Below are 72,089 nucleotides of genomic sequence, written 5' to 3'. Positions count from 1 at the left end.
TCCTTTCTCAGATTTTTATTTTGCAACTACTTTTTTCCAGTGTATGACTTGACTTTTAATTTTCTTAACAGTATCTTTTGAAGAGCAAAAGCTTTCAATTTCAATGAAACTCCAATTAATGATGTTTTCTCTTATAGCTGGTACTTTTTTCTTTTCCCCCTGGGGAAGATTCACCCTGAGCTAACATCCATGCCAGTCTTCCTCTATTGTTTAGTATGTGGGTCACCAGTACAGCATGGCCACTAAGAGAGCAGTGTAGCTCTGTGCCCGGAAACTGAAACTGGGTCGCCGAAGTGGAGCACCCTGAACTTAATCACCAGGCCAACTGGGCTTGCCCTAGCATGTACTTTTTATATCACATATAAGAAATATTTGTCAAACCCATTAAGGTTTTGCCTTCTAAAAATTTTGGAATTTTATCTCTTAAAGATTTAAGCCTAGGATCCATTTCAGAGGTTTTATTTTTACTTTTTGGTGTGAGGCAAGTGTTGAGGTTTTGTTTTTGTTGTTTTGCATATGGCTATCCAATTGTTGCGGCATTAATTTGCTAAAAGATTATTCTTTCTCCACTTAATTTCTTTGAAAACTTTGTTGAAATTAATTGATCATACGTGTATGGGTCTATTTCTAGACTCTCTATTTTATATCATTGATCTGTTTGTCTATCTTTATGCCAGTACCATAGTGTAATGATTACTGTAAGTCCTTAAAATAGGTAATATTAGTTCTCCACTTCTTTTTTGCTTTTCAAAGTTGCTTTGTCTGTTCTAGACCATTTGCATTTCCATATGAATTTTAACATCAGCTTGTCAATTTCTAAAAACAAAGACTGCTGGGATTTTGATTGGGATTGCTTTGAACCCATAGATTAATTTGAGGAAGTATTGACATCTTAACAACATTGTGTCTTCCAACATTTGAGGAGGGTTTATCTATTCATTTATTTGGAAAGCTTGATATTTATACAATTATCATGTTTTTTGATGCATTTGATTAATCTCTACTGTTGTAAATTTTACTTGTTTTTCTTTTTTATCGTTTACTTTATTATGTCTTGTCTTTTTCTGAATTGATTAATTTCTCCCACATTTGATTTTTTTAATTTCAAAGTTAAACAATTTTCGTTTACATTTCTTTTGATGGTTCCTTTTCTAACTAATTTGTAAAATATAAAGTTTATCAGCGTCTTACCCTAGTCCCAAAGAATGTGAAGAATAATGATCTAAGAATACTTGGTTCTAATCATCCCTTTCCCAGATTGCATGCTGCTTTATTTTCCCAGTATTTTATCTTTATTTACCTATTTTTTAAATTTTAACCCTACATATTAGGCAATATTATTACTGTTTAAACCATACCTTAAAAAAAAGATCTTACCAACATGTTCTTCTTTCTCTTTAACCTCCTTTCCTTCCTGCATATTCCCTTTCCTTCTGAGATCTGTTGTGTGTTGTAATTTTGTTCTGTGAACTCTTATTCTTAGCACTCTATTAGAAGAATTCTTATAGGATCGACTTGAAGTTGTTCCTCCAGACTGGATTTGCTTCTGCCAGTGTCCAGATTTAATGCCAGCTGAATTCCACTTTAAATTAAAATACTCAGCTTGCATATTTAAAAACTATACAAAATGTATGAATTTAGTCCCCAAAGTTGTGTGAGTTTGGCCTGTGGTTACATTCTCAAGGGAACATTTTTTCCTTTCTGCTCAGACATGACATGGCCAAGATAGACAGATTTCCTTGAAGTTTGCGTCTCTACATTTTACTTTGTTTCACACTTTTTCTAAGAGTGCAACATTTTGAAGATCCCCTGATTAAGTGAGGCTTCCAATCCTTTTCCCACTCTATCACAACCAAGGCACTGTGTCATGTCTTCTGGTATGTTTGCGATCATTAAAAGAAAAGCCCTAATCCATCTGGACCAATAAATTCTCCCAGGGCTGACTTACCTTCCTGACTTCCTGTTTTTAGCAGAGAATATTTACTTATTTTCTTGTCAGCTTATCTCTGCATTTAAAAGTTCTTTTAGAACTATTTCATGCAGCATTAAAAAAACTACTGCAGAAGGGCTCAGGATAAATAGCCCATCACACCGCTAAGAATGGAATTCTGTATAGGTAATTTCAGTATAACTGTTTTATAGCTTTATGGAGAAAAAATTTAGAACTCACAGCACTGATTTTGTAGTAAATCTCCTGGGAAAGGTCAATTTCTCCAAGTGGCAGCTTGGTATGGCCCTTTGAAATCTGGTGATAATCCAAGAGAGATCAATACTACAGAGGACAGATATTTATATTTCAAAATAAAAGCCAATGACCAGATGAATTACTGCATAAGGTATTGTTAATATTTTAGTTGAGACATTTATTTGTTTAACTTTATTTATAAATTTTTATATTCCTTAATGTGTGCAATCTGTAGCAGTGTGGTATGTACACCACTTGGTACAACACTTCAAAGTATTCTTGGCTTATTCTTGGCAATTCTTTAAAGTATTTGGTTTTCACATATGAAACTCCTCCCCTCTCTACTGTTCTTCCTTATGTCTTTTATATTAAGTGACTTTATATTAAAGCCACTCATAGTGATTCCTTTGGACTACTCTGGGTTTCAGGGAAGATAAAAGTGCTTCATGAATAAGAAGTAACATAAAAATAAAACAGTAAATAAAAGCATAAAGGAAAAGATCTTCTTGACTTATGACATATGGATTCTGGATTTCTATGGAGCTTTCAGGCACTGGGAATTTTTAACGACAGCTTGAGAGAGACACAACAGGGCAATCAGCTTGGGGGGATGTGCAAAACGAAACAAAAACTTTCTCTTAAAGGCTCTAGATAACCTGTCATTCAAAGGAAATCCCCATATATGTAATAGCTACTGTTACTGGAAGTAATATATCGATAACAGAAACATCAAGAAGGGGTTTTATAACTATCCTGCTTTAATCTTTCCAGTATATCTCCTACTCAGTTGTCTCACCCTCCACACAGCAAAACTGGTTAATATTGTTAAATTCAGCAATTGGTATTCCTATTCAGAAAAAAATTAGGGATTATTCTTCAAAGTTGATCATATAGGATGGGGTGTATGTTCTTATTTAATTTACTCATTTTATAAAATACAACACCTGGGTAAAGTGTGTTTTTTTAATAAGATTCATATTAAAAAGCTTAACAAATATGGAAGAGAATCAAAAGGCTGACCATTTTAAGGCTTGATCATACTGACACAATCTGGTTTAACATTAGATTTTGCTAGGATTTTCACAAGTCATCACTATCCATCTTATTTTTATCACTTCTATAAAATTTTACAACTCTCATATATTTTTCCTATTCCCTAATCTGGATCACTTTGCTCTTGCCTCTCCCATTTGCTCGCTCTGATTCCATTTATTTCTTCTTTCCTTCTCACATGCTCCAAGCCTTCCTGTTGTCTTCTTACTGGCTTCAAGTGGCTTAACATGAAATAACTGCTCTGGATCCAGTCATTGATCTGTGCACGTGACCGGACACTCCTAGCTTTGTAGTAATTAACATTTTATAATACTCCAGCACCATTAACTGGATTGCACCACAGGGAAAGATTCGAGTCATCATTGTACCATTCCCTTTATACATCCAAGAAATTCCTCCTTTTAAGGAACAGGTTGCAATGCAGAGTATACTCCTAAATGTTTGGAATGGTGATTGTGAGCTTGTAATAAAACCTTTACTGGATCCAAAGGAGCAGCTGTTGTTCTGGCACAGCATCCAACAATACCTTTGGCCAGGAGGAGCGCAGCCAGAAGACGTCTTGATGGGCCGTGGGCCCTCCTCACGACCGTGGCTGGGTCGGGAGTTTTGGTTACCAACTTACAAACCATAGGCCAGGGCCATGGCCAGAGCAGGCGGTGACACAACACTGATAACCATGCAGGCCGGGTGGAATCTGGGTAAAGTATTTGGTTTAATTTCTCAGAGTAAGAAAAGCTGCTTACCTGAGTAAACCCCGCTGTATGTTTACTATTATATTTCTAATGCAGCGTAATAACCAATCCAAAATCTTAATAATTATTTAGGTTTTATGAGTCCATCCAACCAAATTATTTGGTACTCAGTGTTAAAATTGCCTATGTTACAGTCATCTAGTTTTCCACCTTAAATAAAGACATTTATGCATTTTTAGCAGAGTTTGCTAAAATTCTTAAGCTATTCCTTTTATTTAAATCTCAAGGATATTCATACAAGTTGAGGATAAAAAGTTCGTTCAAGGTTATTTCAAAATTATCATTTAATTTGGTTTCTGCAGACAAGAGCTGCTTACACATGATTACTATTTGAATGACTTTCTCTGAAAATATGACAGATAAATTATGTGATTTTTATTTTATGTAATGTTTGGTGTTATAGATGACTTTCATGTGCAGAATATGTGAACTCTGTCATTCAACTGTTTACATGTCATAAGAATCATGTGCCTGCAGTGTTCCCTGTCTTTAGCTGTCTAAAGGTCAAAGCAAAACATTGAGTTTTCAAAGTGCATTCAAAAACTACGAGTCCTTACTATCTGCTGGGTGCATTATATCAAGAAGAAAATGCTTCATCTCACTTAAAATTCATACTTTCTATTCCTTTATCTAGATCACATCAAAGCTGCTATTTAAAAGACTTTGTTGGTGTCAAAATTTGGATTCTAACTTATGGCTCTGCTTATGGCTATGTTTCACATAAGCATTAAAATATCTCATTTTAGTTTCTTTTGTCACCTTCCTCAGAGCATATGTTTGTTACGTGTTGAATTAGGTACAATGATGAGGAATCCATGAACTCATGGATGAGATGAGTGTTTGTGGAACTCAGTGGAACTCTGATTGTTCCATTTGTCACAGAGATCCCGGGCATTGAAGGAAGGGCTGGGTCCTCTGCACTGGAGATGCAGATCTGCGTGACTGGGTTATCATTGCGCTGACGGGCTAGATGCAATTAATTACGACTTTTGTCAGTGTTCATTGACCCATTAGAATGAATTAGCAAATTGTTCTACTGGCTTAAAGTGAGGAAAACGGGTTCAAGTTTATTTAGAACAATTTTAATTTTTCTCTGATTTGTGATCTTATGCTTTATGTCTATACATGGAAAATTCAAATTCAGTTCAAGATGATTAACTGAACAAACTTACAATTTAGGAAACATTATGAATTTTTCAGTGTACAGTATAGTACTGTTGACTATAGGTACAGTGTTGTATGGCAGATCTCTAGAACTTATTGATCTCGCTTAACTGAAATTGTATGCCCATCGATTAGGAATTTGTTAAGAAGGTAGATCTCTTGTTGTGTTCCTGCCACAATAAAATAAGATTCTTTTTGAGGAAGACTGGCCCTGAGCTAACATCCATGCCCATCTTCCTCTATTTTATATGTGGGACGCCTGCCACAGCATGGCTTGATAAATGGTGTATAGGTCTGCACCTGGGATCTGAACTGGTCAACCCTGGGCCGCCGAAGCAGAGCTCATGAACTTAACTGCTATACCACAGGGCTGGCCCCCAAAATAAATTTTTAAAAAGAAAGAGCATTTAGCATTGATATTGGCTCGATATCTAATAGTTGCTCAGAGGCTGGTTTATAATTATTTAAACACCACAGTATTTAATTTGTGTTAGTTTGGAATTCTGAGTTTCCTAGTTGATAAAGTTTGGCTTGTTTCTCACTAAAAACGTCAACACTGCTAAGCTGCACAGTAAGTGGACCAGGGAGCAGAGTGCTTGCTCACCACGGCATCCCCTCAAACCTTCTTACAAGTAAGAAACAAAGTCCTCAGTAATGCCAGCCCCCAATCAACACCCTCCAGAAATTCTTTCACATAGTTAACTGGCGCTATCATAAGTACTAGCATCGACACTTTTTATCACTGTCTTATTTCTCATAAAGATTGACTGTTGCAGGTGATTTACGCTCCACAAGCACAAAATGTCACTCTGATAACAGAGAAAACTTGTAGTATCCTGAACAAAGTGGGCAAAAGTTGAGATTATTAATAAGGAGTGACTTGGAGATGCTTTGTTCTAAATCTGGAAACAATAGCTTAACTGAGGAATGAGGTTTTCTTCCCTGGTGGCCCTGTCTGGGATTACTGATTTGAAGTAGTAGGAGCGTCTCAGGGCATTGGACCAGATGTTAATGAAATGGAATGGTCTGTGTATTGGGTTTGTCAGTTCTGACTGCTCACCAGAGGAAAATATCTCAAATCCTCAGAATAAATCATGATTTAATCTTTTGTTCTTCATAGAACTTAATTCCAGTTAATGTACTTAGTACCCTCACACCAGGAAAATGACATACAGCCACCGCTATGAGTCTAGTATTAGAAAATAAATTTTACTGATTACCTTCTCTGTGAAAGATACGATGTGCTATATTTTTCTATCAATTTCTTCTTTTATGCCAATTTATATGACTATCCCTTTACTGGCCTCCTATGCCAGAATTAGCCACATCAGAAATCACATTATTAGACCTAAGTGGAAAAGTTTATAATATGTCATTGTAGTCTGGGAGAAAGAATAGTCAGTAGACCAAATGGTTCTGGCACATGATGTAGTATATGAGCTTAGCCTGTTGATAATTTAGAATTAATACAAGTTCGAAAATGAAGAACCACCCTCTGCTTTCTGGGACTATGCCTTCCTCAAAACAGACATACTTTATGCATAATGATACTCAAGCAGATTTTCCAAGAGGCACTAACTTAATACACTTAATGGTCCTACTAATTGTGACCCCTACATCTGTTTCCACCCAACTTGCTGAATTTTTTTTTCTCATTTTACTAAATACCCCAGTTGTCCTTCCCCATACCTGAATATGCAAAAATTCACAAAACAAGCATTTCCACTTAGAATGTCAGATACATAAAGACCCAAGAGCACACTGGGTACACGGGAGAACACTGATAAGCTATGTGAAATGGTAGGAAAAGGGATTGTACAAGTTGTTGTATCCTTTATTTCTAAGAAAAGCTGTAACTGTGGCATGTAGGAGATGGGGTGAAGAGACTGGCTAGGGCTTGAAGGGTTGGGCGGACACTGCTGGATAAGGCTCTTCACACAGGAGGGTTGTAGTCAACGTCAGGAGCTTGATGTTTTTGAATGAGAGGTCTAAGAGAGCTTGATGTTTTTGAATGAGAGAGTCTAAGGTCGGGGAGGGGACAGGAGTGAGATCACTAAACTGCCTTAGGAATGGTGTGGCTCCTCTACCTTACAAGAGCAGGCCACCTCTCCCCTCTTCTCTGTCTTTCCAGATTTTTATTACCTTATTGTGTAGCTAAGAGGACCTTTGATATTGGCTGGGTCAACTATTTCACTTGCTAATGAGAAAACTGAGGTCGAAAGTCCTAATTTGGTCCTCTTTACTTCTCTCAGAGTTTAATAAAATAACGTCTGTTTAGTTTAGTTTCTGTACTCTTGCTTTTTCTCTACTGCAAGGTTAGCTTTCCTGAACAATAGTCATCATATTGCCATTCTACTGAAACCTGGCTCACTGTTTTCATACAGTAGAAATTGAAGCTATATAAAAATATTGAATGACTTCTAATATTTGACTTCATCCTCTCTTTCCATGTGCCTCACTTTCCGGATGGGAGGATTAGAATGCTTAATGTAAATCGCTTAGAACAATGCCCAATGCACAATAAGTGTTAAAGGAGTATTCCGTGTTACTACCAACTCCCCCCTCTCGCTATTATTCGTTTCTCTCTACATTTTTTTTTTTTAATTGTATGATTCCCTCTACCTGCAATGTCCTTTCCTCCATTTTTGCTTGGGAAATTCTACCCCATATCCAAAGCCTTCTCTAACTCTCCTCATCCGTATGTATGTCTTCTTTTTGGTCCTCCTGCTCTCTGCTTATGTTGTTATTAGAACTCCACCCAAATTCTACTTTTGTATCATGGCTAGCTGTGTACGTGTTTAGGTGGATGGGAGAAGGAAGTTTTTGCACTGTGATCTCTGTGATACAGGGATCATGTTTTGTTTCACACAGAGTATGATATATAACAAGTATTCAATATATATTACATGAATTGCCAAGATCATATTGCTAAGGCAAAAAGGAACATTTGTAAAGGGTGATTCTGACCCATTTTTTTCTGTTTCCTCTAATTGAGATTATAGATCAAAGTGGCAATACAGACTCGGAAAGATTCATTGCTACTTATTTGAAATCAGAGTTAAAATACATTTAATAAAGAATGAGGTTTCTCTTGTCTCCTTCACTTAATATAGATGTATAGAAACAACATGTGAAAACCAATAGCATAAAATTTAATTCACTAACAGTAAGTCAAATAGTACACTGCAAAGACCAGATCAGTGCCACTTCCATTCTTCTTCCTGCCAGATCCAGAGGCAAGCTGACTCAGAAGAGAGATGAGGTTTTAGAGAGAAGTAGTTTAGATTCCAGAGTAGAATACACTGAACATATTATTCTTGTTCTTTTTAGCCCAGAAAAAGCGATTCCTAGATTATTATTCAACATGTTTAGCCCCTGAATTCAACTTCTAATTCATACCAAACTTTACACATCCTCTAATGGAAGTGACTGATTTTATGTCTTTCTGCCAAATGTTCTTTGAGACACTCTCACAGAGGTGCTAATAAGCAGTGCATTGAAATGAGATTTGTAATTTGATGACCAAAGGAAAGAATCAAATGTCATGTCTAGTTCTTTTCTAGATTAAGGAAAATTGGCTGTATCTAATTATTTCAAAATTGGCATATTGAGTCTGTAGTGACAGTATGAAACTTCTCTTGTTTCTTTTGATACGAGACTAAGGAATTGTCATTTTTGTGTAATGCTTGGGATCAATATATTTATGATCCATCCGCATGCTTAAAAGTGATCCTAGGATATCACCAGAGCAGTGTGCTATTTCTTTCTAAGTAAGTGCAGTGATTTGATTCTGTGCTTTTCAAGTAATACATCTGAAAACATTGCCTATGGAGCAAAGACACTTTTGTTACTGGCTGTGAACTCACACCACTTACCACTTTGATTCTTCTGTATAGTTCATTCCTCAAGCACGAGCAAATAATAGAAAGCACTAACAATTAGTAACGAAAATGCCCACAGACATTTAAATAGTGACCTTATGTAAAAGGCAGCTCTTCTCCTTTCCCCTCTGAGTTGGAGGCCCAGACCTTTTGGCCAAAGGGAGGGGTCAGCATTCTACATCTTCCCAGCCACTTCTAGGTTATACCAATCTCATGGAGAGATTCTAGTTGACTTTACTAAAGATCCCAACTCCCTCAGTTGAGATCTCAGTTCCTCTGAGAAAATATTTCTCTCAATCCTGCTTACCTTCTTTGTCCATTTTCCATATCACCTTGTTTACAAATGTACTGCTCACCTGAAGTCCCAACCTCCTCCCACATCGTCATTCTCAGTGAAGAATCTTGAAACCCACATCAATGTGAAAACAAAGATTCTCAGGCAGAACTCTTTCAACGTTCACCTCAAAATGTACCCATAACTTCCTTGAATACTTTCTTAATCTTTTTTATCTGGAAAGAAGGTGTTTTTCAAGGCCAAGAGAGTCTTTTTCTCTCCTGGAACCTATCTCCTTCTGTCTTTCTCGGAAAATTGTTTCATCAATTTCCTGTCTTCTCTCATTAGTTAGGACTTTGCTACCTTTTATATATGCTTAATCCTTTCTCATCCTAAATTAAAACTTTCTTTACCCTAATTTCATCTCAAGCTATTATCTGATCTCTCTTTCCTTAACTACACAGTTTTATCAAAAACTAGTTTCCAGGCCAAGTCTCCATGCAACACCTATTCATTCACCACTTTACTACAGTCCAACTTCTGTTCTCACCATTGTTAAACACACTCTCTCAAAAGTCAATAATGACTTCCTTCTCACAAAGTTTAGAATACCTCAACAGGTCTCAATTTATAGAACTTTCTGCAACTTAAGCAACAATTGACTTCTCCTTTCTGAATATCTTTTCTATTGGTTTTCTTAAGTCTGTTTCCGGAAAAATTCTTCTACCTGAACGCTTGATTCCTCCCTCTTTATCATTCACATCCACTTGTCAAGTTTGTATAGTAGACGGCCCCTTAGTGATGGTTTTTTCCACCAGGCACTTTTGGGCTGGTGAGATTCTTAACACAATGCCCCTGTTGGATCCCTCTGCAATTGGGCTCCTAATCAGATGCCCTTCAAGCAGTTCCTAAGTCATATCTGTATATATTTGAAACCAATTTGTTGACATGATTCCAGTTCTTTCCCATTAAGCTCTTGCCTTCTAATCAAATTAGGGCTCGGGGTGAGACACATATGTCAGTATACCTAGGCATTCTGTGGTAGGGAAACTTCATCATATAGACAACCTCTCATGGGTATGTCACTGCGTCACATTCTCAGTACTGTTCCAGCCAAAATACTTTGTCCCATATAAAATCATGGTTATGAAGGATCTTTTAGGTCATGTGGGCCAACCAAATATATGAATTAGAATTCCCTACATAAGTGGTCATGCAGTGTAAACCTATAAACCTCTACTGAAAAGATAGTATTTTCTAAGAGTTTCTCCATGTTTTTCATGTAAAAAGGTTAGGAGAGCATCATCTTTGGAGTTGGTCATGGCTTAATTGATGCTTCTGACATTTAAAATCCTACTTGAATGTCAGTTTCCATATCAGTAAATCTTCTAAATATGTCACCTTTATGGGTTTGTTGTGACAACAAAGTTACATCTGTAGATAGTAGGAACTCTTAAAACAGTTATTAGTATAACTACTATTATGGTGATGATTTGGGGAGGTTTGATCTTTGGAAAAGCCTGCTTTATGTTTTTTATTTTAAAAAGTCTCTTTTAAATTGTTATTTCTTTCATTTTCTATGTTTGAATCTTAATTCACCACTTAGAACAACTCTTCCCTACAGGTTTTAAAAAGTTATATTTCCCCTCAGAGATCACTGAGAGTTTTAATTTACTAAATCTTTCATGTCTTAAATTTTTAACGTTAAGATTAAACTTATAATTTACATACTACTTAAGTAGTACATCAATTTATTCATCTATTCGTAGACAAATTCACCTTTTTTTACAGGAAAATTCCTTTTGATAAGAAAATGTCTTTTTATAATCTTAATGTTTTGATGAAATGTCACTTAAGATTGCCCTTCTTTTTACAAAGTAATATTTTCATTTCTTTTTCCAAAAATAATTTGTACATTAAATATCAGAAATGTCTTCTGATTACAGAAATTAAAAAAAGCACTGGTAAGCACTACCTAGAACAGTGGGAAGATGCAATATTTTTGAGAGTACATACCAGCGTGTTTTGAGATGCTTCTTCTTTGTGTTTCCGTGAAGTCAGGGATGTGATGGTAGAATCTTTCGTAGTCACTTTGAGGGCACAGTCTTTTGGAACCCACAATCCTATCCCCAATCACTCTCCCTCACACCTGTCTTGTTCTCATTTCCTTACTTAACTAGCTCAAATTCCATGGCCAAACATTAAATTACTTCTTTGTATATACCTTCAACTCACCTTCCATTTTCTTTTCTTTTTTTCCCTTTGTTTTTTTATTTGCTTGGCGAGACCACAGATTTGATTATATCTCATTTCCTGATTCATGACTGTACTCTCAGCAATGAATTTGTCTTAAAAAAAACAACAAACCCTATTTTCTACTAAATTCAAATTTATGGTTACTGACAGCAAGTTAGCGTTAACTTTTACCCTTCTGCTCCCCTTGGTTACTATTTCCTATCTTTGAGGTCTCTTCTAACCTCCAACACCTTCTCTTCCATCTTCTCTTTTGGTTGATGACCTTCCCACTTCTTTCATTGGAGATATAAAAGAAACCAAAAGGTAATTTCCGTGAGCTCTACTCCCACATTTCCCACTCCTATCCCCTACCTTTCCCCTTGTTACTAGGGATGAACTGTCCCTGCTCCTCCAGGCAACATCTTCCCTTGTCTACCAGATCCAATCTCCTCTTGGCCACTCAAGGACATTGGTCCAGCAATTTATCATCTCTCCTGCATCATGATTATTTTTTTGTTTTTACTGGCTATTTTGCATTGATTCATAAACATGCATGTTATTTTTCCCTTCTTAAAAATATGTATGTGTGTAAGTTACCCATTTTCCTCTCTAGTATTGTTCCATTTCTCTGCTTTCCATCACAACAGAATTCTGCAAAAGAGCAGGCTATAATTTTTTATTCCAAGCCCTCCCCTTCAGCCAGAATTTTGACTGCTATTTCCCTAAACCTACTCTTTCTGATGTCACTAGTGAGCTCCTTTTTGCTGTTGCCTGTAGACAGTTTCCATTCCCACCTTATTTGATGACCCATCAGCAGTTCTTCTCCCTTAGAACATTTGGCTCTCACTATACCACACTCACCTGCTTTTCTGCTTGCTTCACTGACCCCCCCTTTTCAGTCTCCTTGGTCAACTTATCCTCATGTTATTGATCCCTTTAGCTTGTATTACCTCTGTGTTTCATCCTTGGAACCTTTCCTACCTACGGGTTTTTTTGTGGTGAACTAATCTAGTATCAAGATGTTAAACCTTATCTTTATACTGACAACTCCAAAATTTATATCTTCAGTTCAGACCTCTCACGTGAACTCCATATTCAACCAAAGGCACCTCATACCTAACAGGTCCCAAGCTAAGCACCTGATCTTCCCCTACAAACCTGCTCTTCCACAGTCATCCCCATCGGAGGAAATAGCAACCTCATTTCTCCAGTCGTACAGGTCAAAGTTTTGGCATCAGCTATGACTATTTTCAGTAAAGCAGATAGAATGATCTTATCCAAGTATCGATTGGATCATGTCACTTGTTTGCTCACATACCTTCAATAGTTCTCCCTTTTTATCAACATAAAAGTGAAAGTCCTAACAATGACCAACAGACCTTATGTGATTCAATCTTTAACTTTCTATCCTCATCTCCAAAGAGTCTGGCCTCCTTTCTTATCTCAAATATAAGAGGCATGTTCCTGCCTCAGGTTCTTGGCCCTGGCTGTGTCCACTGCCATCACACATTTCTCCACAATGTCTACGCAGCATATCCACCACTATTTCAGGTCTTCTTTTCAAATGCTGCCTTTTAAATAAGTCCCCTGTGACTATTATCCTTTTAAAATCTGTATCCTCCCTCTCTCTTCCATTACTTAACTCCATTTCCTAACTTATTTTTCTCTATTGGTGACGGTTGTTACATAATTTTTTGTTTGTTTATGGTATAGCTCACAGAATAAGCTTCACGAAGGCAGGGGTTTTGTCTGTTGTGGTCCCCAGTGTGTACAAGAGTGCCTGGAAAATGGTGGTTATCCAGTAAGCATCTGTCGAAGAAAGAAATGAGGGTCCTAGGTGGTTTATAGAAACTTTGGATAATGGCGAAAAGTAATGCACTATGGTGAATGAATGATGAAAGGGAAAGCATTTCTTATAAACTACAAGAAATAGTCCAAGTGTTCCCACCATCTAAGCACATATTGCATTGGCCACAAAACAAATAACAATGTAATTTCTTGGTACTTCTTTCATTTTTCTAGAATGTGGAAGATTACACTTATGAACTTGGCATGTGAGAGGTCGCTGAGCCTCCTTGTTGAATCTGATAAATTCATTGTTGATATGTTACTTCTTATTAAAAAAACAAGCCTGGCAAACAGGAATGATAGTATCAGTCATATACTTTCCTTAAAACTTTTTATTTTTATTTTTTGGAGAGGAAGATTGGCCCTGAGCTAACATCTATTGCCAGTCTTTCTCATTTTGCTTGAGGAAGATTGTCCCTGAGCTAACATCTGTGGCAATCTTCCTCTATTTTGTGTGTGGGACTCTGCCACAGCATGGCTTGATGATCAGTGTGTAGGTCTGTGCCCAGGATCCAAATCTGCAAACTCTGGGCCCCTGAAGCGGGGCACGCAAACTTAACCACTACGCCACCAGGCTGGCCCCAAAACATTTTTATTATGGAACTTCCAAACATACAAAATTAAAAGTTATTACAAACTCATGACAATTCCCAGATGCCACATTATCTCATCTGTATTTCACTAAGTATCTTTAAAAGATAGGAACTATTTTTAAAAACATTGTAACCTCAATACTATTACACATAACTACCATGTAATTCCTTAGTATCACAGATATATCTAGCTAGTCCTTAAATTTCCTCAAATGTTTAATTTTCTTAATAGTTGATTTGTTTGAATCAAGAACCAAACAAGTTCTACAAGTTTGCTCCCCTGCTTTTTTTCTCAAATCTTTTTTTGTTGGTTTTCTGTGTGTGTTATGTATGTGTGTATTCTATTATTTGGGCTTAATAATGTATCCCAGAAATACCTCTGTATCAGGAAAGAGATCATCCTCATTTCTTTTGACAACTACCTTACTCCATTGTTTGGATGCTCACGGTCATGCAAACAGTTCTTCGTACACATTCATTCGGGTTGTTCCCAGAATTTTGCCATTACATACAGAGAATAGCCATGTGCATATGTTTTTTAATACTTTTACAGTGTATCTTTAGGAAGGTTTCCTACAGGTAGGACTGCTGGGTCAGAGGAAAAATCTTGATTAATTTGTTATTTGTCAAATTCCCCTCCCTGGGGTGTGTCCTTTTGCAGTCCTAGCAGCAGCATATCAGAGTTGCTGTTTCCCCAAAATTTGGTCAACAAAGTAGATATCAACCTCCAGAAGTTTTGCCAAACTGATAACTGGGTGAGGGGTCTGAGAGCAGTTTCAAGTTGCACTTCTCTTATTATGAATAAGGTTACATATCTCTTCATGGACGTTTTGCATTTCTCTTTGGAAATTTGCTGTCTGGTTGCTGTTGTTCTTATCCTCTATACTTTAGACATTTTTAACATACCAGGAACATTTTTCTCTGATACGTTGTAAATAATTTTTCCCAGATTATTATTTGTCATTTTACTCTGCTTATGGTGTTTTTTGCCATGCATTCTTGTTGCTTTTATGTAGATAAACTTGTCAACTTTTCTCATGTGTCTTCTGATTTTTTGAGTCATAATTAGGAAAGTTTCCCCAAACCTAGTTTACAGGAAAATTCACTCATGCTATTTCTATTATTTGTATAGTTTAATATTTACACTGAATTCTTTGATTTATTTGGAATTTGCCCTTGTATACTCTGAAGGATGATCTAATTTTTTCTTTCTCCGTGTGGCCATCGCATTGTCCCAACACTATTTGTTGGAAAGTCCACTTCCTCACACTTCGTGGGTTTGAGAAACTGCCTTTATTGTATACTAAATATCCATATGTATCATGTCTATCTTTGAATTTTTCATTCAATTCCATTGATCTGTCTATTCACGTCCTGATACCACATTGTTTTAATCAGAGAAACTTCTATATCTGGTAGGGCTAGTCCCTCTCATTGTTGTTCTTTAGTGTTTTCCTGGCTGTTCTTAATTATTGTTCTTTTAAATGAACGTATGAAAACTTGTATAATGCAGGGAAAAAAAGAACTCGATGCTGTTTTTATTGGGGTTGAGTTCAATTTCTACATTAACATAATGAAAGCTAATAGCTTTATGATGAAGCTTCTTGCTCAAGAACATATGTCTTTCATTTGTTCATGTCTTCTTTTGTGCTTTAGAGGAATTCCGTGTTTTCCTCATATAGTTTAAGTTTATGATTAGATATTATTATCCTTTGGTATTATAAATGGAAACTTCTCCTTGTAGCTTCAAATGGTACCTGTTTTAATATGTAAAAGGTATTGATTTTTTCAAGTTGATTTTGTGACTTGCTCCTTTACTATATTCATTATTTGTAGGTACTTTTTCATGGATTCTTTTGGTTTTTCTATATATATGAATACATATTATATAATCTATAAAGAAATAGTCTTACCTCTTTACCCAATTCTTATGCTTCTAATTGCTTTCCTTTGTCTAAATATGTAATATTAACCAGATATGAAGACGGTGAAACATCCCTGGCTTATTCCTGACTTTAGGGGGACAGCGCCTACTATTTTTCTATTATGTAAAAGGCTTTAGAAGCTTCATTAACCTAAAGTTTTCTTTCCGAGTGATTTTACAATTGAGCTATTGTACTTTGTCAAATGCCTTTTTTAGCATCTGTGAAGATAATCGTATGATTTTTCTCCATAGCTTTATGCCATGATGGAGTTTTAAAATTGTTTCCTGATATTATATCATCCTTATATTCTGGAAATAAATAATTTTGTCTGTTATGTTGAATTCTTTTGCTAGCATTTTGTTTAATATTTTTATTGGTATTTATATGTGAGATTAAATTTGTTTCTTTTTTGGTTTGATGCTTTTAGTTAGATGTTGTTCCTATATTTAATCCAACAATTTTTTTGTCACCTTCAATAGAAGGGTTATTTTAATTGCCTAGTCCACCTTTACTAGAAGCAAATGTGCTCTTATTAATATAATTTTTGTCTTATTTTTATCTTTTAAAATTAAAGTGATATTAAATTAAGACATAACTTACACACAGTAGAGTACACAAATCTTAAGTGTACAGCTCTGTTAATGTTTACATATGTGATCACTACCCTGGTCAAGACTGACACTTCTATTACCACAAGGCTCACTCTCTCATGTCCGCTTGCACTCATAGCCTTTTAATACAACCATGGTACAAAGCTCTTTTGAACTTATGACTAAATTAAGCAGTAATGAATGAAAGAAAAAGTTGATATGGCATACATACTATATGTGACTAACAGTGGATAGTAGGAAATAAATAATAAATTTTAATTTTCTTCATAATTTAGCTGTCAAGAATACAGGTTATTAGTCTTTACTCATTACGTTTAATGATATTGTGTCTATTTTGTCTGTTTATAAATGTATTTTCTGTTTGATATGGTTGGAAACGTATTGTGAGTCTGAAATTGGTCATATAGATCGTCACAGTCATGTAGTTCATTCTCTACATTTTACAGATGAAATAACTAGCAATGGGTGTTGTCCAAATTCATGAGGTTAAATACTGAAAAAACAACAGATCTTCTGTTTCTGATCTAAGCTTGTTCCACCTCACCATATTAATGTTCTTTTTTCTAACTGATAGCCAATAGCAGATAGCCAACAATTATTAATTAATAATTAATTACTTCATGCAACATATATATGTAGGGAATGTGCACTCTATGTATGCCATATAATTTAATTCTTAGACATGGAAAAGTAGATAATATTGTAATTCTTCTTTTTACAAATGAAACAATTTCAGAAAACTAGTTCAAGGTCACTATAATTACTAAGTGAACTGTTTGTGATAAAAAACAACGGGACGAATGAATTGGTATCTGTATTCTTCATGTATTTTTAAAATTACTATCAGGTAGAATCAGAAAAGTAATTTTCTCCTTCTTACTCTGCCCCTGACAGAGCATCCTCCTGCCTTTCCCACGGGGGAGGATTTCCGGAGTGCTATGGGGTCAGCAGTTTGTTATTACTGACGCCTCCCCTTTCTTTATCCTTTTCTCAGTCAGCAGCCCTCATTTACTTGTTTCTTATAACCCTTTCTATTCATTCTGTCACACTAAATCTTAGCGAAAACACCTCCTTTGAAAGATTTTGTTGACTTTTTTCACACTCCAGTGTAGGAGGCTGAGAGTTTATTGTAATTAACTCCAGAAAATTTTGCTTGTTAAAGAGGATAATGTGTCTTTTGAATTAAACCAAGGGGGGTAAAATTCAAATCATGAGTTCCAGCTTCTGGGAGCTGGTTTCAGGTAGTTTAAAAAGTACCTCTTGAAAACGATTCTAATTTCCTTAATATGTCTCCCTACTTCCTTTTGCAATCACTGAGAAGGAGTGAATTGGCAAGAATATTGTGTATCTGACATTTTAATCTTTTGCGTTTAGAGGTGCCAATTTTCTTCTTGACTCTACAGGCTGAGAATGCCATTAGTGTGCTTTCTACTATTGTATTCATGTAGAAAATATTCCATTACAACATAAACTTTTGAAGACCTTTTGCATTAATAAGGTTTTTGCTGGTAATCTTTGGTACTGAGGTTGTAACTATTGAAGAAAAAAGAAGGCATCGTTTTATTTTTTTTTTTTACTGAAAAATATATAATTTTCTTTACCCCAAGTGGAGTCTTGTTGATTTTGTATTTTTGCAAGCAACATTCTTTCATGAATTTTAACTACTACATTTCATATGGCCTCATATTTTCCATAAGGAACTGTGAGATAAAGACAAAGCATAGCATTTAAGAGACAAGCCCTGAGAGGGCTTTAAGATTTAAAGTAGGGAAAAATTGAAGGGAAAGGAGAGAAAAAGAAAGGAATGAAAAAAAAGACAAAATAGAGGAAAATATTGGAGACGAAGTTGGGAATAAACTAGACGACCAGAGACATCAACTTCTGGCTTGTTATAGGGATAAATTGCCATGAGACCAGGTCAAGCATGCACAGAGAGCTCTATATCCACTCTGCCAAGGATTGGTTTATATAGAGGCCATCTAGAGTTCTGTACATGTGCCTGTGAGAAAGATGCTTTAAGGTACTTAGTTTTTGTTCTTGGAACCGAAGATCTCCTTGGCTGACTCTATACCTGGACAGAGCTCTGATTTAAATTAAAATTCTGCAGCCCATGGTATGGAAGAAGAATATCTTTAGGTTCAATATGATATCCCATTGATGAGTCTGTATTCCTAAGGGACTTAGAAAGCTGTGATCACAACATTTGCTGGCATGAGATAGGTAGAAGGCTCTTTGGAGTCTTGTGCCTGACTTAATGAGAGTCATGGCCTCAAAAAAGGAAAGACAAGAGGCAAGGGGGAGGAAGGAGGAGAAAGGCTTCTGTTTGACTTCTTTTTTCTGTAAACTCATTGCTTTCTTTTTTCACTTTTTAAAAACACTGTGGTGAGGTACACGTAACATGAAATTTAACATCATCATTTTTAAGTGTATAGTTCAGTGACATTAAGTATATTCACATTGTTGTGCAATCATCACCACCATCCATCCCCATAACAGTTTTCGTCTTGTAGAAGTGAAACTCTATACCCATTGAACAATAACTCTCCATTTTCCCCTTCCCCTAGCCCCTGGCAAGACCATTATACTTTCTTTCTGATTTTGACTGCTCGAGCTACCTCATGTAAGTAGAATCATACAATATTTATCTTTTTGTGACTGGTTTATTTTGCTTAGCATAATATCCTCAAGATTCATTCACGTTGTAGCATATTGCAGAATTTCCTTCCCTTTTAAGGCTGAATAATATTCCATTATATGTATGTACCACATTTCTCTTATCTATTAATCTATTGATGGACACTTGGGGTGCTTCCACATTTTTAGCTGTTGTGAATAATGCTGCCATGAACATGGGTGTATAATATCATTTCAAGACCCTGCTTTCAATTCTTTGGGGTATATACTGAGAAGTAGAATTGCTGGATCAAATGGTAATTCTATTTTTAATTTTTTGAAGAACCGCTATACTGTTTTCCACAGCAGCTATATCACCAATAGCGCACGAGAGTTCCGATTATTGGAACTTCCCAACACTTGTTTTCTGTTCTTTCGGTAGTGACTATCCTAATGAGTGTGAGATGACATCTCATGGTGGTTTTGATTTGCATTTTTCTTATGATCAGTGATGTTGAGCATCTTTTCATGGGCTTGTTGACCATTCATGTGTCATCTTTGGAGAAATGTGTAATCAGTTCCTTTGCCCATTTTAAAATGAAAATATTAAAGCTTTTTGTTGTTGTTGATTTTCAAGAGTTCCCCATATATTCTGAATATTAATCCCTTATCAGATATATGATTTGAAAATATTTTCTCCCATTCTTTGGGTTGAGTTTTTACTCTATTAGTAGTGCCACTTGAACAAAATTCTTTAATTTTCACAAAGTCTAATTTGTCTATTTTTTCTTTTGTTACTTGTGCCTTTGGTGTCATATTCAAGAAACCATTACCATTTCCAATGTTGTGAAGCTTTTGTCCCATGTTTTCTTCTAAGAGTTTTATTGTTATAGGTCTTACATTTAGGTCCTTGATCTATTTTGAGTTAACTTTTGCATATGGTGTTAGATAAGGATTCAAATTCATTCTTTGGCAGGAGAAAGTCTTCTGTTTGACTTCTTTTTTTCTGTAAACTCATTGCTTTCTTTTTTCACTTTTTAAAAACACTGTGGTGAGGTACACATAACATGAAATTTAACATCTTCATCATTTTTAAGTGTATAGTTCAGTGACATTAAGTATATTCACATTGTTGTGCAACCATCACCACCATCCATCCCCATAACAGTTTTCATCTTGTAGAAGTGAAACTCTATACCCATTGAACATTGGCATGTTGATATCCAGTTTTCACAGCACTATTTGTCGAAAATCCTGTTCTTTCCCCATAAAATGGTCTTGGCGCCCTTGCCAAAAATATTTTGGCCCTATATGCGAGGATTTATTTCTAGGTTATTTATTCCATTGGTCTATATGCCTTTCTTTATGCCAATACCACACTGTTTTGATTACTGTAACTTTGTAGTAAGATTTTAAATCAGAAAGTGTGAGTCCTCCAGTTTTGTCCTTCATTTTCAAGATTATTTTGGCTATTCAGGGTCTCCTAAGATTCCATACAAATTTTAGATCGGGTTTTTCTATTTCTGCAAAAAAAGTCATTTGGATTCTGATAGGGATTGTATAGAATCTGTAGATCACTCTGGGTAGAATTAATGCTTTAGTTATATTACAATATGCTATTGTAAATTAAAATTTGTTGTAATTTCCTTTTCACATGGTTCATTGTTTGTGTATAGGAATGCAACTGATTTTTGTGTGTTGACTTTTTATCCTACTACTTTGCTGAATTCGTTTATTAGTTCTAACAGTTTTTTGTGGAATCTTTAGGATTTTTTACACATAAGATTATATCATCTGCCAACTGAGATAAATTTTACTTCTTCCTTTCCAATTTAGATCCATTTGATTTCTTTTTCTTGCCTAATTGCTCTGGCTTGAACTTGCAGTGTTATGTTGCACAGAAGTGGTGAAAGTGGGCATCTTTACCTTGTTCTTGATCTTAGTGGTAAAGCATTCAGTCTTTCACCATTAAGTATGATGTTGTTGTGGGTTTTTCATATATGGCTTTTATGATGTTGAGGTAGTGTCCTGCTATTCCTAGTCTGTTGAGTGTTTTTATCATGAAAGCGTGTTGAATTTTGTCAAATGCTTTTTCTGCGTCAACTAAAACGATGATGTGTTTTTTCCTTCATTCTGTTGATGTGGCATATTATATTGATCCATTTTTTGTATGTTGAAACATTCTCGTATTACAGAAATAAAACTCACTTGATCATGATGTATAGTCCTTTTAATAAGCTGTAGAATTCTATTTGCTAGTATTTTGTTGAGGATTCTTGCATCAATGGTCACTTATAAGGGATATTGTTTTGTAGTTTTCTTATAGTATCTTTGTCTGGCTTTCATATCAGAGTAATTCTGGCCTCATAGAATGAGTTAGGAAGTGTTCCCTCCTCTTCAATTTTTTGGAAAAGTTTCAGAAGGATTGGTATTAGTTCTCCTTTAAATGTTTGGTAGACTTTCCCACTGAAACCGTCAAGTCCAGGGCTTTGTTTTGTTGGAAGATTTTAAATACTGATTCAGTCTCCTTACTAGTTGTAGGTCTATTAAGATTTTCCATTTCTTTGTGGTTTAGTCTTGGTAGCTATTGTTTTTCTGGGAATTTGTCCATTTCATCTAGATTACCCAATTTGTTGTCATACAATTGTTCATAGGAATCTGTTTTAATCCTTTTTATTTTGTAGAATTGGTAGTAATGTCCCCACTTTCATTTCTAACTTTAGTAATTTGAGTCTTTTTTCCTTTTTTCTTAGTTCATCTAGTAAAGGTTTGTCAATTTCATTGATCTTTTCAAATAACCAACTTTTATTTCATTGACTTTTCTCTATTGTTTTCTATTCTCTATTTCACTTATCTCTGTTCTAATCTTTATTTCCTTCCCTTTGCTAGCTTTGGGTTTAGTTTGCTCTTGTTTTTCTGGTTTGTTAGGTTATAAAGTTAAGTTAATTATTTGAAATCTTTCTTGTTTTTTAATGTAAGTGTTTGTAGCTATAAGTTTCCCCCTTAGCACCACTGTTGCAGCATCCTACACATTTTAGTTATTTTCATTTTCATTCATTTATAAGTATTTTCTAATTTTCCTTGAGATTTCTCCTTTAATTTATTGGTGTTTAGTTTCCACAATTTTGTGAATTTCCCAGTTTTCTTTTTAGTATTGATTTCTAATTTCATCCCACTGTAGTCAGAGAAGATACTTTCTATGATAGCTATCTTTTTAAGTCTACTGAGACTTAATTTGTGGCCTAATATGTGGTCTATCTCAGAAAATGTCCATGGGTGCTTGAGAAGAATATGTATTCTGTTGTTTGGTAGAATGTTCTGTGTATGTCTGTTAGATCCTATTGGTTTATTGTGTTCTTTAAGTTTTCTGTTTCTTCAGTTATTTTCTGTTTGGTTGTTCAATCCATAATTGTGAGTGAGGTATCAATGTCTTCAAATATTATTGTGGAACTCTCTATTTCTCCCCTCAATTCTGTAAATTTTAGCTTCATGTATTTTGGTGGTCTGTCATTACATGCATATATGTTTATAATTGTCATATCTTCTTGCTGTATTGAAACTTTTATTAATATATAATGTTCTTCTTTGTCTCTTGTAACCTTTTATGACTTAAAGTCTATTTAGTCTGATATTAGTATAGCCACTCCTCTCTTTTGGTTACTATGTGCATGGAATATCTTTTTCTAGCCTTTCACTTTTAACCTGTTTGTGTCTTTGGATCTAAAGTGAGTTGCTTGTAGACAGTGTATAGTTGGATCATATATTTTTATTCATTCTGCCAATCTCTGTCTTTTGATTGGAGAGTTTAATACAGTTACATTTAAAGTAATTACTGACAAAGATGGATTTATTTCTGTCATTGTGCTATTTGTTTTCTATATGCCTCATGGCTTTTTGTCCCTCATTTCCTGCATTACTGTCTTCAATAATTTCTCTTGACAGTTTAGCTATCAAAATTATTCATGCCTTTTTGAAGTTATCTTGTTTTCTAGATGTTTTTAAGCTAATAGAAGAAATATAGAAGTTTAAAAGGGATGGTCAGTGCAAGAAAGAACCTGACATACTTAAGAAATGGAAAGAAGAACAGGATCACTACTTGCAGTGAGTGAAAAGGAAAATGGATGAGAGGAATTTGGAGGGGTGGGTAGGGACCACAGTATGTAGGACCGCCGAGCACATGGTAAGGTGCTTGAATTTTAATCATTGATGGGAAAAATGTGAATTAATGTATATTTCAAGGAAATCATACTTGGTGTTGCATGCAGAGTCAGGGAGGGGGTGCAAAACAACAAGGGGAACAACAATTTGAAAATTTGAGGAATGTGTTGGCTCAGTCTAAAAGAGGAGTGTCAATGGAGATAGAGGCACAGACGAATTGGGATATATTTTAGTATTAGAATTCATAGTGGTGTACTTGGATCTGGGGGTTGTAAGAAAGAGATGGATTAGTTTAGCTTCTGGATTTTGACTTGAGCAACCAAATGGATGATATTGCTGTTTACTGAGATATGGAAGATTTGAGATTAGTAGTTCTCTTTGTAACATAAAAAGGTTGAGATGATTGTTAGGAAGTCAGGTGGAGATATTAAGAACAATTAATTTGATGCTTAGGGTAGAAGTCAAGGCCAGAGTTAAAATAGCCTGAAATAGGAGCATGCCCACTGGAATACCTAGTGAAAGAAAGGGAAATAATATCCTTACTCATTGGCAAGCCATTTCGTATTTTTTTAATTTTACATAAATAAAATCTTTTTAAGAAGATCTTTATTTAATTTCTCCATTGATTGAGTACTGGGCAGGCATTAAAGAGCCAACAATCATTACCAGCTAACTTAAGAATTTGAGAACACTTTCAAACCACTATTTTGTTAATTTATTCCCACCTTGGTTCAATTTCCATTTGTTTCTGAAATGGTCCATAGATGATGAGTTTTCTTTACTCTAGATATTGATGTAAATAAATGAATTTAAAATATTGAGGTAGAGAATTAATTTTTTAGCTGCAAAGCAGGAAAAAGTACATTTGAGAGATTGACATTATTTAGGAAGTTAAATTAAGCTTATGAATGATTTAGAATGTTTGTCTATAGAAATTATAGACCTAATTTCATGAGGAAAAGAGTCCATATTGTATGCGTTTAGTGGAAAAATAGCCATGAGTGTGATGATGTGGGAGGGCCATTAGTTAGCATAACCAGCTATGTCCACATGGGGAACCCACTCATAGGGTTTCAATGATGACCACTCAGTAAATTCAACATTTGCTTTGTGAGTTGATTTTCACCAATATAATCGGCTATTTGGCAGATTTAATTTAATAATTCCCTTTCAATAGAGACTCAGTGAAGGCCTCCTGGTTTGATTAACTCCTTATTTGTCTTTAAAATATTCAAAAATAGTTTTGAAAACTGTTTTGGATGTGTGATTCATAGTGATTCTTTCCTATAGAGAGTTTTGGCTAGTTGATGTTTTTCTGAGAGCTCAGAATCCATTCTTTAAATCTGATTCATGGTTTCGTTATGGGCATGACTTTAGTTACAGTTAGGATTTTAGACTACATAGCATTTCCAACTGGACAGCAGAAAGTTAGGACTCCAGAAAGAGATTTATAGACAAGACTGCATACTGATGTTGTCAGTGAGAGGTAATAAAATGAAATGATTCCATTTCTCAAGTGATTTACTGTTTTATATGTTGTGTATCAATAAATATCAAAGAAGTTAGTGAAATCAAAATTGTTGCTGGGGCCGGCCCCGTGGCCGAGTGGTTAAGTTCGTGCGCTCTGCTTTAGCGGCCCAGGGTTTCACCGGTTCGGATCCTGGGCACGGACATGGCACCGCTCGTCAGGCCATGCTGAGGTGGTGTCCCAAATAGCACAACCAGAGGCATTCACAACTAGAATATACAACTATAAATGGGGAGTTTGGGAAGAAGAAGAAGAAGAAAAAAAGAAGATTGGCAACAGATGTTAGCTCAGGTGCCAATCTTAAAAAAAAAAATTGTTGCTTATAAAATACTTTGTGGTATGTTAAGTAAAACTATGTAGAAGTGCCCTGGGTTCTGGAACACAGCCTGGGACAGCATTTCTTTCCAATAGAAATCTTAAATTCCAGCACACTCAGCTCTGTTTAAATACTTTCCTAGCTCTTTCCCAGCTTTGCAAACCTGAGACAGTTAATTAACTTCTCTTAAGTCAAAACAAGGATAATAATAAATTCTCCCCAGGTAGTTGTTTTAGAAGCAAAATATGTATCAGGTATATTACATATGCTAGGCATATCCATTAAAGGCATCTACTACTATCTCAAATGGAAAATTTGGAATGAAGTTAATAATAAGTCCTTTTCAGTAGGAATTTTATTTTATGAGTAACAATCATTCAGTAAATACTTATTGAAATCTTATGATGTGTTTAATATTCTGCCACACAGGAGTTAGGGCAAACAAAAATGAGTGGATTACCACCTTAAGAAATACCTCTTCAATTAAATTTAAAATTTGTTGGAATGTAGTGGTTTTCCTTTGGAATTGTATCAAATTTTTAAAATAAATTATTATAAATTATTACTTTAAACATTTTAAAAGAAATCGATTATTGTTCTAAAGCTTGAAGTTTCCCTCTAAGAGGTCCTAATTTGGTGACCTAGTTGCTATTAAGGAAATGCCTAGAAAAAAGTCTTCACTTATCTTATTTCTATTATTGACAAGGGTAAGTCATCATTGCTAATATTCTCTAAACAAAGGTTATCTTTTTGAATAGTTACAACAAAGTAATTTTTTTTGCACTTTAATATGTTTTTGGAATTTTAAATGGTAAATTTATATATTTATATCCTTGCAAAAAATACATTTATTAATTCCATGCCCAAACAACTCAAATGGCTTGAGAAATACTTTAATTTTTTTCCTTCTAAAATAGTTTTTATTTTATCCAAAAGATATGCCTGCAGGGATGTGTTAAGCCCATAAATATCATCTGTTATGAGTATTTTTGTGCAAATTAAGAAGCTCAGATATAATAAATAAAATGACTAGGCTTTTCTAATACCAGATATCATGTATATAAATCTAGCATTTCACTAAGAAACCTAAACAAAAAGAAAATATGGTAACATAGCCCTTTAATGCTATAAATCTTATTTTAAGGACAAGTAAATCTTTGTATGTGAGATTATTTCATGATTCAAGGTGAACATAATCTTGATAATCAGAGCTCATTTATAATCCTTTCAGGAAAAGAAAACTCAGACACTGAAAGAAATAACAGACTGATTTAAATGAAATGTTCATCCCATTATCAGGCTATGTTACTAATGAGAGAAATTGTTCTTGTTTTTTGTTCCTCTTTCTCTTTGGATACATTGTAATCAAGTCAAAAGGGCAATTTGTAGAAGGGATGTGAAATATCCATATATCATTAATGACGGTTACTATTTAATTTCAATTTAGGAATGTGCCTCAGAAGACACATAGGTGAGGACGGAAAATGCCCAAGTAGGACAGAGCATAAAAATGAGACTTTCTTAGGAAATGTGCTACATTGTTTTCAAGTGGTCAACCAAACAGGAAACACTGGTTATCCATTATAATGCAAGAGGAATTATCAGTTTTGTAGCATGTGTAGGACTTTTGGAAATGTCATTTAGGATCTCACAGCACATACTACTAGTTTATCTCCGGCATTGTCAAGATGACACTCAGGAATAACTTTGTAGGTTACTTATCTCTTTCTGATAAGTGATTTACTGATTTGATTTACATCCATCCTTTCCCGCTTTTAGACATGTGTGTTAGGCTTACCATGTATTTAATTTACTGGGATATATTTTATTTAAAATTAAGAATTTAGTTAAGCATTACTATGTTCCTTATAGCCCCATACCTACATGATACAGTATTTCTTTAGAAGTTTAAAAATTCATTGTATTAAGAAACATTAGTTGGCTTTCTTTTGACTAAACTTGAGATGGACTACAAGTTGAATATTAATAAAGAATGTAACAATGGATGTAAATGATTATATTTTTCATAATTAATTGGAATGAAAATACATTATTAAGTTAAAATTGAGATAGTTTGGAAATGGTTCTGCATAGATACAGGTTAGAATAGCCCAAATTTGGACAAAATTTCCAGGTGATTTCTAGTTGACTCTATGATTCTAAGCTTGAATATTTCTCATGACTGCATGCATACAACTGTGCCAGGTAAATAGTAATAGGATGTACCATTTACTAAGGTCATGCTACTCACAAGAGATGTTCCCAGTGCTTTGTACAAAACACTTTATTTTGAAGTAGCTCAAGCAATGCTTGTCTAAAGAATGAATCTCATTTTTATTGGCTTACTATTGTCAATAAAACTATTGCCACTTTTATTGGCTTACTATTGCCAATTGTTATTACTACATAATAACAGTGCTTGTGGCCTGAGGTGAGTACATTATTCTCTAAGTTCTTAATTTCCTTTTGCAAGAAATCTTTGCCAAGAATTAGTTCCAAGTTCTGCTTTTATACTGGAAACTTTTGTTTTTCTTCCCATTTTAGATCACCACAGATGATTTTTGCTGTTTATGTGCATTAGTTGCTGATAGGTGTATAAATCATTTTAGCTTGAAGAGTACTCTGTAGGCAAGGATATGCCTTGCAGTAGCTCTCCTACTCTCAGGTGCCTCAGAGTCACCTGGAGGACTTGCTAGAACACAGGAATCTTGGCACTAACTTGAGAGTTTCTGATTCAGCAGGTGTGAGGTAACATTTACAATTTCTCCAGTAACGCTGCTGCTGCTGGTCTGGGTTCCATACTTTGAGAATCTCCGCCTTGTGAGTATCTAAGATGAGAGACGGTTATGACACACCCTAGAACTGTTAATTTTATTTCAGTGAGGTTTTTGTAACGTAACTGAGTTATAGTTATGCATAATTTTAAACTGTTAGGGACTGAAATGTTACAAGCACTTGACAGGTATTAACTCATCTAGCCCTCATCACCACACTGAGGTGGGTACTACTACGAGTAGAAATGAGGAAAGTAGGGCACAGAGAGGCTAGGTAATATGCCCAAAGGCAAGCTAATAAGAATAACTGGGGCCAGAAATCAACCTCAGGCAGACTGGCTCTAGAAACCATGTTCTTAACTGCTGTGCTATACTACAACCTTATATCTAATATAGGAATTATCATAGTATGTGAGCTAACAGAAGGCTGAGGCCGTGTATCATGATTCCTCATAGCTGATTGGAGCGTAGTGGTTGGCAAAGAGTGGGTCCTGTCTTAACCTCCCCCTCATGTATATAGAGCATTCGTATCACATATTCTATTGAATTCACAAGTTAGGGCTAAGTACAAAAATGTTTCAAGGCTATTTCTGCTCTTTAGAGGAAAAGATACCACTTTTAATCACCAGTTAGTCATTTTGAGATGTCACATCAAAGGTTTCCTGATTTGAAATGAGACATTTTAGCTCCCTTCTCAGAGTTGAGGCGACTCTGAAATGTGATGTGCAATGCTTCTGGAGATCCCTGTGGAGTTTGACCCAAAGTTACCCTCCGTGAGACTTTGCTTGCCGAATCTGTCTTTTGCTTGTTCAACCTCCTCACTTTTTTTTACCAGTATTTCCTTGGATACATCCTAATACATAACATTCACAAAAATCCTATACTCAGGGTAGGCCCTCACACTATGAGACAGGGGGATGGCAGGCTCTTCTTTAGAATGAGCTGATCGGAATTTAGCAGTTAACTTGGGGACCCACCCTCCTCCCCACCCATTGCTGGAATTTTGGACTGGTTCTAGGTAAATAATACAACATAGCACCCAGGGATCTGAAGTTTCAATGTGTAATAGTCTAGCTCCTATTTGTCTGTTCTAAAAGACTCACAAAACTGCTCACTCAAAAATTTTAATACTTTCAAATTCTTATTCTTCCATGTTTATATCTCATATCAAATCTCATGCCTAGAAACTACAAATTTACCCAGCCTTGGTCATAAGCAATAAAATTATAAACAGAACGAGAGTAAGTATATTGATCTCTGCAAAGTAGTACGTATATGAAATTCTTAGGAGTATTAATCTGTGGACAGATTAAAGAAACAAAAAGGAACATATTCTATGATATGATGAAATTATGAAGAATGCCAAATCTTGATCTCTCAGAAATTGGCCTCTGTCAGCAAGTACATCATTTAGAATTAGAAAAGAAAAATCATCTGTATTAGAACTAAAATGGTGGATGGTAGTTTGGCTATTGAAACAAAGCAGATGCATTTCATACTTAAAATATAAGAAGGAAAGCAAAAATAACGAACAGTAAGCAATTAAAAGGAAGGCGACCAAGAATATAATGTAATGTATAATTTAGAAAAATGAGTGCTAAAATCACCGGAAACCAAAATCAAATTTAATGAACAGCAGTAGTACTTAAAGTTTGCATACTCCCAGTTTCTCTCTGAAGAGATTTATGTTTTCTGAATAGTTAAAGGTAGCCTAAAATAAAATGAAATCAGGTTTAAATTTATTCTTTTCTCATCTGATGCTTTTCTCAACAAACTGAAGCACAGTAACGCTAAAAATGTTGGTAACGTTTTGAAAAAACTATGGTCTCCCACGAAATATAAAGCTAACTTCTTCAGAAGACATTTTTTCCAGCTTTATTGAGATATTATTGACATATAACATATGTAAGTTTAATGTGCAATGTGATGATTTGATGCATGTATTTATTGTGAAATGATTACCACAGTAAGGTTAAACACCTCCATCCTCTCGCATAATTACCATTTTTTTGTGTGATGATGACATTTAAGATTTACTCTCTTAAAAACTTGCAAGTATATAACACAATACTGTTAATCATAGTCACCATGCTATACATTAGATCCCTACAACTTACTCATCTTATATGTGGAAGTTTGTACAGTTTACCAAATATCTCCCCATTTTCCCCAACTCCAAGTCATTGGCAACCACCATTCTACTCTCTATTTCTATTAGTTCAGAAGCTTTCTTAGATTCCACACATAAGTAAGAGCATACAATATTTGTCTTCCTCTGTCTGACTTATTTGACTTAGTATAATGCCGTCAAGTTTCATCCATGTTGTCACAAAAGGCCAGGTTTCCTTTTTTATGGCTGAATAATGTTCCATTATGTGTGTGTTATATGTACATATATATATGTATATATACACATGCATTTATAAATATACATATATATCTCACATCGTCTTTATCCATTCACCCCGTTGATGGACACTTGGTTGTTTCCATGTCTTAGCTATTATCAATAATGCTGCAATGAACATGGGGGTGCAGATATCTCTTTGAGATAGATTTTATTTCTTTCAGAAGACATTTTAATATTAGTTTTCACACAGTAACTATACAACCTGAAAATTTTCCTCCTTTCATTTCATATTGTTTTCTACCTAAAGTGACACAGAAATTATGTTCTTAGGAACTTCTATATTTATAGTCTATTCACATTTTTATGATATCTTGCATCATTTGGGTTAAATTACAGAAGACAACATACTGCAGTAATTAGGAGTGAAGGCTCTGGAGCCAGACTTCCAACGCCTGCTACTCCACTACTCTGTGCCTCTGTTTCCTGATCTGAAATGTCGGAAAAATAATAGTAATTACCATATAAGATGTCGTGAGGATTAAGTCAGCTGATAAATGTAAAGTGCTTTGGACAGTACCCAGCACACAGTGAGCAGCCTGTAAGTGTTGGTTCTTACAATATTAACAGTTATCCACTGGTAAGAAATGGACTTTTTGAATACTATTTCTCAGTTTGAAACCTCATTTGCTTTATCTAAAAATCATAATAAAGAAATAGTTATTCTTTCTTCTTCCAGCATAGAATCTTAGTTATATTGTCCATATACATAACACAGGTATATTGTCTTCAACTAGGAAACTTCAACTTCAAGTTTTCAACTACTAGCACTTAGCTTGCCTCAGGCATTGTACCAAGTACTTTATATTCTTTGCTACTAATGTTATGATAGCTCTGCCAGGTGGATATCAATATGTCAATTTTACTAATAAACTGAGATTCAGAGCGTTTGCCTGTCCATTAAGATTCATACATATTGGAACCAAAATTTTAGCAAAGTTTGTGTGATCACGGAGACCATGTTCTTTCCTCCACACTATTTTGAACAAGCGAAAGAAGGGAGGGGCTGGTTTTAATGGGAATCAGCCTTACTTGATGGATGATCTGTGATTTTGGACTCTGGAGAGCACAGTGGGAAAATGCATTTAGCTTCTCAGAGCTTTCATTTTCATGACCTCATTGTAACCTGAAACTTTCAGATGCAAAACAACTAATTTCTTTCCAAAACTACATGTATATGATGTGGTGCTTTCTAATTTTCATTAATAGAATGAAAAAACACTTATTATACCAATGTGACTGATCACCCACTGCTTATCTAATCAGCAGTCCTCACAATTTCTATTCCACTTTCGGCATCTGCATTCACTTTGCCAACATTTTATTGATGCCAGTCCACATGACTGCTTAAACTTGAATTGCCTTGATGCTAGAGATTTATTTCTCTCTCGTTTAAAAGAAATACAAAGCATATTTACGGAAAAAACATACAAAGTTTTCCCAATTTCTCACTTAGAAGATAATATTAAAGAGTTGCCGGGCTTGCCCAGTGGCATAGTGGTTAAGTTCATGCACTCCGCTTGTTGTCTGGGGTTCATGGGTTCAGATCTTGGATGCGGACCTACACATTGCTCATCAAGCCATGCTGTGGTGGCATCCCCCATACAAAGTAGAGGAAGATTGGCACAGATGTCAGCTCAGGGACAATCTTCCTCAAGCAAAAAGAGGAAGATTGGCAATAGTTGTTAGCTTGGGGCCAATCTTCCTCGGCAAAAATAAAAGGAGTTGCTTCATCTAGAGAAATATGCAGTTAGAAATTTTAAGAAGATAAGAGAGAGAACTGTGATTTAGGAATAATGAGAAGTAAAACAGAATTTCACAGATGATTTTGATGCTTGCTGTTTTATTCCTATCTACTTAGAGTTTCTAATATGAATGTTAGTTGAATTTTACTCAATGCCTTCTAGTACCTCTGTTAATATTCAAATCTTATTTTCCTTCTTTAACGTCATGATATATTTATTTATAGCACTTACCACCTGCTACCATATTATATAATTTACTTTTTGATTTTAATAGTTTAAGCTCCATTGGTAGAGTTTTTGTTTGTTTTCATTCATTGCTGTATCCCTAGACCCTAAAATAATGCTTGGCACACACCAGGGACCCAAAACTTTGCTTAATGGGCAAACAAGTCAGATAATGTCGTACTCTATTTAAAACCTTCCGATAGCTTCTCATTTTATCCAGAACAAAATGCAAATGAAGAATTTTTCAAGCTGGAGATCAATATACTAATGTGAGGTGTTAACTTAGGTTTAAAAAAGGAGAGTGTGTGGTGTCATTGTAAACTCCAATGCTATACATTCTGTAACCCGAGGGAACCAGATTGTAGCATTATCCTGAAACACAAAATAGTGAAATTCATTTAGCTGCAATAATATCATGAATTAAGACCAGTGAAAAATCAAATAAGGATTCTTATGGAAAAGATTCCCAGGGCCAGCCTGGTGGCGTAGTGCTTAAGCTTGTGTGCTCTGCTTCTGCGGCCCAGGGTTCGCAGGTTCAGATCCCAGAAGCAGACCTAGCACCACTCGTCAAGCCATGCTGTGGTGGCATCCCACATAAAATAGAGGGAGATTGGGACAGATGTTAGATCAGTGAAAATCTTCCTCAAGCAAAAAGAGAAAGATTGGCAACAGATGTTAGCTCGGGGCCAATCTTCCTCAAAAAAAAAAGATTCCCATTCCAGGTTATTAATTACATTAATTTCCATTACAGGTCATTCAAGGCATTAAAATACTTTAGTATTTAGTATGAGACTTTTCCTCTGTGTCAAAAAAGAAAATAAAGCAGAAAATGTTTGCTGCTAAAGAGAGGAAAAGAAGAGGATTTTCCAGCAGAAAGATATGAGATGATAACAAAATATAATCTAGGACTTTATAAATCATGTCCTATCTTATTCACTAGAGAGTAGAAACACTCTGTGAATAACAACTTTTGCAGATTAATGAATCATCTTGTATCTGTTTTAAAAAGACACTGAAATTTATCCCTTTTAGTCCCTCAATTTGGACTCATACTAGTTTAGTAAACTTGGGAGTATCTTGGAAGGGTGAGACCTCTCGAGTCATTGCTTTTCCACGCCCTAGGAGAAGTTGAGGGTGTTGGAATATAATAGGTCATGTTATTTTGACAAGAGACACCAAAAGGTTGTTGGCTTATTGTGATGATTAAAAGAATTAATATATGTACAGCATTTAGAACACTTCTTGTCCCATAGTGGAAACACACGCAAATTGCTATGAGAAGTTAATGCAACGTGGTTCACAAACACAAAATAAATGATCACGAAGGACAAGTATTTCATAGATTCATACTCCACTCATCAAATTATCATGTGAGGACTGAGTAGTTTCCTTACTATAGAATCTAACTTCCATTATTGTCACTTAGCTGAGTTTTCATGTTACATTATTTGACTTTGGGAAATATTTACTGAAGCCTGTTGATTCAAAGAAGATAGAAAAATGTAACCAGTTGAAAATGCAAAGATATAAGAACCTGGGATAAATAAATTATGTGAGACTCTATCACTAGGTCTTTCTTAACATAAAAAATTTCAGTAATTCTAAACGTCATTTACATCAGTAAGCTATTACATTTTCATTTGCAATAAAGATGTAAAAGAAGAGCTGAGTCCATTTCTATGAGGATATTCAAATATTCCTCAAATGAAATGTTATTTTTGGCAGGTAGTTTCAAGCAGAGGAACTTTCTGACTTCATGGAACTGAACGTATAACAAGATATTAAATGTAGTGATAGAGAAGACTGACTGTTCATCCAGTTGAAAAAGAAATGCTGTGTATGTTGCCAGACTTGCTAAAATATCCAAAACCATTTCTTCCCTTCTTCTATCACTATTACTGGTACATTTAATAGGAAAACAATGCATGAGGAAATTTGTTTAAGGGAATTTCCTGAGCTTAAGCCAAATGAAGGGCATTCGGGCTTGAGGTCACCATGAAAATAAAATCTGACCTGAGCATCTGGAGTTTGGATTCACATAGGCCAGTGCTTGACTTTTGCCTGGAGAAATATAAGAGTAAAAGGCTGATTGTATTTGCTGCTGATGTCAAAGCAAGGAGTGGCGTGGTCATGGAAACAGATTTTCATGTTCATGTGTGGTGGGGGAGGGGTGGATTGGATTTCCATGTGGATTGGAACTAAGAGGCACCTGCAGACGAATCGGCAGGACCAGTAACAGTGCAGTGCAGAGGCTTCCAGCTGAAGTGGATGGTGAAGGTTGTACACTACTTGGATCCCCTCTTCTGGACCAAGATACTCATTCCCCAAATTGCTGGGAGTGTTGCTGGCTAACAACTTACAGCTGAGTTCCTCACCAGGAACTGCCATGCCAAAGGGAGCAGCATCACTTCAGGGTCACTCCTCCTCCCCATCAGCAGCTTGCATCCAATAACTGATCCAAACGGGGGGCACAAGACCTAGCCCTCTTGCCTCAATTCAGAATATCTCAGAAGGGCATCCCAGTGTTACTTTCCTGTGAGATTAGCTGAGGTCTCTTTTGCAGCTGCGTCACAGTTCAGCTTCTCCCTTTGTCTCGTCCTGCTGCTGTCACATTCTTACAGGTATTGTTCCTGAGACCATCTCCCTCTCCCCCATCTCTGCTATCATCTGCAAATTTTCTGTCTCAGAATCCCAGGGAACCCAACCTACGGCAGATGCTGCTGAGAGTGGTCCTAGGAGCAAACTCTAAAAGAGGATTTTGGAGCTGGGTTACATGCTGGCTGGCTATGGGATGGATTCCTGATAGCCCGGGCATATGGTGGTCATGTAATTGTTCAAACCGTTACAGGCCTTTGCGAGGTACCAGGGAAGTAATAATTATAATGACGAGGATTCTCTTCTGAAGCCCTCACAGCCAGTTTAATGCACCCTCTCCATCCCTGAAGAAGAGAGATTTACTCTCAAAATAAGAGGAAGTTTCTCAGTTTATATATCAGCACAGTGGAGAACAGTTTTACAGTTTTATCTAAATCAAGAGGATTAAATACATGTTTCTGTAAGATAGAATGAGTTTATAGTCTCCCCTCACCAATGTTACACAAAAATCTCTTCTCCAGCTTGGCTGGAAAACATTCTTATGTCGCTCAGACAGGAAAGTAGAGCATTTCTTTCTGAAGAAACTATCCATCCCAAGGGAAGGACCTACAAATACTAACATTTAGAAGACCTAGAACAAAGCAGCCATCTTGTCCTCCAGACACTTACAGAGAAGCCCACCAGTCAACAAGCTCCGTACATCACATAACTTCTGAATCAGGCTTTTTAGAACTTCATTCAAATGTGAATGAAAAAACTTAACAGAAGATCTCCAATCTGAAATATATACCAAAACAGAGCAAGAAAATTAAGGACCTTGAAGAAATCCATGACCACACAGAACGTAGAACAAACCATTTAATTAATACCCTCTGAGAGTTAAGAGAAGGTGGTGCATCCATGACACAAGAGCAAGATGCTGAAGCGAAACTATTTCCAACTAAGAATTAGAAACACAGGCAAACTCCTAATCAAGTGTGAGGGTAGAGGAGGATCTTTCCAGACATGCAATCTTTAAAAATAAGTGTTCTTTCTTGGGAAGCTGCCGTAGGGTGTGTTCTACCGAAACAAGGGAAGATTACAAGAAAGAAGAAAAGATGGGCACTCAGAAATTGGCACTCTCACTGAGAGACCCTGAGAATCGCCCGGATAAATGGATATCTCAAGACAGCTTCTAAGCTATAGCTCTGGAGAGCAACTAGTCCTGATCAGGGCAGCATACAAGGTATCTTGTATACAAGGATAGGAGAAATCCTGGAAGTATTTCTCAAAAATGGTAAACTGGTCAATGTGTTTGACCCTATTTAGAGGTGTTTTAGAGTTTTGTCAGAGAGACTAAGGAAGATGCACAGAAAACTAACAAAAAATGGAACAAGGCAATTTATTAACCAAGGTAATAAACAAAAATCCAACAAAGAAAATGCAACAAAAACTCTGTGAGTGTCCTAACAATAATGTTTACATACTCAAAATACTGGTCCCTTGGGGCTGGCCCGGTGGCGCAGCAGTTAAGTGAGCACGTTCTTCTTCTCGGGCCCCAGGGTTCGCAGTTTCGGATCCCGGTTGCAGACATGGCGCCGCTTGGCAAGCCATGCTGTGGTAGGTGTCCCACGTATAAAGTAGAGGAAGATGGGCCTGGATGTTAGCTTAGGGCCAGTCTTCCTCAGCAAAAAGAGGAGGATTGGCAGTAGTTAGCTCAGAGCTAATCTTCCTCAAAAAAAAAAAAAAAACTCTTCCCAACATTCGATATGCTGACAGCATATTGGGGGTGGGGGGGTGAGGGTGAGGGTAATATAGGCATGGGGGGAAATATAAGAGAATAAAATCCTTCTTTGCAGGAGGCCAATAAATAAGGATTAAAAATCAAAAAGCAAAATAACTTGCATCTTGTTGAAAATATAGAAGTAATTACTAGAAGAGACACCTACAGTAGTTGCTTTTGGCTAAAGGTGTTAGAAAGTGGGGAGGGATGAGATGAGGCCTTACTTTTATAAGCTGAGTAGTACTTCTCAACTATCTAAACGATGTGCAAGTATTCTTTGATAAAGTGAAAATTAAGTAAAAGAGAAAACCTATTTATTTGAAAAATGACATCCTGTTTCAGAACCATTGCTAATGGTACCCCAAGTTGATTTGCTCTGGCTGTCAACAGATTACAGCACTGGAACTAAGCATTAAATACACTAAACACACAAAACACATAAAAAACATGAACTTTATTGCAACAACGACTGGTTTAACTTTGATATCTGTATGCCAGAGATTGAAAATGAAAATGGAATTTAAAACCAAGCATGGTTCATAATAGAACATCAAAACAAATTAAACTTGATGTTCAAAGATGTCATTAATTTCTAAGCATGTATAATCATGGCCAATTATAATATCATGTTTTCATTATACACATAAACCATCTGAATATGTTAGTCAGCCAAAATGTAACAATAGTCATTATGTATAGACATAACATTACCAATGTCTAAGTAATTGCACATATCTTAATATGATGCATTTTGAACATTATCATTTTTACTTTTCATGAAATTAAGTTAGAATAAACATTTTTTCCCCCCGACTAGATAGGGAAATAAGTACGTCTTGAAACTCGTATATTGGTACACTTCCTTAGACTTTTGACATTGACACATTTGTAGTGGAATTTAGATACTATCTTGGTATAGTAACTTAGGGATGTTGTTTAGGAAGATTTTAAAGTATATGTTTTTAGGTAATGTTTAGTTCTGGTTAAAATACCATCTGTGAAGTCTAAAGTCTTTGGTGTTACATATTCATTGCAAATAACTTTTCTTTTCTGAGGAGGACCACGTGCCCTGGTTTGCCCGGGGCTCTCTCACTGCCTGCCTGTTTTCTTAGCCTAATAATATAATCTCCTTTAGCTCACAACATTGCACTAGTTCAGGTGACAAATTATATCATCACCCTACTTCTCTGTTACTCTGGGAGTAATTCAAAAGAGCAAAAGAGAATTCAAGTTCTAAAATATCAATTTAGATTTTTTTGCAACTATTTACCGTGATAAAATAAAGTGATGAGTGTGCAATATTGTGCTCTCCTTCCCTTCTGCATGTGGTAAGATACTTAAAAAAAGTCAGGAAGAGTTCGACTCATACTCTGTACGTGAACTAACCTGCGTGTCCATAAAAGACTCCATGTTCTGGAAACCTCCGACCCTCTAACACGTGTTTCTTCGAGTTGCATTCACTCTGTAGTCTATAGATTTGCTTTTATTTATGGACATGTGTTTTTATTACAATGCAAGCTCTTTCTGAAGTCTAGTGTCCTCCACTGTAGACCACTAATGCCTATCCCAGCGTCTGGATATAGTTGTTCCAAAATGAAGCCAGACTATTAAAACTAAAAATCAGCTGAATGACTTATCTATTTTAATGTCAAGTAAATGGTTTGGATACCTTCTCACTGCCCGGTAACCTTGTCTGTTTGGTTTCCTCTTCTCCCTCACATGTCTCTTCTCCTAGCTGACCTATAACTGCATGTTCTTCAGGTCACAGTTTAGATATGACTTCCTCTGGGACGCCTTTTCTAACTTCCCAAAATTCCTCTAGTACTTTCACATGATGCTGTGATTTCCCTTTTGGTTATCTGTATCCCCTAATAATGTCCAAATGCCACCATGGCTCTAGTGCCAACCACAGGGTATGGTACACAGCAGTGTATTGGATGCGTTGATGGTTTATGTGGCCACATCAGGATGTACAGTGCAATTTTGACCTTTACAGAGAGAAGTCTTGCCTGTTTAGTAAACTCACTTTGGATTGTCAGTACAGGTTTTGATGTGGAAGGGGGGACGAGAGAGGCTGGTGGGAACAATGGTCCATCTGATAGCTGTGGCACCACCAGAGAGGTTCTCCAAGGTGACTTGCAGAGTGGGTCTAAATCAGCACACATGTCCATTCCCTGGGCGTCACTGCTGCTTCATCCCTGTGCAAACTAGGGAGAACAGGAAGACCGTGATATCTGCATCTCCATAGCTTTCCTTTGCTTATAAATCTACTCTAATGAAGGCTCAAAATGAGATGAGAAAAATACCTGTCTCTTACATGTAAGGAATGGATAAGGCCTGCTACCAAAGGAATGGCACACAATCTCATCTTTCTTTTGTGTCTCATTGGTTTCCTCACCACGCTTCTGTGCCTTTGTGCCTTCTGATCCTTTTGCTTAAAATATATTTACCCTTTTTTGCTATCGGTCATATTTCTATTCACCCTCCAAGACCCAGTTTAATTGTTTGTTTTTGGAGTCTCCCTAAAACCTCCATCAAGCTTGGGCTTCTCTGTTCTATTTTTCCTGTAGCTTTTTATTCACATACCTTATAGTATTCACTATATTGCAACTCATCTTTTAGTTTCTCGGCTTCTATAACTACACTGTGAACTTACTTAAGGCAGAAAGATGTCTTTTTCTTTTTTCTTGCTCCATCCATAGAAATAGCTCAATAAAATGTTCATTAATATGTGAATAGATTCCAGTGGGAATAATAATATAGAATTATAGGGAATTGTAGAGACATCTACTTGGATTCCATAACTTTGATGTATTAAAACTCCAGCTGTGAGAACTTCTTAAAGATTTAGATCTAATTATATTTTTATAATACAAAAGATACTGGGGAGAATTGAGAATGAGAAAAATATAACAGTCCTCATTTGACTAATGAAAATTTAAAGCTTTAACATGAGGGATCTTTAAAATAGTAAATTTTTGAGGAAATTTATAGCATAAATAGTGACTGTTACATGCAATAAACATAAAAAATAAACAGATGAACTTGATTCTTGTCATATTTCAGCAACACATTTCATTCCCTTTTACTGGGGAACTTGGAACCGCTATGTTGCATTTCAATTATGCATTTAAGTACTGCAGCAGAAGAGAATTGTGACCCAAGAATGAGAAACGGCCTTCTGAAAATAGCTTTGCCTCCTTCAATGCTTAACTGTTTCAAATAGTGTCATTCAGTAGCATTTACTGAGCAGAATTCAAGGCAAAGAATAGTACAAGGATGAGCATGACCACGACCTTGCTTTCAGTGAGCTCACGATCTAGTGAAGAAGATAAATAAGCCAGAACGTTACAACGTGTTGATCTAGGTACTTGATAGAGAAGATAAGGTGACTACTGTGTTTTTGGCTTATTTCTGGCCCTCCTCTGTCCCCAAGCATGATTACAGAGGTCGTCACCTAATTACTTCTCCCATTACTACACCACACCTTCAGTTCAAATTCCCAATCTACCATTTACTAGCTTTGTGATCTTGGGCAAGCTACTAAATCCTCTTAGTCTTAGTTTCCTCATTTATTAAATAAGAAAGTTTCCTTATTTGTTAAATAAGAATGATGATCTCTGTCTTGCAACTTGCCATAAGTATTAATTGAAATATTTAAAACACTTAGCATAGGTTTTGGCATATACCAATCTTCAACAATTTTTACTTTTTTCTGACCCTCTTTACTATTTTTTTCACTGCTGGAATTCAAGAGGAAACTTTAGATTATTTTTATGCTTACGATATGATTTGCCTCAGAAACACTCTCCAGTTCACATTTCCCTTCCTGTCAATCCATCTGATGCCATGAGTAACTCCAGGGCAGGGACCGTGGTAATTCTATTTATTTTTAAAATATGAATGAAAACTGAGCAAAGCCATGGATGATATCATAGTCTAAGCAGTATAAAATCCATGTAAGGTCAATTTCTGTTTCCTCCAATTATAGTGTGATGAAAAATTATTAGAGATAATTGCCATCATGTCAAAGTCAATGTCGACACACAGTGGCAAGATAAGTTCCACTTTGATTTGATTTAATCAGGAGCAAAATTATCCAGGAGGCTCTAACCCTAGAAGCTTTCAAGTGGTGCAGTGATCTAAAGCAAAGTCAACTTGATTTCCAGAAACTAGGTCAAGGAGAAGAAAAACACATTTCTGATGGATAAGTGCAATAAAAGAGACAATAATAATGGGTTTATGATCAAATTGATAACATAACATTTCTTCAGAAACTCTAAATCACTTTTGAACATTCTATTTAAGGACCAGTCTTCCCTGGTGAGTAGTGGATTTCAGGTTCTTTCTGCACGCAACGAAAGTAGAAGGTATATTTATAAATTTGCTTGAGTGTGCCCTAAAAAATGTCTTCATAAGCCATTTGTACAGTCACTTAATAAATATGGTTTAAAATAGGGAAGTATTTGTGTACATCCTGATTCACTAGAGATGGACTGGAAAAAGCCAAGCAAAACTTAATCCAGGGCCAGCCCTGATGGCCCAGTGGTTAAGTTCAGCGTGCTCTGCTTCAGCAACCCGGGTTCCATTCCGGGGCACAGACCTACACCATTGTCTGTCAGTGGCCATGCTGTCACAGTGGCTCACATACAAAAAGAGGAAGATTGGCATCAGATGTTAGCTCAGGGAGAATCTTCTTCAGCGAACAAACAAACAAACAAAACCCTTAATCCTATTACCTCCAAAAAAAAAAAAAGCTAATGCCATACATTGAAAACCATTTTCTCTGAAACCCGAGACTTCTAAGTGTTGCACTTTTTTTCTGTCTTCTTCTCCCCGATATCCCCCAGTACATAGTCATATATTCTAGTTGTGAGTGTCTCTGGTTGTGCTATGTGGGATGCCACCTCAGCGTGGCCTGATGAGCGGTGCCATGTCTGTGCCCAGGATCCGAACTGGCGAAACCCTGGGCCGCTGAACTGGAACGTGTGAACTTAACCACTCGGCCACAGGGCCGGCCCCCAAGTGTTGCTCTTTAATCCAGGTAAGTATTAACAGACTGAAAAGAAGTACATATTAATTTTGTTTCAACAGAAGCTGCCCAGAACATTTTATAGCCTGTTAGTGAAAATGATTTTTGTTTGTAGAATATGATAAAATTTATTGAGTACTTAGTCTATTCAAGGCACCACAATAACTATGTTATATGTTAATGTTTTCAAATCACTGAAGCAGATTAGCTATTTTCACCCTTCAGGACTTTGAGAGGCTAAGTAACCTTTTCTAGATTGTAAGTTACAGCGCTAGAGGACTTGAGTCCAAATCTGTTTGATGGAGTCATGGACACTATTCGTAGGAAAGGCCGTAAACCTCCAACCAGCAGTAAAAATTCCTGTCGCATAAGTAATCTCAATTTCTCTCTCATCTCATGCACACAGACAAACACACACACCCCTTACAAAATAATAAAGGAACTTAATTAGAAGCTAACACCCATCTTATTGACTGATTTAACTGGCTGTTAACTCCCGCTGGTTTTGCCAAAAGGTTAGATGGATATTTGGGAATCTTTGTCAGGAGTGCAGAATTTAATGTTAAGGCAAATGTTGCATAAAACTAGATGAGCATGGGAGGGACAAATTTATATTTTCTTTAAAAAAATTAAACAGGTATATCATTTTCTATGCAATTAAATGCATTGTGTTTCTGTATTTCAGAATAAGACTCTTCTTAGGAGGCTCATGTACTATGATTATCGCAATCTCCAAAGTTATCCCTCAGAATGTGCATTTGGTTCAGTGAAAATCCCCACTGTTCATATCTCAGTCAGTAATTAAAGGACCAATCTATAAATCCAAATTTTCATATGTCTAGAATAGTGTTAACTACTCATTAAGCAGCAGTTGGTAGATAGCATTCAATTTCCATTCAAATGTAAAACATTATCTCAATTTCTTTTTAGTTGTTATTCTCAATTTTTACTATGAGTTACATTTATAATGCTTCATATTTCTCCTGAGCTCATATCAAAGAAACTTCAATAATAAGTGCCTTCTGTGTACTTGAAATAGAGCAAAATACTTTTCTTGAATATTTTTTGTGTAATGCTGGATGAAATTTGCTGAAAGTGAATTTTTATTATCTACCTTGACCACTGATTGCTATTGAATCTATGCCTAAGTGTTTCTTCCACTCCACATACACCCCAGTGGTTAAAATTGATTAAAGTCAGGATGATGAAAACAGGAAAATGTAAAAGTAGGTAGAAAAACTGAATACTTGATTTCACTGTAATTTTATTATTCTTTTTGTGTTTTAACTTTTTCTTTTTTGGGGGGGTGAGGAAGATTGGCCCTGAGCTAACATCTGTGCCACTCTTCCTCTATTTTGTGTGTGGGATGCCACCACAGCATGGCTTGATGAGCAGTGTGTAGGTCCATGCTTGGGATCTGAACCCATGAACCCTGCCAGAACAGAGCATGCAAACTTAACCACTATACCCCCAGGCTGACCCTTTAACTTTATTTTTAAAAACTAGTATGTATTATAAAAATTTTGGAAAAACATAAGCAAAGATAAGAATAAATATATTACTATATATATAATATCTCTACAATACAGAAATGATTATTGATTACACAATAGTTTTTAGCCTCCATTTTTCTTTTAATCACATATGCAGATCATTTTTACAAAAATAGTCACAAGCATGGACAACAGTTAATTGGCGAGAACAGTACTTATCTACTCCACTTCTTTTCTGAGTGAAGATAAAAGTGTACCCTTTTGAACCAGGAAGTGCTGTTCACCAAATTTTGGTTCTCCTCACTTCTGAGCATACGGACATATTTCATTTTCTGTTTATCTATCGTCAGATGAGTCATATGCGAGAAAGTTCTGGACAATTAGTTGTGGTCAGAAGTGATATACGCTATTATGGAGTCAGAGCATTTATTTGTAAATGGGCAATGCTCCAGAGGTCCTTTCCCAAGCAGCACAGCAAACAATAGCATTCAAAACGCTGGCTGTTCCATTGCTTTGAGTCTGTGATTAATCAAAATGAGCAGAGCCCTCTCCTGACCAGCAAAGGACGTATATCATGACCAAGAAATAAGTCTGTTATCCTAAGCCATTAGGATTTTGAGGTTTGTTACCATAGTGTAACTCACCATATCATGACTAATACACATCTCAATTCTCATCTGCCACTAAATGACTTCAACTTATCTTCATGAAAGGAGGAAATGCGAGCCAAAGAGTATAGAAAATAGTAGGAGACATTTGGGTTAAAACATGCAAATTTTATGAAAAATTATTTTTAAGACAAATTTCTCTGTTTTAAAAAATATGCTGTGAGTTAGTAACAAATCAAAGTTCAGTAAGAAATTTCCCCGTGTTTTATCAGAACTATATACTGATAATATCTCCATAGCAATGGAAAATCTAGGAAATGAGGGCTGTTCTCTTGCAAATGATAAAATAACGAGTTCCTAAATATTTCCCTAAGAACAGGCAGGGTTGTAGAGATAGAGAAAATTTAAAAAGCCAAAAGGTAAATAACGTTAATAAACTATTCTCAAAATTGACAGAGAAAAAAGACAGAAGGTATCCATTACAAATATCAGGAAGAAAAAGAGAAATAACCACAAAATCTATAGAATTTAAATTAATATAAACAGTTATTATAAAATATTTTTTTTGCCAATAAATTTAAATAAAATAGAAAAGTCCCCAAATATGTATAAGGTCATACAAGTTATCAAAACTCACACAAGAAGAAATATAAAATATGAGCTTTCTATTATTCAAAAAATAAATCTAAAATTAAAAACTTTCCCCAAAATAACATTCAAAGGTCATATTGAGAATTATAGCAAACATTTAAGGAAGAAATAATATTCAATCATACGCAAAGCTTTCCCTCTGACATCGAGAATAGGAAAGAAAGTTTGCCATCACCCTTTCTATTTAGTAATGCACTGAAGATCTAACCAGAGCGGCAAGTCAAGAAAATGAAATAAAAGGAATACTGTACACAAAGGAAGAAATAAAACTATCAGTATTTGAAGAAGATATAATTTGATACATAGAAAACAAAAGAATCTACACATATTTTTATATAGGTATTCTTAGAATGAGTTTAGTAAGCTTGCTTGGTACAAGGTCAACATGCAAGAAATCCATTGTACTTTCACGTGTCACCAACAAATGTTTAGAAAACAGAAATGTATTACAATATCTTTAAAAATGTCAATTTCCTACTACTTGAGAGAAGGATGACCTATATAAATTTATGGACATTTATGGATTGGAATATTCAATAATCTAAATATGTTAGTCTCCTGAAATTGAACAATGGATTCGCTGTAGTCCCAATCAAAATGCTAGTAGAAGATACAGCAGAACTGGAAAGGGAACTCAACAAGAAGGTTTTGGTACAATTAGAGTGTGTGGAGTCAATGAGTTCAAGGACCACATACGACTTACCAAGACATTATGGAAAAAGACAAAATAAGGAGACGACTCTGCAGAATGTTTTCATTCTTACCATTATAAGGGTGGAACTAACAAGAAACACAGTTGGAGTGTGAAGTTTGATCTAATGGATTAGAAGGGACAATTCAATGACCTTGTCTTTAGAATTAATTTTCATAATAAATGTTGAATGTAAAAATGAAATTGTCATTTGAGATAAGTGCAGATGTCCAACGATATCCCCCTTGGAGGAAGATCTGGGGAGGTTCATGGGAAGAATTTATGTAATAAAGGATGAGGTAATTAAGAGAAGATTTTTAGTTAAGAATAAAAGGATTGGGGCAGGCCCTATGGCCGAGTGGTTCAAGTTCTGCGCTCTCTGCTTCAGTGGCCCAAGGTTTACAGGTTCAGATCCTGGGCGCGGACATACTCCACTCATTAGCCATGCTGTGGAGGCATCCCACATACAAAGAATAAAGGAAGATTGCCACAGATGTGAGCTCAGGGTGAATCTTCCTCACCAAAAAAAAAAAAAAAAAAAGAAGAAGAAGAAGAAGAAGAAGAAAAGAATCAAATTGAGTTAAAATGAGCCCAGGCTCTTGAAAGGCTATTACTTACTATATTGCAAACTTGTTTCATCATTTGCAAATTTTAGACATAGTGTAGAAAAGAGATTAAATATTTACTTATCCACTTTGCCTCCTCTGTGCTGTCTGATACATTGTTTCATGGAAAGAAATCTTAAATCATTTAAAATAAAATTTGACTTTTATCATGTTAAGTAGTTTTCTAAACTTAATAAAACATCAATCTTTTATGGATCATGCTTTTGGTGTTGTATCCAAGGAATCTTTTGTAAGACAAAGTCACAAAAATTTTCTCCTATGTTTTCTTCAAAAACTTTAAAAATTTTAACTTCTGTATTTAGGTCTATGGTCCATTTTGAGTTACTATTTATATTTGGTGCTAGATATCAAAGTGCATTTTTTTTCTTATTTATTGAGGTGACATTGGTTTATAACATTGCATAAATTTCAGGCGTATATCATTATATTTTGATTTCTGTGTAGACTACATCATACTCACCACCCAAAGACTAATTACCGTCTGTCACCATACACGTGTGCCCTATCACCCCTTTACCCTCTTCCCTCCATCTTCCCCCTCTAGTAACCACCAATCTATTCTCTGTCTCTATGTATTTGTTTGCTGTTGTTATCTTGTATTTATGGGTGAAAGCATATGTTATTTGACTTTCTCTGCCTGACTTATTTTACTTAGCATAATATCCTCAAGGGCCATCCATATTGTTGCAAATGGCAAGATTTCATCTTCTTTTGTGGCTGAGTAGTATTCCATCATATCATACCACATCTTCTTTATCCACTCATTCATTGATGGGCACTTAGGTTGTTTCCAAGTCTTGGCTATTGTGAATAATGCTGCAGTGAACATAGAGGGGAATATATCTTTACACAATCATGTTTTCCTGTTCTTTGGGTAAATACCCAGAAGGAGTAGAGCATTGATATAGTGCTTTTTTTTCTTTTGCATAGAGTTATCTAATTTTTCCAGCACCATTTGTTAAAAAGAACATTATTTCTCCACAGAATTTACTTTGTACTTTTGTCAAAGGTCAGTTTGCCACGTAATTGTGGGTTTCTTTCTTTATTCTCTTTCATGATCTACTTGTGTGTCATTACACTAATACCACATTGTCTCAATTGCTGTAGCTTTATAATGTCTTGAAATCAAACAGTATTAGTCCTCCAGCTTTGATCTTCTTTCGGAGTTGGTTTGGCCCTATTATGTCCTTTGCATTTCCATATGAATTTTAGAGTCAATTTGTCATTTTCTATCAAAAAAGTACTTGCTGGGGATTTCTGATTAGGATTGAGCTGACTTTGTAGATAAATTTAGGAACAATTGACATCTTCAAAAAATTTACTCATGAACACAGCGTTATCTCTCCATTTAGATATTTTAAAATTTCTTTTTAACATTTTGTGGTTTTGATGTGCATATATTATACATCTTTTATTAGATTTATTCCTAAGTATTTCATATGTCTTGATGTTATTACAGATGATATTTTAAATTTTCAGTTTCAAATTATTTATTGGTAGTGAATAGAAATAAAATGGAATTTTGAATATAATTACTTCCTGCCTTTATACATGTCAATTAGCTATAGTAACTTATTTGTGGATGCCATTGAATTTTCTATGTATACAATCATGTTGTCCATAAATAAAGAGAGTTTTACTTCTTTCTTTCCAATATGAGTATCTTTCTCTTTTCTTTGTCTTGCTTAATTGCACTGGCCAGATCTTCTATTACAGTGTTCAATAGAACTTGCCTTGTTCCTGATATTAGGGGCAAAAATTCAATCTGTAACATTAACCGTTAAATTAAGTGATGGCAATTTTTCATGTTGAGAAATTTCCCTTGTGTTCCTAGTTTGCTGAGAATTTTTAATCATCAGGAACGGGTAATGGATTTTGTCAAATACCTTTTTCTTCTGCTGTTAAGATGATTATATGGTTTTTCTTTTACAATTTGTGTATATGACAATCTATGTTGATTGATTTTCAATGTTAAACCATTCTTTGGATAAATCTCGTTAGGTTATTTGGATGTATTCTCTCTTTATATATTGATGGGTTTGACTTGCTAAATGTTATTAAAATTTTTTGAATTTACGGTCATGATGGATATTACTGTATAGTTTTCTTGTAATTACTTTGTCTAATTTTGGTACAAGCGTTATTAAAGCCAGCCTCATAGAATGAGTTGGGAATATTACCTCCTCTTTAACTTTTTGGAAGAGTTTTTGTAGAATTGATATTACTTCTTTCTTAAATATTTGGTAGAATTCACCATTGAAGCCCTCTGAAGTTTTCTTTCTTTTCTAAGTACTAATTCGATTTCTTTTAGAGATGTAGGGCTATTCGGGTTATCTGTTTCTTCTTGTTTAAGCTTTGGTAGTTTACGTCTTTCAAGGAATTTTCCCATTTCATCTAAGTTGTCAAATTTATTGGCATAAAGTTTTTCATGTTAGTTTTTTATTACGTCTAACACCTGTAGAACATAGTGATGTCATCACTCTCATTCTTGATGTTGGTGATTTTTTGTCTTTCTTTTTTCTTATTACTCTGGTTAGAGGTTTATGAATTTTATTGATCCTATAAGCCAGCATATGATTTTATTGATTTTCTCTATTTTTCCTCTCTTAAATTTCATAGATTACTGCTCTTATTTTCTTTTTTCTGCTTACTTTGGGTTTAATTTGCTTTTGCTTTCTAAGTTTTTTAAGATTGAAGCTTTTACTGTTGATTTTTAGATCTTTCTCCTTTTCTAATAATATAAGGATATAATGCAATAATTTTCCCTCTGAGCACTGGTTTCAGAGTATCTGCCAACTTCTATTAGACTTAAAAAAAAAAATTTGGACCTGTCCAAAATATATTTTATTTTCTCCTCTGATTTCTTCTTTGATTTGTGGGTTATTTAATTAAACTTGCTTAATTTCTAAATATTGGGGCATTTTCCAAATACATTCTTTATTGATTACTAGTTTAATTCTTTGCATTTAAGAACATTATAATTTCAATACTTTGAAACATTGAGAATTATTGTATGACTTAGAATATGGTTTATCTTAGTAAATGTTTTGTGTATAGTTGAAAATAATGTGTGTTCTGCTGTTATTGGATGGAGTGTTCTATTACTATCAATTAGATTAGGCTAGTTGATAGTATCATTCAAGAAAATAAGATGAGAATTCTGTTGTCATTCTTATGTTTGTTTCTGTGTAAATAATAAGCTTTTTCCCTTTGGATGCTTTCAGGATTTTCAGTTGTCACGGTTTTCCAGCAATTTATGATGTGCCTTACAGTGATTTTCTTTAAGTCTATTCTGCTTATGGTTTGTTGGCAATTTTTGACCAGTGGGTTTACTCTTTTCATAAAGTTTGAAACATTTTTGGCAATTATTTCTTCAAATATTCATCCTGTCCCTCTATCTTCTCTCCTACTGGAAGTCCATTTTTGTGTATATTATTCTGTTTGATGTCCTCAAACATGTTGCTGGGCCTTGTCCATTTTCTCTGTCTTTTTTCTCATGCTGCATCCTGGATGGTTTCTGTTGCTACACAATCAAGTTCAGTGATATTTTTTACTTTCTAATATGTTGTTAATTCCGTACAATGTATTTCTTATTTCAGATATTTTATTTATTTCTTGAAGTTCCATTTGTGTCTTTTAAAAATATTTTCCATTTCTTTCCTTATTATGATCATATTTTCCTCCACCTTCCTAAATATATGGAGTATATTCATAACAGATTTTTCAATGTCCTCTTTTTATTATTTTTCTTTTTCTTTTTTAGTCATAAAGGATAAGTATCAACTTAAAGATTGGGGTAGAGATGAGGGTCAAGTGTCCTACCAATGATCTCTCATTGTGGTTTGATTTGCATTTCTCTTATGATTAGTGATGTTAAGCATCTTTTCAGATACCTATTGGCTATTTGTATGTCTTCTTTGTAGAAATGTCTGTTCAATTTCTTCCCCATTTTAATAGGGTTATTAGTTTCTTTACTATCAACTTGTACAAGTTCCTTATATATTTTGGATATTAATCCCTTATCAGATATGTGGTTTGCAAATGTTTTCTCCTATTCCGTTGGCTGCCTTTTCACTCTGTTGTTTCCATTACTGTGTAGAAGCTTTTTGTTTGGTATAGTACCACTTGTGCATTTTTGCTTTTGTCATTTGTGCTTTTTGTGTCATATCCAAGAAATCATTCCCAAGACCAATGACATGAAAATTTTCCTTTATGTTTTCTTCTAGATTTATAGTTTCAAAGATTATCTTTAAATCTTTATTCTGTTTTGAGTTGATTTTTGTGTGTGGTGTTATAAAGGTTCACTTTCATTCTTCTGCATGTGAAGATCCTGTTTTCCCAGACTATTTATTGAAGAGACAATTCTTTCCCCATGGTGTGTTCTCAGCACCCTTGTTGAAGATCAGTTGACCATGCATGCATGGGTATATTTCTGGGCTCTCTGTTCTGTTCCATTGGTTTTTATGCTGGTACCATACTGTTTTAATTACTATAGTTTTGTAATGTTTTAAAATCAGGAAGTATGAGGTATCTAGCTTTGTTCTTCTTTCTCAGATTGTTTTGACTATTCAGAGTCCTTTGTAGTTCTATCTGAATTTTAGGATTTCTTTTTTTCTATTTTGTAAAAAATATCCTTGGGATTTTGATAGGGATTGCATTGAATCTGCAGATTGCTTTGGGTAATATAAAATTTTAACAATATTCAGTCTTCCAATCATTGAGTTCAAGATGTCATTCCATTTATTTGTGTCTTTAATTTCTTTCATCAATGTTTTGAAGTTTTCACTGTACAAGTCTTTTATCTCCTTGGTTAAATTTATTCTGAAATATTTTATTCTTTTTGATGCTATTATAAATGGAATTGTTTTCTGAATTTTCCTTTTGGATTGTTTGCTGTTAGTCTATAGACATGCAACTGATTTGTTTTTGTTTTCTTTTGAGGAAGATTAGCCCTGAGCTAACATCTGTGCCCATCTTCCTCTATTTTATATGTGGGACACCTGCCACAGCATGGCTTGCCAAGCAGTATGTAGGTCCACATCTGGGATCTGAACCGCCAAACCCTGGGCCACTGAGCGGAATGTGTGAACTTAACCGGTGCACCACAGGACTGGCCCCAGAAATGAAACTGATTTTTGTATGTTGATTTTCTGTCCTGCCACTTGACTGAACTTATTTATTAAGTTCTAATAGTTGTGTTTTTTTTTTTTTGTGGAATGCTTAGGTTTTCCTACATTTAAGATTATATCTCTGTGGACAGAGATAACTTTACTGCTTCTTTCCAATTTGGATGCCTTTTATATCTTTTTCTTGCCTAATTTGACATTGCTTTGACATATAATCATATGATCATTTTTTCTATAAGTTTGTTTTATTGTATTTTACAAAGATATTGATCTTGAGAGATTAAAAATTGAATAAACTAGTCTTTCACCGTAGATGGTTTAAGATGTACTTATCTCTGTCAATTAATATGAAACTAATAATCTTATTTTGAAATAAATTGTGAATAAATTCATATTACAGTTTTTTTTGGAAAAATTGTATTGCTCTAGAATTACATCATATTCTACTCTCAAATCCCGTTTTTAGAGAGCACTTCATCAAAGCAGTCCTCCTTTGACCTACATAGATATTTGGATTCTAGAAGTTCTGGTGATATGGCCAACATTTTATGTTTAAATATTCATATTTAACTTTACACTGGTGATTATAATATTGAAGACTTAAAGGACCATGTTAAAGAGGGAAACTAAAATGAATCTACTAACACGAAGCTTCCTTTTTTCACTGAATTGTTTGGCCAAAACACTTAAACAACATAATTATATTGTCTCACCTTTAGCGCACATTTTTCTTTTCCATTTTTGCATTTCTGATGTAAAGATGCACACTCTGGCTGATGTTAAAGAAAAGTCTCCAGACACGTGGCAGAGGAGTTCATAGTGACATAGTTGTCATTGCCTGTATAATATGAACCAATTGTCACCTTAGTAATTAGCATTAAATTTCTGTCATATTTTTCTTAAATGTGAACCTCTAATTCTTACTTGAAATGTGTTTGAGAATTATTCTCTGGGGCAGAGTCATGAAAAATTATTGTGTATAAAAAGATTGCTTGTCAGAAAGTGCAATTAAAGACAGTGAAACTTATCTTATCTATCATTAAAGAAACCCCAGTTTTCTGTATTAAATTATTCAATATGCCTTGAAATTACACTCTCAGTTTGAATAGTACTAAAAAGGGAGCACAAACAGCAAAAGCGGTGTTTCAAAGGTTGTTCAGAAGAATTGTTTGGAACTATGCTACCTCAAGTAGCCAGTCCACAACTGGTTGTTACTGGTTTGTAAAACTATGAGGAGTCTTCACTAAAATTAAATCAAGACACTGCTTGGTTCATCAAGAGTCTTGCTATGGAAAAACAATGTAGGGGCTGGCCCTGTGGCTGGGTGGTTAAGTTTGTGCGCTCCCCTTCAGCAGCCCAGGATTTTGCCAGTCCAGATCCTGGGCGTGCACCTAGCACCACTCGTCAAGCCATGCTGAGGTGGCATCTCACATCGCAGAACTAGAAGGACCCACAACTAGAATATACAGCTATGTACTGGGGGGTTTTGGGGAGAAGAAGAAGAAAAAAAAGAAGATTGGCTACAGGTGTTAGCTCAGGGCCAATCTTTAAAACAACAACAACTACAACAAAATGTACTTAGGGCTATAGATGATTTACATCAGGTAATTGCTTGTTGATATTGGTAGAACTTATCGACAGATCCAGACTCTTTTTTCCTTCTTTACTATCCTTACCGTGTGAGCCTTTTGTACTCATACTGTCACATAAGGTCAAAGGATGTTTACAATCAAGTCAGTACAATGCAGAACCAGCTGCATCTGTCCTTTTTGTAAGGAAAGTAAAAGTTTCCCAGAAGCCTCCTACAGATATTCTCTTAGTTCTTACTGGACAGAACCTTGAAACATGGCATACCGAGCTGCAAGAGTAGATGAGAAATCTAACATATGGCAGAGGTAAAGGTTTTCAGGATTGGAATAATACAAAGATAAGCCAGGTTATGCTAAATTAGCTACAACTCCAAACTCTCAATGGTTTGTCATAAGTTTATTTGTTGCTTACACAAAATTTGCGAGTCCATGTGATTACCCAGAATAGCTCACTTCCACGTGGTGACTTCCTGGTCCAGACGGCTCTGATTTTATCGCTAATGGCTAGAGGATAACTCTCTAATGTGCTTATGCTTTACTGCTTTACTGCTCTTCTTAGCTGCTTTGCGTGCTTACCAAAATCTGTGTGCTTGTACCCAAATCTGTTTATGCCACTTATATTTTAATGTATCTGGCAACTTAATTAAAATCCTATATAAGCTGATAATATATGAACACAAAAAGAGAGGGTTATTTTATTGAAGCTCCATTGAATGCTTTGGGAAGAAGTGATAAGGGAGTCACTAAAAATTGCTCTAAATTAGGTAAAGAGACTAAAGAAATCTAGAAGGATTCTGAACTCAGGTTGTTTATAGGTGTCTTTAATTTGTTGTTCCACTTTTAAAAAACTGAAATCAGAAATTACAGGCAATATATCATGAGGTTAGACTATTCAAGAAAGGTAAATTGACATGGGTCTCCAATCAGAGAAATTATGCTTAAGAAAATTACTGTGGGCTTGTATCTAAAGACGAGGACCTCTATTGTATTTGTGAAATATCCATCACAATTCACAGTTATGACCTTTTTCATTGAATATTTATTTTTCTATGTTATTTAGTCTGTACTGATTTTGGTGGGTTTCATAATGGAGTGGAGTAGAAATAGCTTTCACCCACCAATGTTAACTGAATCCCTTGCTGCATTTTAAAGGAGTTTTTCAAAAAAACAAATGTCAAATTGACTCTGATACCTAATTTGCTTTCCTCTAAGAGGTAGGAAGTCAGAATGAGAATTGTTTGAAATAATTATTGCAGAAACTAGAGAAAATGATAATATATACATTGCAGTGACCATTTTCTAAAATTATGATTTTTCCCTTTTTATCTCTTGTGTTTACTTTATTCAATATGTTATCTGAGTATCTAAGACCTTAACTTTTGCCCACAGTCTTGGATTCTTCTGGTCTTTTGGCTATTCTGTGACATTTTTGGAATCATTTTGAATGCCATGCACCTTCCTCTGAATGCTTCACTTAAGAAAGCTTGCCTCAGGGAATACATCATCAAAAACATTGGGATAGACAGTAAATGTAAGGACAAGCACTGCAAGTCCCTTATTTATTGCATGGAATGCCTTTCTAGGTCACCATTGTAGTTGCTTTCTCCCTGCCTGTTTGGTGCACAAAGGCATACTGTGTTTCTTTGACTCCTGCCCTCTGCTGCAAGTTCTTATTTCTTTGGCTATCTTTCTCAGCTTCTACATGAGATCATTCTCTTCAGCTCTCTCTCAAACTAGCATTTATCCTTGCCCTATCAAAATTTAATGTGTCAAGTTTTTTCAAATGCTCTTGCTTTCCTATAACCAGACCTCTATTTACTCACCCATTCTTTCCTATAAATATCAGTGTTCCATGCGAGATCTGGGGATGCTTTAAGATAGATGTTTCTCTCCTGACTCTATGCATTTACTTTGGGGAATTATAAGCTTTCATCTATTCAGCCTTGAATCACAGATAACAGAAATCACCCTAATTTCTTTAAGTGGAAAGAAATGTAATCCAGAGAATTAGATGCTAACAAAATCATCAGATGGTCTGGAGCTGTGCTGTCCAATATGGTAGCTGCTAACCACATGTGAGTGTTTAAGCTTAAATTAAAATTAAATAAAACTAATAATTCAAATCCTTAGTTACACTAACCAGATTTATGTGATCAATAGTCACATGTGCCAAGTGGATACCATACTAGACACACAGATTTGTAGATTTTCCTCAAGACAGGATATTCCATTGGCCTAGAGGATCAGGTTGTAGATTGAGCTTGTAGGTTTTGTCTTGTTCTTTTGTTTGGAACACATTCCTTTGTATCCTCATTTTGCCTAACTCTCTGTGTCTGTTACTAGGCATTAGGTAGGTCAGCTACATCTGGTCTTGAAGGCATGGCCTTATGCAGAAAGTATCCATTGGAGCCCAGTAAAGTGGTCCCCCCTGGTCGCCAGAGCCAGGGGCTCCAGCGGTATCCCCTCTGTGGGCTGCATGCACCTTTCTGCTGTGGCTGTGCCTCTGTTGCTGCGGATGCACTAGAGTGTGGGGCTGGGCCCTGCCCAATGCAGATAGCTGCAAGGTCTGGGGGCAAGGGTGACTGTGACAGCTGCACATGCGCTGGTGTGCGGGCTGCCCCCTTCCCCTCAGCCACTTTAGGAAGATGCCAGTATGGCCAAGGCCACTTACTTGGTGTGGCAGGGAGAGGGGCCTGCTTTGTAGGGGCTCTGGCATGGGCCAAGGCCATCCTCCAGGTGCGGTGGGAGAGGGGTCCACTTTGGAGGAGGGCTGGCTGGGGTGGGTTCACAGGGGAATGCCAGGGCAGGGCCAGTGGTGCTTTTAAGGTAGATGGGAAGAATCAGAAATGATGCCCGTTAGTGCCAGGCCCCTAGGTAGAAGATGAGCAAAGAAAGATCCCCAGAGAAATATCCCACAGATGCCTGCCACTTAGGGCACACACCCTAAAATGAGTCAATGAATCTCCTTCATGTATGACCCAGGGGCTTTTCAAACTCTGCCTCTGTGCTCGGACTTGGAGAGAGTGAGTTTTTGCCTGTGCCCTTTAAGAAGAGAGTCTCGGTTTCCTACAGTCCTCCAGCTCTCTCAGAGCTAAGCCCAGTTGTTTTTTTAAAGCCAGATGCTATGAGGGGGCTCGTCTTCCCAGTGCAATTCTCCTGGACTGGGGAACCTAGGGTGGGGTTCGTACCCCTCACTCCTCAGGGTGGACCTCTGCGGCAGTATATCCCTCCCACCTGTGGGTTTCCATGCCAGGAGTATTGGTCCCAACCTGACCACATCTCCGCTTCTCCTGCCAATCTCAATGTGACTTTTCCTTTATATCCTTAGTTGTGGAAAATCTGTTCTGCTGGTCTTCAGGTGGTTTTCAGACATAGTTGCTCTATATGTAGCTGTAGCTGTAGCTTGGCATGTTGTGGAAAGGGGAGAGCCCAGGTCTTCCTACTCCACTATCTTGATTGATTCCTACTGTCTCGAGGTTATAGGAAAGAGTCTCAGAACAGCATGACAAAACTGGTCTGTGGAAGAAGCTACTACCACTGCCAAGATTAGCAAGCAAGGGAAACTGGAAGCCAATACTACAGCTGGCGACTACAGCGTCACATGATCTCTGCATAATCTTTGCCAGCAGAATGGATGTCCCATGCCCTATCTCTTGACACACGTTAAGCTAAGGACTAGAGACCTGACTTCTGCTACAACTGCAACCAAAAACCAAATATGGTCTCCCTTATCCATGGTTCCACAGTTTCAGTTGCCCACAGTCTGAAAATATTAAATGGAAAATGCCAGAAATTAACAATCCATAAATTTGAAACTGCACGCATTCTGAGTAATGTGATGAAATCTTTCCTGGTCCCACTCCGTCACACCAGGGATGGGAATCATCCCTTTGTCCAGTGTATACACACTCTACACACTCTCTGTCTGTTACTCTGTTAGGAAAAAACAGTATAGATGGTCCCTGACTTAACAATGAGTTTTTAACTTTATGATGGTGTGAGAACGATATGCATTCAGTGGAAACTGTACTTCAAATTTTGAATTTTGATCTTTTTCCAGGCTAGTGATGTGCAGTATGATACTCTCTCATGATGCTGGGCAGAGGCAACGAGCGGCAGCTCCCAGTCAGCTACGTGTGATCACGAGGGTGAACAAGTGACACACTTACAACCATTCTGTATCCATACAACCAATCTGTTTTTCATTCTCAGTACAGTATTTTATAAATTACATGAGATAGTCAACACTTTATTATAAAATTGGCTTTGTGTTAGATTATTTTGCCCAACTGTAGGCTAATGTAAGTGTTCTGAGCATGTTTAATGTGGGCTAGGCTAAGCTATGAGGTTTAGAAGCTTAGGTGTGTTAAATGTATTTTCAACCTATGATATTTTCAACTTATGGTGGGTTTATCAGGATGTTACCCCATCATAACTTCAAAAAGAATCTGTATAAATAGGGTTCCATACTATCTGCAGTTTCAGGCATCCACTGGGTGTCCTGGTACATATACTCCATGGATAAAAGGGAGATGACTGTACACCCAAAATTGGGCTTTCCAACAGAAACAGCAAAAGTGTGCAATGTGTCTTCAGGTTCCAGCCTCTAGCTTAAGGTGCACGACATGAGTGGTGGAATTAAGTTGAATGAGCCAATCTATATCATCTGCCACAATTTCTAGGTCCTCTTCTTTGCTGATGGACAAATTTTAATTTCTAGCCTTTTTCTCTCTTATGAACAATAGACCCATGTATCTAACTGCCACCCGTGTGTCTTCCCTGGACATCCTACAGGCACGTCACACTCATATATCTAAGTGTGAACTCTTCCTCTTTCACCAGATCTCCTCCCTGTCATATGCTCCATCTCAGTGAATAACCAACCATTCAAGCCTGGACCTGAGCTTCACCTTTGTTTTCTCCCTCTCCTTCGCCTAGTCAGTCCATAGGTCCTGTTGGCTCTGTCTCCCCAGTCCCTGTAGGTCTTTCTATCTATCTTCATCGTCATTGCCCCTGCTCCAGTTGAGGTTTCATCATCTTGAATCTCCTCTACTGATTAGCTGTAACATATTTGGAATCATTTTAGGTTCTCACAATATATTTCCCCATTTATTCTTCATGGCAGGTCAGAGTTCTTCCTCCCTTTTTTAAATGGGAAATCTGACACATAAAGAGAATTAAATAAATTGTTGAAGATCACACAACTAAAAATTGTGAAACATAATTTAAACCCTGATCTCTGGTTTCTAGTTCTAGCCCTTAAGTGATGGTTCTCAGGAGACAGAAGTGGGTCAATCCTTGCTGATATGCTCCCTGAATCACCCCTAGCATTTAAAAAGTGTAGGTTCATTGGTTCTGCCATAGACACTCTGATTACGAGTCTTTTGTGTTTATTTCCAAGGGATCTGTATGGTTTAAAATCTTCTCAGGTGATTGTGTTGGCCTCCCTTCTCTCCATGTGTGCAATTGGGATTTTGGAATAGGGATTTTCAAATGTATTTTTATCAGCAGAATAGCTTTGTTAGATAAAAATCTATAAAGCTGCCATATATTATACAGTATACTTATTTTCTTGCATCTATAAAGGGGTACTAAGGTCAACTCACTTTACATAGAAGATCCTAAAGCATATCCATAAGAGCAAGTCCATTGAAAATATCTGTCCTCGGAGATCTGTTATATCCTTTCCATCTTTGACATAATGTGCATCTAAGAAGATTGGAGATCTCGGCATATGCAAATGAGAAGCAAATACCAGGCCCCAACCCTGACCCCCTGCCAAGCCACCATTGCCTTTCTACAAACACAACATTACTTAGGACTTCATTTTTGTTACTCTCCATTATCCTTTGCTCAATGATTGTGGGTAGGTGGGGGAACGGCAAGAGAAATTTAAGGAATGATCATCATTGTGAACATCTGCTTTTGGTTCTCCATCTTTTACAATTTACCTAGCCCTTTCAGAACCATCATCTTATATATTCCTAACAAATCCCTGTGTATGGAAATTATTGATCCATTGCATGTATGGTAGACTTGACTCTACCTGACTTAAAACCACCTAAAACTCCTGTTTCTGTCTCCCCAACCCTCACCTCCAGCAGGTGATCACTCACAGCTCAATCTTTTCCTCAACTCCCATCCTCAACATAGGTGCATAAACTTGAATTCATTCAAGCAAAGATAGGCTCAGATAATTAACCAAAGACTTTAAAATCTTGGAGTTTCTCATCATTAAAGTATAATGTTAGCTCCAGGGTTTTTGTATGTAGTCTTTACCACATTAAGAAAGTTCCCCTCTATTCCTAGTTTACTGAAAGGTTTTATCATGATTTGGTGCTGGATTTTGTCAAATGCTTGTTCTGCATCTATTGTTACATTTTTTCTTTTATAGCCTGCCGGGTTCTGATGCTTACTTTGTCTTTTCAAATTGTGATTTTTTGCCTTTTGGTATGTGTTGTAATTTTTTTTTTGACAACAGGACGTGATGTGCCAGGTAAAAGGAACTGCTGTAAATGGGGCGTTAGTAATGTGGCGGTGAGGCGAAGGGGAAGGGAAACATTCTACAGTTGTATGGTTAGGTCCAGTCTTTTAGTGAGCCTGTGCCTCTGGACTGTGAACTTCACAAGTGTTTCTCAGTTTTTCTCCTCTCTTATGTGGGACAAGACGGCAAGGGTGGGATGGAGTTGAGTGTTTCCCTCCCGCAGGTCAGCTATGCTCTAGGTAACTAGTTTTCCCTGAGGACAGGCCTTATTATGAAGAAGACTGTCCTGGCATGTTTCAAAATGGTTCCTTTCCCTCTTTTCTTGCCAGAAGCAGGAGGAGATTTTTCTCTATTTACTGTGGGAATCTTGTTGAGCTCCTGGAGATAAATCTCACAAAATTGTGGGGGCCCCCTCTATGACTGGGCCACCTGGAGTTTTTAACTCTTAGAGTTGTGTGTACTGAGCCTCCAGCAGTTTGTCAGTTCCAGTTCAGATTTTCTTATTCCAGCACTGGTTCCCGTGGCAGTTTCTGCTTGTGAGTCTCTGCTCTGGCAAGCTGCGATTTCCCTGTATTTGCCTGTCTGTCTCTCCCATCTTGCCTGTCACAGTAGATTGCCCTGTGTCCTCTCCTCTCTTATGCATCCAAGCAGAGTTGTTAATTTTTCAGTCTTTTCAGCTTTTTATTTGTTGTAAGGATGGAGTGATGACTTACAAACTCTTACACGTGGAAATGGAAACCGGAAGTTCCCCAATCATTTGGTTTTTGACAAAGCAATTCAATGGTGAAAGAAAGTGCTTTAACAAATAGTGCTGGAACAGTGGAATAACTCTATGGAAGGAACAAGAATTTTGGTTCTACCATGACCTCTACTTCACCTCTATATTATACACAAAATCAATTTAAGACATAAAACAAATTTAAACAGAAAACTAAAATATATTGCTTCTGGAATTAATGTAGGAGAATATCTTTGCAAACAAAAGATATTTTGAGAGCTCTTAATTAGCACACAAAAAAGTACAAGTATAAAAGAATAATTAATGAATTGTACTTCATCAAAGTTAAAAATTTCATTCATTAAAAAACTTTGTTAAGAAAATGGAAAAGAAAATCTCAGAAAGGAAAAAAATACAATACATATGTATGACATATGCCTTTTATCCAAAATATATAAAGTACTTTTACAGATTATCAATAAAAACGAAAATAAAAAATTGGTTAAAACACTTGAGCAGCCACATCACAAGTATGTATACTCATGACCAATAAGCGTGTGAAAAGTTGGTAACATCATTAGTCACCAGGAAAATGCAGTTTTAAAATGCAAGGAGACAGCACCTCATGCTCCCTAGAGTGGCTAAAATTAATAAGCCTGACAATTCCACATGATGTTGAGGATGCAGAGCAGCTGCCACGCTCATATATTGCTGCTAGAGTGTAAAATGGTCCCAGTCATCTGAAGAACTATTTGGCATTTCATATAATACTAAAAATACACCTACTCTTTGACTGAACAAAACTCCTAGGGATTTACCCAAGAGAAGTCAAAATAGATTTATTCCTGACAGTCTGAAAGTAAGAACAATGCAAATATCTCTCAACAGTAGAATGAATAAATAACTATTGGTGTATTCATCAAATGAATACTTCTCAGCAATAAAAGGAAACAAAATATTTATACACAAAACAACATGGGAAAATTGTACATGTTATTTAATTGATATGTAAAAAACATTATTTGAATGAAAGAAGCTCGATATAATAGAATGTATACCGTATAATTCTACTTATATCAAGAACAACACAATTAATGTATGGTGATAGAAACCAGAATGGTGGTTGCCTTGGGAAAATGAATTGACTGGAATAAAGGAATTTTCTGGGGCAATACAGTTGTTACCTAACCTCTTTGGGGTGTTGGTTATACAGATAAATACATGTGTTAAGTTTCACTGAATTGTACACCTAATCTATGGACACTTTAACATATTTAAATTATTTTCCAAAAAACAACAAATACAATACATGAAGTGGATAAAAGAAGTACAGGTGAATCAGATATGGTTATGCCTCCTCCCTTTTATTTTCTTTTTTCCCTCCTAAAATGTGCATGCATTAGGTATGAAAATAAGCTTTATTCAAAAAAAGAAACACACTGAAACACCACAATACATATCCTTTTCTTATCTCCATTTTAAGTGTGAGGAATCTATCAAGTGGGTAGTCTAATCCTCATAGTACTAGGTATCAAGTCCCAAAGAAAGATGGCAAGGAGGAAAAGATAATTGTACTAATCAACGCAAAACAATAACCACCACAACAAATATTCCTGCTTCATAAACTTGACTTCTTCTCACCAAGTAGTGGGCTGCCCATTTCCTTAATTTGAAAGTTTAGATATAAATTTATACCCAAACAGTCAAATTTAGCAAAATTCTAAAGCCTAAACAACTTTTGAATATGCTGATGCTATTACAAATGTCTCAAAGCAGGGAATACAGAATAAAAGAAATGAAAATGAAACTCACAGATCGTGGATGTTCTACAGTAGTAATTTCCATCTTCAACCTATTTAGGGACAAAATTTTAATCATTTTTTTAGTTAATTAAGAAAATGAGGGGCCGGCTCCGTGGCCGAGTGGTTAAGCTCGCGCGCTCCGCTGAGGCGGCCCAGGGTTCGGATCCTGGGCGCGGACACGGCACCGCTCGTCAGGCCATGTTGAGGCGGTGTCCCCCCACATCCCACAACTAGAAGGACCTGCAACTAAGATATACAACTATGTACCGGGGAGGTTTGGGGAAATAAAGCAGAAAAAAAAAATTGAAAAGTGGAAATAGTTTTGTAGCCTCACTATCTCTAGACTTCACAGATAGGTGAAATACCAAAATGAAATCTGTGAGACTTCAGGACTTACATCACTGAATGATTCTTGGATTCAACAGCTGCTTCATTTCACGGAAAAATGCCATCAAGGCCACAGTTTACCCTTACCACCCTGGCTGATCACTTAAAGCAGGCAATACTCAACTACTCAAGTAAAACACGTTATAAGAAGTTTTCTGGTTAAATTAAAGCATAGATGGTCTTTCTAACCTATATTTACTCACCAACAATCCACTCTAAACTACACTTTTATGACCAAAACTTATGCCTTTGAGGATCTCACAAATCCAAGCCAAAGCCAAATGAGCAAGAAAAAAAGAATATCTCCAATATTTTCTTTAGGTTCACCTTTTTTCATCTTGCCAAGTGATGGAATGAAAAATATAGAATTCAGATCTAATCTTTTAAATATTTGGCATTTGGCATCATGAATTTAGAATATCAAATTGCTGGCTAAATTTTTCAGTTTGATTCTCTCATTTAGCATTCTCTTATAGTTCACAAAAATAATTTATTTGAAATATGTAACGACATTATTTTACATACTGTATTAATTGGGGTTCCTCAGAGAAACAGAACCAATAGAATGAAAAAAAAATTCACACACACACATACACACATAGTAAGAAATTGGCTCATGCAATTATGGAGGCTGAGAAGTTCCAAGATCTGCAGTTGGCAAGCCGGAAACCCAGGAGATCCGATGTGTAGTTCTAGTCCGAGACGTCAGGCCTGGGAATCAAGAGCACTGATGATATAAATTCCAGTCTGAAAGCAGCAGAAAGAAGAGCCGATGTTTCACTCCAGGGACCAATGGCTGGAAAAGACCAAGGGCCTAGCCCCACCAATCGGCAGTTCCCTCTCATTCAGCCTTTTTGCTCTATTTCAATCTTCAGTTGATTGGAGGAGGCCCACCCACGTGAGAGAGGGCAGTCTGCCTTACTCAATCTACTGAGTCAAATGTTAATCTTCTCCAGAAACACCCTTACAGATACATCCAGAATAAATGTTTGGCCAAATATTTGGGTACCCTGTGGCCCAGTCAAACTGCCACATAAAATTAACTGTCACACATATGAAGTAAAAGCTATTCAAATTTCTATATTCTAAAGCAGCTAGATTTTTCATTTGTTTATAGCTGAATCATTTTTTGACCTTAACTATTCAAGTATTTCCTATATTTATTGCAAATATTTCCTCTACTTTAAAATAAGGAAAATATTAAATGCATCACAAAAATACTTCACCAAACCAGAAGGTTTTGAGAAAATTGACTCTTGAATTTTTATGTTACTTTCTATTAAACATTATTTTCATGTTTCATATATGAAGATTGATGTTTGTAAAGAAATGTATTTTTCAAATAACAGTACAGTATAGACAAGTTATAATAGAAACATGCTAAATTCTTTGGGAATATTAATTAAAGCATATTTTAAATCTGTTGACAGAATTGTTTTTTCTTTTTAACTTGTTTGATATATATTTCTCCCAAACAAACCATGATTTAAAAATTATGATAAGATCACACTGATACCATTTGGCTTTAGTCAAGTAAAAAAGAGGAATCATAGGAGTTGATAAAATATAGAAAAATTAAATATTAAACCCAAGAAACTTATATATTGACTTTATAAACTTTGTTGTACAAACGTACGATGTCATCACTAGATCAGTTGGTCATCTTGGCTAATTTTTAATCTACAATGGCTCAAGAGCAATTTCAACAGCACTTGTACGAATCACATTGAACAAACGAGCCACAGTGAACTGAGCTGTTTTCATCTATGTTGATAGATCTGATCATGGTTAAATGCAAAAATGTTGAAATATTAACTTAAATTCAAAATGAATTTTACTTTAGTGTAATGTCAGAAGGTTCTAATGACAATTTAAAAAATAGCATGCAATTATTGCTATTATTTGTGTAAATTCTCAAAGCCCATTAGTTACATTTTATTTGGATTCCTTCTGTCTATATTTTATAGTAATAGGATTATCCATTAGTAATACTATAATACAGTTTTATCTTCATTCTCACTTTTTGAGATGTTTCCCACAGAATTCAAGCATACGACCCTTGCTTATAAAAATTCTGTCACTTAGGGGCTGGCCCCGTGGCCGAGTGGTTAAGTTCGCGCACTCCACTGCAGGCGACCCAGTGTTTCGTTGGTTCGAATCCTGGGCGCGGACATGGCACTGCTCATCAAACCACGCTGAGGCAGCGTCCCACATGCCACAACTAGAAGGACTCACAACGAAGAATATACAACTATGTACCGGGGGGCTTTGGGGAGAAAAAAGAATAAAATAAAATCTTTAAAAAAAAAAAAATTCTGTCACTTAGCAAATCTCATTCTCTGGGAAAAAATGCTTGGGTGTAAGGGAAAAGGCGTAGTTTAATGTTCCACCACTTCTACCAAGATAATTTTTGCTTTGAAACAAGGCATAAGAAACAGATGCCTTAAGTTATAATACTGATTCCAAGAATCTATTGAGGAAAGAAAAGAGGGAAAACGTTTGTTATATACGGTGTTGGCTGTTTTTGTTTTTGGCAGTATAACAATTGTGGAAAGAGCACTAGGCAAGGGGTCAGAGGTTTCTGTTGGGTTATTAACTAGATTTGCCAAATTAAGAAAATCACTGGAACTACTTTGGGACTTTGTTTATTCATTCATACCGTATATTATTAGAGTTTTCATACAAGATGCTGTCTGATTACCAGCCCCTAATGGGATGTTTCACATCATCCAAGTTAAATACTTAAAAGTCAAAACCAGAAAACCTCAAAACAGGGGGGAAAAAAAGTAAGATAGAGTGATTAAGTTGGCCGATCTTTAGGTTTTCTTCCAAATCAGTTTTTCTATTATATAATGTTTAATGCTTTAGTGACATTGCAATTTCTTGGGGCTGCATTCAATCTCTACTCCATTGTGAGCCATTATGATCCATTTAAAAAATTTCAGGAGCTGATATTTTGTTGACTTATATATCCATTTAAATTATATTGTTTTCCTAAAAAGTCTAATATATATACTTATATTTTAAAAGGCATTTGTGTGTGATTTCAGTCATTTCTGTGAACTTTTAAGCCTGTGGGTGTTATCAGGTACGTTAACTAAACAACAGCAGGGGTATTCAAAAAACTTTCAGTAACAAAACGATATTTGTTTCAACTTATCCTAATGTTCATCTAATTATAAGCTAATGGAGAAGAAATGTTTTAGAGTTTCTTTGCATTATCCTCTGAATAGAAGCAACCAAAGTTAGACTTAACATTTGGGAATTTCATTCTGTACTATAATTTGAATGCATTTAGACATAATGTGATTTCTGAGGTAACTATTATTAAATACAATTGTTAAAAGTTCACTAGATTTCTGTTTCCAATCGAGTAGGAAAAACTGGAATGAAAATTACTCTCTCATGTAAAACAACTAAAAACCTGGACAAAATATATGAAACAGCTATTTTCAGATGTTGGACGGATGGGACTGTGATCACTTATACAAGGGGATGAATGAGGTGAGTTCTGTACTCGACCCAGCTTTCTGGCCAAAGGAAATTTCTGGTCTGCAGCAGAGGGGATACAGAAGCTGCTGCAGCCAGAGGGTGTCTGCCCTCTTCACAGCAAGTGCTGTCTTGAAAAGAGATCTGAGTGCCACACTTCCATGGCTACCGCGGTCCACACCCTGCACTGCATAATTCCCCTTCTCCATACATGTTCAAGGAGCAGCTCCAAAGGGGTCTTTCTTCTTTAGGGGAAACTTAGAAGAGACAGCTTGGTGATCCAACTGTGGACTCTGTCACTGAGGTTAGTTTTGGAGTTGACATCAGCACTCATTTTCTTCTTCCACCACTGTCCATTCTGAATCCTCCTCATCCTCAGCTTTTATCTCTGTGGGTCTTGTTGGCTTTCTTGGTGGTGTGACCCAAACTGTTATTCCTAAACAGTCTGAGCCCTAGGAAACCTTACATTTGTTAGGCATGTGCCCATTCACGGTTATAAGTGGGCCAGGGAGTCCCAACTGGATCACCTGAGTTTTACACATTCCTCCCCATTTGGTAAAAGCAGCCCTACATCCTCTTGGTGATCACGGTAAATTATCCCTGCCATGATATTGACTCTCTTCTCACTTCTCACTTCAGACAGCCATAGCTTATAGTTCAACAAGACCCTCTTTATGTCTCTTGGCAAGAGTGCAACCCCCTTTGGGGATCAGGACCTCAAATCCCACAGAATCCAGAGTTGCAGGGACGAGAAGCACAAATTACGCCAGTGAGTCTTTGGGAGTGATGGTAGTTGAGACAACTTAGGCTTCCACACTTTGGTGCCAGGGCCCTCATGGTCTTTCCGATGGAGAGACAGCCGCATAGAGATGTCTGCCATGGTCTGTACACTGCATTCTGGAGGGTCGTCTACCATCTGTGTAGGCTAGTGCCTCTGAGTTGGAGCTCTGGCTGCAGCTTCAGCAGGTTGCTGCCCTACTTTATCAGGCCTGCTGCTTCTGTATGTATAGTATGTGATAAAACAAGTGAATTTGGGCCCACTTTTTCACCTCTTTCATTTTGAACTGGGTCCCCTGGCTGAATGCTTTGTTCTGTGGGATTCCAGGCTTGTGGATCAGGTATTCTGTAAACCTGGGGAAAATGGCACTGGCTGAAGTTCTGAAGGCAGAAACAGGAAGTCCATACCTGGAATTATTGTCTTTTCTATGAGAAGAACTACTGGCTCTTCCAGCATGGGAGAAGCCAGAAAGAGTAAACTTACTACCAAGTGACTGGTTGGTCCCCATAATAAGGACTCAGTGTTAGTAACTGTTGTGGACAACTTGGACGTTCACAGTTGGCAGTAGCTAAATTTGCCTTGTTAAGTAGGGGTCCCTGGTGGTGGGCCAATATGAAACCTACATTTCTACCACTGTGGCCACTTTGCTTGTGTGCCCCTCATACCGGTTCTGGGGTGGCAGATGGAAAAGGCAGACTAACATCAACTGGCAGGTTGGTTGTTCAGTGGTTCTCCCATGTGGATGCTTTCTAAAATACATTAACATGTGGTACTAAACTCTTGACACTTTGTATACACTACCATGTGCCCACCCCTATGTTTCTACCTCAGAATTCTTTGTGTCCAATCTTCCCGTGTTTTCCTTCCAGGTTCCTGACCAGCTGCCAGCCCTCTGGTCACTGTCCAGGAATCTACATATATTTTCATCTCTGCCTATTCTCTTTCCACACAAAGTGGATGGTAGGTGTACCATTTAAATGTCTTCTATTGAGAATATTTTCCTTATCATTGTCTCCCAAAAACACCCTTTCAAGTGGCTACAACTCAGCTGCCAATCATTTTTAGCTTACACCCATATACATATATAAACAATCTAAAATCCAAGCTCAGGGTTTTTCCTCCTTCTTCAGCTGGACCTATAGAACACTCCCACTCATATGGCTATAGATAGGAGCTAAATGTGGGGTGCTGGTGCAACTCTATGGGAGTAAAATGGGGTCTGGGCTATCTGTTCATGCAGTGTGCTCCTCTGTTCCTGCTTAAACTTAATTCTGGATGTATTACTTACTTCTTTCAATGAACTTCTGCTTAGAACATCCATAGTAATGACTTGGCACATCCAACATAATCTGGCTTAAATGACACTCTAGCCACAGGTTGGCTTGATGTTCCATGATTAGATTATCAGCCTCTAACAGGGCCAAAAACATGCCATAATTCTTTTTCCAAAAGGCATCTAATTCACTGAGGCAGATGGAGCAGTCTTATTGCAGAGCCCTTCAGAACCTAAAGGACTACATTGTGATTCTCCCAGTGGGGCTTGCCGTAAATTCAACATTGTATATCATAACACCACTGCCATATCTGACACCATAGATTCTGCCCTACTGTAGGGCCAAGTGAAAGTGCTGCTTCAGGTACACTTTGAATCTGCCATAGGGCCCTTTCCTGATCCAGGCTGTACTCAAGCTGGTAGCCTTTAGTGTCACACATATTTGAGCCGGAGCAGAATTCCTAAATATACAGTGCATTGCCTCCATAATCCAAAAATTTCTACCATTATTGTGCTACCTTCTTTTAAGAAAGCATGCAAGATGCAAATATTTAATACTTTTGAGGTGATGTTCTAGCATGTCCCTGACCACTGGACTTCTATAAAATTAACTGTCTTCAGCAGGGTAATCTCCCACTCTCTGAAGCACATAGATCTTACCAGGGCTTCCAGTGTGCTAGCCACTTCTTGCTTTTCCTGACATCAGCTTGATGTCATTGATATTATGGATCAAGGTGATATTCTGCAGGATATCCTACTGGTCCAGATCTCTTTGGAATATATTATGCAGAAGGAGGAAGAGTTAACTTATTCCAGGGGCAAAACTCTAAATGAGTACTGTTGTCCACATCCCCTGAATAGCTACTATTTTTGATCTTCTTTTTTAATTGAGGTAGAAGAGAATGCATTTTCTAAAGCAATGGTTGCATACCACGTATTTGTAACCTTATTCTGTTTTAGCAATGATACCACGTCTAGCACAATAGCTATGATTAGGACTGCTACTTAATTGACCTTGCAATAGTCTATAGTCATTTTCCATTATCCATCTTGTTTTCTGCAGGAACCATTTTCTTCAGGGACCAGACTTTTGGTTTAAGTGGAGACATGATAGGGACCACCACCCCTACACCTTTTAGATATTTAATCTCCATCATCTCCCCTGGGTGCAATACTGTTTGTGATTTCTATATTGGCTGGGGAAGGGGAATTTTCAGAGGCTTCCACTTCTACTTTCCCACTAGTATAACTCTTATCCCACAAGCCATGAACTAAATGTGTATCTTACTCCAACTGACAAGTATGTGAATCCCAATTATATACTCATGGACCATGGAAATGACCAAAAGTTGGGGTCCAAGGATCCATTGTAAGCTTGATTTTAGTCATTTATTACCTTCTCCCTCTGTGACCCCGCTTGAATAGTGAGGTCCATGAAATTCTTTGTTTCTCTGAGTATTAATGTAAACTTAAACTGGACCCTTTGTCCAGTAGTCTTTGAAATTTCCTCCAAGAGTAGAGTCACCTAGGTAGATGACTATAGATCCCTTTGGGTAAGGACTGGGGAAATCTTTAGAGTTGATGCCTGCTGTGGTTTTCCTGGGTCCTTCATCCTACAGCCAGGTCACCTCTTTAGTCAAAAAGCTCTGGGTCAGAAAATTGGCCAAGCAAAGAATGGTGTCTTTGTGTGTGTGTGTATGTGTGTATGAGGAAGATTGTCCCTGAGCTAATGTCTGTGCCAATCTTCCTCTATTTTGTAGGTGAGACTCTACTACAGCATGGCTTGATGACCCGTGTGTAGGTCCATGCCTAGGATCAGAACCCACAAACCCCAAGTTGCAGAAGTGGAGCACGTGTACTTAACCCTGTGCCACTGGGCAGCTTCCCTTTCTTTTTTATTTATTTTTCTGAAGCAACAGACATCAGCCTACTGCTCATCTTTTCTTGACTCCCTTTTTTTTCTAGGATATTTTTAATTTTTATTTTTAATTGTAGTAAAATACATATAACGTAAAATCTACCACTGCAACCATTTTTAAGTATACAATTTGGTGGCCTTAAGTACGTTCACATTGTTGTGCAATCATCACCATCATCCATCTCCAGAATTGTTTTTATCTTGTGAAACTGAAATTCTGTACCCATTAAACAATAACTCCCCATGCTTCCTCCTCCCCAGTGCCTGGCAGCCATCATTCTACTTTCTATCTCTACTAATTTGTTCACTCCAAGTACCTCATGTAAGTGGGATCATATAGTATTTGTCCTTTTATGACTGGCTTATTTCACTTAATATAATGGTTTCAAGGTTCATTCACATTGTAGGATGTTAGAATTTCCTTCCTTTTTTAAGACTAATATTCCATTGCGTGAATATACCACATTTTGTTTATCCATTCATCTTTTGATGAACACTTGGATTGCTTCCACATTTTGCCTTTTGTGAATAATGCTGCTATGAACATGGGTGTACAGATATCTTTGAGTTGCTGCTTTCAATTCTTTTGGGTGTATACCCAGAATGTAATTGCTGAATCATATGGTAGTTCTATTTTTAATTTTTTGAGTAACCACCATACTGTTTTCTGTAGTGGCTGAACCATTTTGCATTACATTAACACTGCACAAGTGTTGCAATGTTTCCACTTCCTCGTCAACATTTGCTACTTTTTATTTTTTTGATAGTAACTATCCTAAAGGATGTGAGGTGGTATCTCATTGTGGTTTTGATTTGCATTTCCCTAATGATTAGTGATGTTGAATATCTTTTCATGTGCTTATTGGCCATTTGTGTATCTTCTTTGGGGAAATGTCTATTCAAGTTGTTTGCTTATTTTTTAATGTGATTGGTTTTTTGTTGTTGAGTTGTAGGAGTTCTTCATATATTCTGGATATTAATCCCTTATCAGATAAATGATTAGTAAATATTTTCTCCCATTCCATGGATTGCCTTTTCATTATGGTTGTGTCATTTGATGCACAAAAGTCTAGCCTTCTTTTAAATGTTTTTGTTAAACAGTACCTTCACTGGCTGCTCATCTGGGAATGCTGTGTTCTATTAAACAACTCCACAACCCCCTGAGAATCAAGCCTCTGACTGCTACTGCTTCAATTCCCCATCATCTCCTTTGCAATTAGTAAGTTGTTATCTGTGACTACATCTCCTACTATCAGCCTTGGACCACAGAGGAGAGCCACTCCTAAATTTCTTGGTGATGCTGGTACCTCTTACCAGCATATTTCTAGTAGCCATGTTGAATGGTGTGGCCTCTGGACCTCCTCTAGTGGTTGTTCTGTCTTCAGATAAAACATGCTTCTAAGCATTACCACTTTTGCAAGCCGTTTAATTCTTCTCTGTTGTAAGACATAGCAACTCCGTCATTTCAACTTCCCTTAGTACGCACCATTGCTTTCCTGAGTCTCCTAAGAGCCACTCGAGCAGAAAATTTGCCCATCCACTGGAGTCCTTGCCAGGGTGTTCAATCCTGTGTGCCTCAAGCATGACGCAAGTCCATGAGCTCTTGATTACTTCTTATATTTTGAAATCCTTGATCAGGCATTCTGCATATCCAGTCCCCTGGATACTCCCCTGACTCTTGCTGGTCATGTTAGCAAATGACTGCAGCTCCTTCAGGGAATCACCTGTCTCTTCCCTTACCAGGCCCAGCATTTCCCTCAGCTGGTTTATGCTAGGATTGAGCCCCATTTATCAAATAGCATCCAGGAGAGGAGGCAAAGACAACTCCTGATGGGGCACCTGTTATGTTGTGGAAAAGAGGCCTCTGCATTATCTTCCATACAGGGGATGTGCTAACTCTTAATAGGGATCCTGCCACAGAACAGTTTGTTATTATTATTATTATTACTTGTTTTTAATTCTTCCCACATCTTCCAAAATTCTTTTTAGAACTTATTTTTTAGCTGGTCAGTCTCATCAGCTAATCTCTCTCATACACACACACACACACACACACACACACACAAGCCGCTGAGCTGGTTACTAGGCTTGCTGCCTTACCATCATCCTGAGTCTTCCCTTGGTTTTCATTTCTGAACTACTGTTTACTATTATCCGGTATGGATGTCCTTTTCCTGGATCTAGAGTCTTTCTCTTGTTTGGTGTACCGACTTGTTATGGTGGAGCACAGCTTCTAACAGTATCACGAGGTCAGCACAAAGGTACTATGTGTATCTCTTGACTCGTGCTGCGCCAGTCAGCACAGGGTTCCCTCCTCACCTGGTGCACAGCTGCCATGCAGGCATTCTTTTCTTCATATCCTGAGAATTCTTGTAACTACACTCCTGTGTCAGAGTTCCCACTTGCTATATCCCCTGTCATCCTATTTCTTGGTTCGTTTACTCTCCTGCTTTGGTGGAACACAGCAGATAGAAGCTTCAAAAGAAAGTGCAAAGAAGATAATTTTTTGAGAAATTTGAGATATAAAAATATCTTTATTTTGTCCTCACATTTGATTGATATTTTGACTGGTATCGCATTCTAGGTTGGAACTAATTTTCCTTTAGAATTTCAAGGCATTTACTTCTTTTTATTCTGGCTTCCAGTGATGTAGTAGAGAATTCTGAAACTATTCTAACTCTTGATCTTTTGTATGTGACCAATAAACAGAATGTTTTTTTTCTTTCAGAGATGTGTAGACTCTTCTTCTCATTCTGAAAACATAAAGCGATATATAGGTC

Source organism: Equus quagga, chromosome 3 (assembly GCF_021613505.1).
Source record: "Equus quagga isolate Etosha38 chromosome 3, UCLA_HA_Equagga_1.0, whole genome shotgun sequence".
In the NCBI taxonomy this organism is placed as follows: domain Eukaryota; kingdom Metazoa; phylum Chordata; class Mammalia; order Perissodactyla; family Equidae; genus Equus; species Equus quagga.
The sequence above is the reverse complement of the archived record's forward strand: the minus strand, read 5'-3'. Positions refer to the sequence as shown.